Consider the following 72,089-nt stretch of genomic DNA (forward strand, 5'->3'; position numbering starts at 1 on the left):
TGGTCATTCCACCTTTAAAGCAAAAACAAACCTTTTAGATTTAGAAAGAAACTGAAGCAACCTTTGATATAGTTCAAGAAATGGATAAAAGGAAAACTATTCTAGCAATGATATGAAATCAAAATAGTGGATAAGGGTTAGTTCACGTATGATGTTCCACCTTTTACGTATGGTGGGCCCAAATATCTGCAATGTAATGTCATTAAGATTTTTATAAAAAATATCATTTCCTGCAAAAAAAACATGGGATCATTAGTCCAAAATGAGTGATCAGTAAGTAAATTACAATTAGACTATATATAATAATAATTTTAAAGTACCTGGAACCTTCTGTATCTTCAAGGGAATCAATTCTTCGTCGCTAACCACCAAAGTGGCCTGCAATGTTCCCATACTAGCAATACGGGAAGATCCAGGAAATGATGGTATGTTATCACCAATACTTGCCTCTGGTGCATCCTCATGTGCATCTCCTACCACAGTAAATGAATCCACTATGAAATGCCTCCAAGAAAGAACACTTCAAGGGTAATAAACACATAATGAAAGAGAGAGAAAAAGAGGGATCTACCACTAGTGGGCGGGTCAACACGAGCTGGTGCAACATACGATGTCTGCATGCTACGTGTTGCCAACATTGCAGTCGGCAATACAGTTGGGGTCGACCTCAGACCCATGTCAGCACCTGAAGAGTAATACATTAAATATGTAAAACATTAAAAAAGCAAGTTCACAAGTCCAAAGGAGTGGTTTTAATATATAGAACATGGTCATCACCTGAACTACCCGCAATACCCTGATCATCGCCACCAAGATGATGAAACCCTATAAATTTCTATAAAAACAACACATACATATTTTAGTTAATGACATAAAAGAGAAAAAAATATAAACCATTATTGAACTTTTGTTATGATTAAAGCTTTCATTACTGCTTACTTGCAAGTTTTCCATTGTCCGCAATAATAGTTGCACCCTCTTTGTTATCTCATCAGTCTGAGGGCTTATGGTTGCCAAATCAACAATCTCTTGTCTAATTTTTCTAATATTCTTTTGTACAAATTGTATAGGGTTTGCGCTAAGTGCGATGTCATCAGCGCATAACACTATCGAGCACCCCACATCCCTATGGAGGTGCTGAGGTACTGCAGGTTCCTTTCCCTTATCCTGGACATCCGTCTGTGACAAGAATATAATTAATACTATCAAAATTACTTCAAAACACTCAAGAAAAGATCATAATGTAACAGTTTGCTTCTATCTAATTTGTACAATTACAATGAGGTTTACCTGCTCCGTAGAAGTGTCGGGACCTACACCCCTATCTGTGCTATGTGGTGGATCCATGTGGCCCTGTGACAAAGAAAAAATATAAAAACGTTAGCAAAATTAAACCAATAGACTTAGCAAAAAAACTTAATAATACAATGGTTTATTGGATTCATTAATTGGAAGTTGGCTTAAATGGTATATATATAGTACGTACCACCCCCATGATAGTAACTTTGTTTGTATCTATACGATTCAAATTGTAATCGATTAGCAGCTCTTCCCCTGCACTTATTGATTTTATCGCACATACAAACACACAATTTCCCTCACGTGCCTCAAATATGCAATTGGGTTGCTTATTAGTTGACCCAAGTCGTGTACTATTTATAAAACCTGCAATATTCCCTATTGCTTTTGGCCTTCCATCAATGTATACAGCCACTCGTTTACTTTGATCATTATCTTTTTGTTGTATATAATTGGCTGACAGTACATACCTACGCATACTTTTTTTATATCGAACAATCTGCATCCAATCATTATAATTGTAACAAGGTCCAACAAACTCCATCAATTCAGAAACTTTGTTGTAACAGACCTTTATGTTGTCCATGGAAAATATGCCCAAACCATGTAACGATGAAGGTGCTATGCGATATATCCTCTCATTAACACAAAAATCAGTGTTTATTGGAGGAAGTTCCTTGGGTACACATTGTTTCAGTAGATGTTTGTACCTCAAGGGCACCTCAATGTCGCCTTTGGTCTCATCATCATAAGAACATGACCCCCCTTGAGCAAGAAAAAATTCCATGCGTTTATTGAATTTTCTTCTAATCTTTTGACCTCTAGTTGATCTCCCTATTTGAGATCTACTACATGTCTCACTTTCCTCTTCTATTCCTGCGTTTCCCTCACTCGAGGAAGACACATCTGACAAATACCTATTTGGTGATACCTGTGCACCATCAAATGAGAGAGTTAGTTAGTAATGAGAGAGATATTTTGCAAATGAGGGTAATATTGATGAAGAAGTCAGCCATAAAGTTGATGTTGAGATTAAAATTTGAGTAAGTCCAACTGGGGCCTCAATTGTTGATAATTGTATTAGATTTGCTGCTAATGTTGAGGTTTGAAAAACTGAGGAAGTTTGTTTTTCTTATAATTTTTAAAAAATATATTATTTCTATAAGGTGTATTGACTTATACCTGTCAATCCATGAGACTGTGCAGGCTCCTCATCAAAGGGGTTCAGGTTCCTACACCAACAATTGAGCATCATAAGCATTACATTTGTAATTTGATAAACAATAAATACTGTAGTATCATAAGCATCATAAGCATCACATATGTATCATCATATATGTAATTGAGCATCATAAGAATCACATATGTATCATCATAAACATGTAATCCATCACATACATATCATAAATCACCATCCATCACATAGCTAATAAGTAGTCCACATTCCATAAATAAACACAAAGTTCAAAAAATGTCACATGTATCATCATAAGCATGTAATCCATCACATATGTATTTTAAATCACCATCGCTCACATAGCTAGAGGTGCATCATGAATTAATTAAGTAATGGCATTAGAATTCAAAACATATGAATTATTTATGTAACCATATAAGTCAAATCAATTTCTATCAAGATATCAATATTAAATAGATAATATAATAATCGCATCTCATACATTTCATTCATGTCATTGATCTTCTTCTTCATCCAACTCATCATCATGACCATCATCATCATCATCATCATCATCATCATCATCATCGTCGTCGTCGTCGTCGTCGTCGTCGTCGTCATCGTCGTCATCATCATCATTGTGTTCGTCATCGTCATCGTCATCACCATCACCGACACCATCACCATCACCATCACCATCATCATCAGCAGCAGCATCATCATCATCATCAACTTCTTCTTCTTCATGTACATTTCCGTTAGGAACATCATCGAGTAACTGTCGATCGTGATCATCATCTATATCATCTTCTACTTCTTCGGTATCTTCTTCTTCCATCACATTATACATTATCGGCCTTCCTCTTGGATCATGTCTAACAACAAATGACCAACCCGATTTATGTGGAACCTCTGAGTAAAATACCTGCTCACATTGACTTGGAAGAACATAGGGCTCATCCCCAACTCGTTCAAACAACCTTGTATTAACCATTGTAAATCCATTATCATGTTCGATAACAGTTCTATCAGGATCATTTTTATTCAGTTGTAGCCCATACCATTTGACGATGAACAAAACTAATTTGAAGGAATTAAAGTCACACTCAAGTATATCATCCAAAATGCCATAGTATCGATTTTGAGACTCTTGAGGATGTATGTCGTTTTTAGATGAAATATTGGTCACCTCAAAGACTATAGTTATCCCAGAATCACAAGTTTTCTTTGTGTCATCCAGCTGTTTAATGCGAAATTTATGACCATTGCAGCACATAGCCTTGTGGTGTTTGACCTGCAATATGTCTAACATATTATAATTATTGCATCATGAGTTGATAAACATACGGATGATTAATAAAATTATATGTACCTGTTGATCTCTTAAACCATATGCTAAATCAATTTCCCTTTGTGTAACATTGGAATCTCCATTACGATGAGCTTCTTTAACCAATGAAGCGACACCATCCCATGTTAATGTGCGACCAGAACCACATACCAACTATCGGCAATGCCATCAAGATAAATGTAGGATAAGATACCACTATGAGCCATCCAATGGTCCATTCTATGAGGAGAACTAGGGGATACTATCTTTGAAAGGTGTGGTCAATAGAGATAATCCCTACTAATGCCACAATATGTCACCATTTTGAGTGAATTTCTCATTTACTTGAGCATTTTGCATTTAGAGAACAACTGGATGACCATTCAACAAGGGGTTTAAACTCTTTGAACTTCACAAATGCTTGAGCTTTTCTTGTCAAGCAATGTACCCACATCTTAAAGACATGAAATTATGAAAGATGATAGTCCCAAATCTGCAAATGACTATCACAACATAGTGAATAAGGGAAATCCATAGATACATTAATGAGAAGCCCTAGATCAATACAAAGAGAGCACATGCATGCTAAGGGAGCATTGAACAAGCCTTTTTCAGGATAATATAATGGTAGTAAAAGAAATCAATAAAGAGCATAAGTTCATCCAGAACAATTCTTAGCCACAAAGATCTAAGGTAATCATAGAGGAGCTGATAATAAGTGAGTTCAAGAACACACACTCAAGCCTTCATCACATATATAATCATAGAGGTGATTGACAATGATTTTTTTTAGGTTTCAGATATAATCAATTTGGGTTTCTTGGGGCAGGATTTGGAGTTGATGCTAAATGGTAGGCTCACTATATGGGATGAACTTTTTTTTTTTCTTTTAAATTCTGGTTTCTTTTTTTCAATCTTTTGATGAAAATCTCTCAATATAATGTCACTTTGGCGAGGGTGCCTAACCTTCTCTTTCATTTATGAGATGCTTTCTATTATAAAGATATCAACAATGTTATTGGTTATTTTCTAAAGGTAGATTCCACAACCTTTGATACCAACCTTTGATACCAACCACTCTACTTTTGCCTATATCTTGGTGGACATTGACATTTCCAAGACTCTAATTGATGCAGAGCCCCAGGCAAGGTGTGGAATAGGTTCTTCTACTCAAACCTCCAACCAAGGACCCTATCACTTCAAACTGACTTCATGGGGTGTTCAAGACTTGGATATATAGGTTCCATATCACTTCCAACTTGTTTGCTTCTATGCAGGGTTCTATCCCCCCAACGCTCCCAATGGCTGCAGGAGACTCACTAGGCCAAATTGGTCCAACTATGGTTGGAACTCTTCCCGATGCAAATGTGACTAAAAATGGTATGATTTGAAGGTTTCAATGTTAGAGAGACCTTATCCCAGGCTTGGATTGATTCCCTTAAGGTAATTTTGCAAAGTTGTTGTTTTAGAGGCTTACAAGCCCTTGTAGCCCTACCAGACCGGAATTATTGTTTTTCTCCCAATCATGCCAAAGGAAACCTAAGGATTAAAATTCATTTAGACCCCTTCCATGGAGTACTAACACATATCCCAAGGGTTCAGGCTGATCAATTATGCAAAGGACCTAACCCTACCCTTGGCTAGTAGGCCTAATAGCCCCAATTAGGTCTATTTTACAAAGAAAGTACCCTTCAAAAGTTCTTCCCAATAAAATTAATAGTATGTAACTCTCAATTACATGGAAAAACTACAAACTACCAGGTTTTAGACCTTGGTGACACCCCAAACTCCAGATATGGAACCTTCTTGTATGCCTTCACTAGGTGGCCACATGGAGTTGCCCACCTTAGTGCATCAAACCCTTGCTCATTTCCACTCCAAACCTGAAAAATTATTTCAAAATATTAAATTAAATTGTTAAACCTTGCTTCTCCTCCAGGTCCATTGAGTGACTAAGAAGGATTAGCAAGTTTTCACCATTTTAATGCCAAAACCTAGGGAACGTTGTCCTAACCCAGCAACTTCCAGTAAATTGCAGATATCTCCACTTCAAGAATGAATAAAGACCTCAAAATAGTCTCATTTGAAAGGTGATTCGCTCATCTAACACATCCCACTTTTTTTATGCTTCTATCAAGTCCGTATAGTATGGTACAATGATTATAGCAGCAAACTTGCAGGAAAATCATAGAATTTTATTGCTTTTTTGATGCCAAATCATTACAAACGACTCAACAACCCCCAAACGGTGGTTGGAATCATGATTTATATCCTTCCCATCAGTTATCAACCACTTTTTGAACTATGGGAACCATTTGGAAAGAAGTTACACTTTTTAACCAAAAATGGTTATTAGCAACTTTGACAATTTTTACAATTTTGACATATTTTAACCAAATTTGACACCTATTGAATCTAATGGTATTAGTGTCATTAAAACATGTCTAAAACATCCTAAGACACCTAAAAACACCTAAAATACTCAATTCAATACCCCTAGGCCCATATGCCTATGGTGGCTTATCATCCTGCCAAATCCATGACATTGGGTAACAAGGTGGGGTTTATTACAAAAATCAACAAAATAACCTATCTTATTGCAAATATGGATGAATCACATCATTATTCCTTTAAAACTTCACAGTCTTTGTCATGATTGCCTTGGTCATGAGGTGCCCCTGCACCACTAATGAGGATGTTGTCTTGATGGTTGAGGATGGGTAGTGGACTTAATCGAAGAGCTATTACCATGGTAGAAGAGTGTGCAAGGAGTCATGCACTCACCTAGTCTATGGAATTGATACAACATACAACATATTTGGGTAGGCATTCTTCCTCATTGCATGAAGTGACTTTGGTTGAGGATTCCCTCCAGTCTCCTTGATCAAAGGAACTTGAAAATGGTGTCTTGGATGGTTGTTCAAAGAGTTGTTTCAAAATCCCATTGTCAAGCTAAGGGTGTGCGTATTGAAAAAAAGGAAATGACATTGACAAGACTCTAGGCCCTTTCAAATCATCTAGTTTGATCTTTTGCTATTGGTTAGTGGCTATTTTATTGATATTTTGATTAAATTGGGTTTTAGGAGTCTATAACCTAAAACCTATTTACCTTTAATAAAAATCATGAGATCCTAAACACAAATACTTTTCACTTCCCTTCTCTTTCCTGAGCCCCACAATATATAACACTCAAATAACTAACACTACCATTACCACTTCCCCCACACGTGGGATACATAGTTTTAATCTAATTTGCTAGTGGGATGACTTACAAAGCATAAGAATATAACTACCTTGGGGGATGTGTACCACATGTTAGCATATATATCAACAATTATACATTATAATTGTAACACCCCATTTCTATTGTTGAGATGTAGATCTCAACATCACTAGACTTCAACTATGTATTAGGAGATGCATATGTTGTTCTTGTGTTTTTTGTCTTGGGTGTTGAACGATGTTTTAGCTTCATTGTTTTTTGTGAGTTTTAGTTGTGGTTGTTGTCCTTGCTTTGAATGGTGTGTTTGGACCATCCCCATGTTTCAAGATGAGGTTCCTTAACATGTTGATTGTTGGTGTTCAATATGATTTGAGTTGGCTATGTTATGTTTATATGCCTCGTTTATTTGAATGCTTCAGTTCATAAATGTGCATAAAATTATTTATGTTTTACTAAATGTGTTTGTTGATTATATGATATCTTGATGCATTGAATTATATTTTTATGATGTTGGTCTTGTTGGGTGTTTATGATGTGCTTCAACTATATATGTATTGAATAGGTATTCTTGACATGTGCATTGAGTAGTTATAGGTACATGGTTATTTCTCCACTTGGCTATAGAGGTTTTAAAGAAAAATGCTCTTCAAAAGCGTTCTTTTGAAAATTTAAAATTTTGAGAGATTTGACTCAATTCAACTGTAAAAGCTTGGGAGTGAATTGGATTGAGGATGACAAAGGATTGCTTGATATGTGCATGGATTCAACTTCATCCATTTTGAGGAAATTACAAGAAAGCCATTTTTTCAAATTTGAAAATGGAGGTAATTGTATTCTTTATCTTTGTATTTGAGTCCTTTTGCATAATGGATGCCATGCTCACCCTTAAGGAAACATTGGAATTCTTTCTTAGAATGAAATTTGAAGCAAATAGAGTAGGATTTAATTTATTTAAAATTTTAAAAAATGACATTTTGTGCCCTCACCATGACATTTTTTTTTTAAATGATTGAAATTCAAAGTTTATTGCTTCAATTAGATGTTCACATTTTAACCAAAGGGACACTTTGTATTTCGAATTTCAAAATTTGAGAAAATTTGACCTTCATTAATAAAGTTTGCATAAAATTTTTGGTTTTTACGTTTGGAAAAAATCTAAGAAAATTCGAATTTTGCAATTGAATTTGAATGTTTTAGAATGGAAGATTTGAAGACTCCATGATTTTTCATAATATGCCTTTTAAGACTATTGAAAAAATTATTGATCCAAATTTGTGCCACACTTGATGTATTTTAATTCTTGCCTTGTTTTTTGTGCCACACTTGATGTTGTGAGTATGAAGTAAGGACATGGGTGTTAGAGAGAAGTATGTAATAGCTTCCTACATTTGCTAGGGCACAAAGGGGCCTAAGGATATCTTGTGCAGAAATCTCTTAACTAAGTGATAACTAAAGAAAGACATGAGAAATTAAAATGAACCAAGATAACGGTGCACTATTATATTTGGAATGCTCGTATGGACTTGGTATGAGTGTGGAAGACATGCTCACTCTTGGAGCGCTAAGACTTGTATGGTTGAGTAACCTCATCTTCTGTGAGGGGTGTAATTGATTCATCTTGGACAATACTTTAGGCCATTGCAATAAAACTCTTTACCACCTCTCTGGAATCTAGTCCCTTTCCCATTGAGTTGCATTTGATGAGATATGGTACTCCATCCTTTTTGAGTGACCTTTACATGTAGTGTATGTTGCATGTTTACTCTATGAAAGATGTGCATATAAGCACTTCAAGACACAGCTTTAATCAAAATTAAGCTGAAACCAGAGTATTATACCCCAATGTAGGAGAATGAGGAGATCGTAGAAGTTCATGATACGATCAAAGCTAAAAGGACAAAATGCCTTTAATGGCCTTTATCCTTCGAACACCCTGCTTGATGAAATCAACATTTAATGATAGATTGCTATCAGTTTAACTACCTCTACTCCTTTGTGTTCTTTATGTTCTAGGAAAGTGGACCACTGAGTATCAAAGCCGAAAGACGTCCATTTTAAATGTTACTCAAGTCCGAATGACAGGACACAAGGAAACTTGTGACGGATTGAAATATGTAGAGGAGTTCTTAATATAGATAGCTTCACTGCAGAAACTTCAATACAAGCGCAAAAATCATCTACAGACAGAGAGGAAGAAACTCAGGAAGAAACAGATGCTTCATACAAGTTTCTATAACCTCCATTACAGCTTATACAAGTATTCAACGCACCCTTTGCGTGCAAATCGAAGATGATTTACCAAACAAAATTGAGAATTGATCGCTCTACTGCGGCCAAAAACATTTTAAACCCTTGATAGAAAATTCACCTGGACAAAAGCGAGCCAAAAACCTTACCTTGCTTGTGCAGAGATCACTCCGGCGGGGGGGGCAGGGAGGCAAGACAGTCGCCGCTTGCTTCGGTTTGCTTTCAAAATGAAAATGCGTTGTGTTTTTTTTTTAATAAAATGCTCGTGGTCGTTGGAATTCCAACGAACACGGGCATTTTTTTTTTTAAATCAAATTTTCACACAATGCTCCTTGTCCGTCGGAAACCTCCGTCGGAATTTGACCCCAAATGTATTAGTGTGCGGCAAGTGCCCCCTTCGTGTGTCTAACTAAGCCTTGTCTAGATTCATTGAACCTAGATACTTTCCAAAAGTCAAATTAACTTTCAATCTTATCCATATGTTCCATATTACATCTTCAAATCTTAGCAATTCACATAAGGATGTTACCCTAAACCTAACCCTTATCCTTCATGTGACACTTGTCACATGACTACAACTTTAATCGAAATCCCTAATCCTTGTCAATCTATCCTAGCCCTTGATTTTGCCTCTTGGAAATTTTATAAAATAGAAGCCTCTCATCCCATTTCAATGCATTCTTTCATCATAGTGTTATATTGTCCAATTTTCTATCTAAATCTTCTTCCATATCCTTATGTTATAGATTTTTTTATCTAATCTTCCATTATCATATCCTTGTTCTATCTATATGATCTCCCATCATGAGTAAAAGCACAATGTTGTGTCACACTTTTATAAAGGAAGTGGCCAACACAATTAAAACTGTTTAACTTCGACCACATAAAAGAGACATTTTTAAATTGAATTTCAAAATGATGTAAACTGATAAAATATAGAAATATTAATGAAATTTATGTCTATTATTATTTTTTTTTAAATTAAAAAAACATTTGACATTTTTTTTATATATTCAAAGACAAATTATTTAATTATTGGAAAATGCTAAAAATTAGGGGTTCTAGTTGGCGTCACCAAACAAAATGAAAACAAACTTATTTTCTAATGATTTTAATTTTCCAAATAGAGGACATATATATGCAGTGTTAAAAAAAAATTGATATATATTTTTCTCGTAATAATATTTTTAAGTCCAACATAGTTGAATTTGGTAGTTTTCATTTGGCGTCACATTTTGTCTACTAAATTTCTGATTATCAAAAAAAAATTATACTTGGAGAAGATTCTCTCATCTAGTGAAAAATAGATTTTTAAAAAAAATTAATATCATTTAATATTTATTTTTTTAATTTCTAATCAGCTTCTTTTTTAACTTAAAAAACCTACTCACAATGTTTAATTAATAAAAAATATTAAAATTAATCAAAACACTAAAAAAATTATATGAAATCTACAAAAGGGTTATTTTTTTATTTTTGTAAAAAAAAAATTATGCCTGAAGAAAAATTGAGCAGAAGTGAAAAGTTTCATAAATATAGACAAAATAGGTAATTTGGTTGCCACATCACCTACCACATAAGGGAGTCCAGCCAGATTGAGTTCAGTCGAACTATTTTGATTTTATTTTTTAAATTCTAAGCTCAAACGCTCACAGAAAGCGCCTAAATGGCGCCATGCCAACGACACAGGGTGCCACGTGGCAGGGTGGTAGTCCAACCGGACTACCCCCAGTTAGCCCCAAGTGTGACACAACTTCATGCTTTTGCCCTCATATCAATTCTATCTTCATGCTATTGGTTTCATAAGCAAGATATCCCTTCCATCCCATTTAATTATCCTATTCCACATGAAGTTCAAGATATACCCATTCCACCTCATGATCCTATTGTAAGTCAAGATCAAAGCATTCTTCAACCGTATGTCATAACCCAACATTCCTCCCAATCCCCCTCATGATCCCCCCCCGCAAAGTCAAAATTAAAGTATCCCTTCATCTCAACGTCATTATCCCAATCTTCCACAAGCTCCTATCCCCCTATCCAAGCTATCCATGAACCTAATACCTATCAAATGGGTTCCTCCACTTTCATCCAATCTAGTTTACTCTATGAGCCTATTGTAAACACCTAAAATTGTTTCGTGCTTGTGAATGCTAATTTTACTAATTATTCCTCCTTATTAATGAAATGATTTTAATTATTTAATTAATTTAACTTGTTTTGTAATTTAGCTTCATTCCTCCACTTCAAATTTAAAATTTGAATTTCCCTCCAACTTCGTAATTAATTTTTTTTTATTATTTAATTATCTTATTTTCTCTCTAATATTAAATAAATAATTTAATTATTTAATTAATTCCTTTACACATACTTTAATTAAATAATCTTTATTGTTTAATTAAATCAATTTCTATTTTCTTCCTTTAAATAATTATTTAATTAACTAATTATGTCCTCTCAATTAAATAAATTTCTTAATTTATTTAATCTCTCTCACATGTCAAATCTCAATTCTCTCCAAATTAACTTAAATGAAATGATAATTTCATTTATCCTTCTAACACACATGTCTAAAATGACTAATTATCCTCTTCTCTCTAACTACCACTGACTCTCGATTCCACTAGTCACTTCTATCCTCTAACTAATCAATAACTTTTGCAAACTATTCAATCAATCCACCTTTATCGAAATCACTTTTTTTTACTAACTCATATGTCTAAGTTAGCTAAGTCAATCGAATGAGTTAACTTTCCAATCAAATTTAATTACATGAGTGATCATCACCCAACTAACTTGTCTCGGTGATCCTCCACCATCAATCTTTTTGTCGAATTCTCAATCTTGATCGTTGATTCAAATCTCAAAAATCTACAAATCAATCCTCAATCTCTTATCATGAACAATCATGATCTTTGAATTCTTGTGCTATCATTCTACAAGTATTGTGCTATGATTTTGAGAGTTATCCCACACAAGTGACAAGAAGGAGAAGAGCGATGGAGGCACTCGCATGATTTTGAAACTTTGATTTGCATTTGTTTATTTGGTTTGTGTTCATTTGTTGAATTTGTACGTTTCCTTCATTGTTACGATTAGAGATTGTTGTGATAGATTTCGAGTTAGTGGTTACTCTTATGGTATTTTACATTCCTGTCTCATTTTCTGATCGTTATATTTGGTGAACTTGACGTAAATATGCTAATTTGTTCTATTTTTTGTGAGTTATCGAATTTTGCAGGCTATAGGATTAGAGTCACTCATGTTCGACAATTTTTTCTTGCATTTGTTTAGTCTTTCTCGTATGCACTCTAATTTGTCTCACATTTGTTGGGTGCAGTCATGCATTTGAGAGAAGAAGTTATGCATTTGTCTAGTAAATCTGGAAGGTAAAATCATGTGTTTTATCTCTTACAATTCTATTCTTTTGTTGATTTCACCCCTGTTTTCTCTTATTTTGTTCCTAGATTTGGGTTTTGTGTTACTAATTGTATTTTTGTAGCATTTGTGGCGAACAATGGTTGAAGATTAAAGAATTGAAAACTACTAATGCATGTATTGTAGGATTTTAAATTAGCTTTGATTCCTTGAGTGTTTTTATTTTGTAGAGTAAATCACATCGTTTTCTTAAGAGAAATTTACAATTGTATTTTGTGTCTTGCACACTTGTGCTTGTGTAGGGTGGTCTCAAATTGCAACACATGTTTCATCTCACCTTGCCCTTGTAGATTTGGGGTGCAGAGAAATGTGTAGCGACGCCCTTTTTTTTTTTAAGTTGGAGGCATGCATGGGGATTTCATCACCTTAGGCTTCGACCTCAAGCACACAACTCCAGAGGGCTATATAAAGGGACACAAGCGAAAGCTCAAGTCTAAACTAGTTGCGCCCTAGCGGTCATTTATTGTGTCTTCCCTAGTGATGCAAGACACATAGGGTGAGGACATAGGTTTGGTTATAGTAACCAAGAAAATACTAGGTCTCAATGTCCTATTGTTCTAAAAAATGGAGGTCTTGGAGCCCATACTAAGAACCCTTCTGATTTAGAGATCGACATTTGTAATTGCTTGATAGTTTAGGGGGTGTGGGTTGTACCCTACAGATACTCCTCATTCACCTTCCACAGTAAGTCATGAATCCCCCAGTTCATAAGGTCTTCGAACCTTCGGGGTAAGAGGAAAGGTGAGCCAATGTTAGATGAGCTTATGTTATCGAGTCCATGCCACTAAACCTCTATCTATATATTGTGGATAGGTGTTTTATTGTGGGAGCTCTATCAAGTAGTATCTTACTCTTGATCTTAGGATTGTACTTTCTAATGAGGGTTTGTTAATTGATGTGTTGTACCGATAGAGTCAGTTAAAACTCTGGGCTAATTTAGGCCCTTGTTGTGAAACTCTGGACTCCAAGGTTATATAGTTTGAGTCAACAACCATCTTATTCTCTATATTTTTTGATTGTCTGTTAAAAATAAATACTTCATCAAAACTATAGAAAAACCCTAGGAAAATAAGAGTCTCACATTTGCCAAAATTGTCTAGCAATAGTCAAATCTGTCAGACATAAGTTAGAATTTGTCTCGCATTTTATCAAATCAGCCACTCATTTTCCAATTTGTGTCATGCATTTGTTAGTTGATGTCATGCATTTGCCTTACAAAACTCAAAAAATCATACAAAGACTATGAATTGGGGATCCAAGTCATTCATACCACTATCATTGTCAAGGCTAGTTAGATTAGTAGTATCAAGTTGTATATTAGAGATTAACCATTTAGGGAAGTGTAGAGATCAAATTTTTGAATCAAACCTTAGTCCTTGTTGGAGTACCAAAACCTTGTCAATTTTTATTTTCATACGTCAAACAAGTCCAACCCTTCACTCAAAACTTTGATGGGGTAAAATTTGTCAAAGTCATTCCATCATCACCATTTTTAAGGTTAAGGTTCTCGTTTTGGTTCTTTAGTTTAACATCCATAGATATGTAGTCATGACTTTCTCAACATCAAAAGTAAAAAAATAGAATTGCATAGTCATCTCCTTAGTAATGTCATCATCTTTAAAATGTAAAAAATCCAAAAAAATAGAATTGCATAGTCATTTCCCTAATGGTGTAAACATCCTAAAAACATAAAAAATCCAAAAAAAATAGAATTGCATAGTCATTTCCTTAGTAGTATCATTGGTGCAGGGGCACCTCATCAACAAGAAAATCATGGCTCTGAGGATGAAGACTAGGATCATAGTGGTTGTCTTAGTGTCTTGTGTTTATGCAAGTTTCATGTGTTCAATAAAGACCCCACCATGTAAACCCATGTCACTAATTAGGCAATTTGATAAGCCAATTGGGACAATGTGGTCAATAGGGGTAGTATAATGTTTGGTTTTGTGTTTGATATTTTTTTAGGATGTTTTAGGGGTTTTTGGTTTATCCAAGTGTGTGGATCCCAACCTTAGAGAGTTTGACAACTTTTTATGCAAAAATGCAACTTTTGAGTGCAAAAGTGCAACTTTTCAAAATGTGGTTGATGTAAGCCTCTCAACGGCTCCCACCTCTTCCAAATTTAGTTTCCAACCATTTGAGAGGTCTATAAGCCTATGGAAACTATTCCCAAGGTTTGCGAGGTTTTGATTTGAAGTTTGGAAGTAAATAAACACTGAATAAATTGAGTTTTCCCAAAAAATCTGAGTTTGCAGAGGTTGTACGTCCTTGACCGGTTTGAACTTGACAAAAAAATTCATGGAGTACTTGGAGGCATGAATCACCTTTGATTTGGTGGTGGCCTGAGGTCTTGAACATTTGTGAGTAGTGAGAACCCTTCATTTTGCTGACTGCTACCCAGAAACTAAGGGTTTGGCTAGGGTTTTACTTGAAAATGGCCATAGCTTGCATCTCCTTCCTCTAGAAGTTAATTCCTTCAGTAGAGTGCAATATTGGTCAGTGTAAATTAATTTTTTCATGGGTTTTTGTAGGGAAGTCTTGGTTGTGAGGCGCTTGAAGTGAATCTAGGTAGGCATCTCCATGTGACTACCTTAAGCAAAATTAGGGCAAACATCTTAAAATCTGTTAGCGGTGGATTCCAGGTGTGCAACCCTAGAATTAGAGGTTACTTACCACCCCCCACATGCTCATAAATTTTTTTTTGTAGTTGGGACACTGGTAAAGGGGGTTGCTTTGTAAATTAGGCCTAATCGCCCTAATTAGGTCTTTAGGCTTCTAAGGGGTTCAGGCCCTTAAGTTGCAAATCTTGCCAATCCCTTTTGGGGATAAGTGTAACTCCATAAAGGGTATCCATAATGGTAAATATTTTTCTAGGTTGTGTTCAGTATTTTGGAGTTAAAGGCAAAATACCAGTCTAGGAGGGCTACTAGCCTAGGGGGGTAGGTTTCCAAAGGAGGTATAGGGCACTGAGGCCTAAGTCTGGAATAAATGTTAGGAATAGTTCCTAGATGGCATGAATAGACCAAATCCAAGTTCCCCAAGAGCAGGAGTTGTCAGTGAGGCATGTTGGAGAAGTTGAAGCCATTTACTCATCTTGAGTAGGTGTGAGGCTTGAGTAGTGGAGAGTAATTCAAAACCTTAAGACGTGGAGTCCTTCCTTGTGTTAAGATATAGCCCTCATGAATCTAACTAATGGTAAATTAGTTATTATCTAGAGAGTGATGTATTAACAGAGCATACAGTTTGGAAATTAAACATAAACAAACTAATTGTTATGAACGGTTGCCTCCGTAGGGACATGTCCATACGTGGCAACTGCCACGTATGGACATGTCCCTACGTAGGCAACCTTTCCTCTTGTATTTAAATTGGATTTAATGATGGAGACGATCAATAACTCATGGCAATCAGTCTTCTAGAATCACTGTCATTTTTCTTCGATCCATATTTCACAACATGGTATCAGAGCCAGGTTATTAAGAGAATAAATTAGACAGCCATATTACTCAGAAGCATTTATCGAAAGTAAATAACAAATCAACGCAGAGGATATATCCGACTAAGAAAATATTCAAAATGTCAAGTAATATGAGAGTGGAAGATAGACTCGAAGGAGCCTCCAACTTCGTTTCCTGGAAGATACGAATCATTGCCATTCTTGAAGACCTAGAATTAGAGTCTTACATAGAAGAAAATATAGACATGCCAAATGATGAACCAGAGAAATCTACCTGGAAAAGGCGTAATAATAAAGCAAAGAAAATAATTATTGACTCAGTCAAAGATCATATTCTTCCATCTATAGCCAGACTGCCTAAAGCATATGAAGTATTTAAAACCATTAAAAATACATATGAAGTTAACAATGCGAGCAGAATGTTAACCTTGAAACAACAACTTTTAAACATAAAGATGAATAAAGATGATACAATATCTACATACTTTTCAAGGATATCTGAAGTAAAAGACCAATTACAAACTATTGGAAATGAGGTAGATGATCAAGAAATCTCTCTCATAGCCCTAAGAGGATTACCAATTTCATGGGAATCCTACATTCAATGTATGAGCAGAACACCCCCCTTACCCAAATTTGAACAACTTAAGAATGAGTGTATTCAAGAGGAATCTCAACTAATCTCAAGAGGATTAGGGACAAATAAAGAAGGAGAAATCCAAGCACTTAATACAAATACCTTCAACAAAAAGAAAAAGTTCTCCAAACGGAAGAGAGGAAATAAAAACCATCAGAAAAGAGATATGTCTAAAATTCAGTGTTACAAATGTGACAAATATGGGCAAACTCACAGGAATTGTCCAGAAAGGAAGAAAACACAAGCTACTCTAGCCGAAGTCAAAGGAGAAAACTCACTTTTCTTCTTAGCCCTATCAAGCGAAATAAATACAAATAAAAAAACTTGGATCGTAGACAGTGGAGCATCAAGGCATATAACTGGATTCAGAAATCAGTTTGAAACACTTAACAGGCACTCAAGTGAAGAGGTTACTATTGGAGATAACTCCACATATCCTGTGAAAGGAATTGGGACCTGTACTATCAAAATAAGAAATGGAGTATCTCTACAATTAAAGGATATTTTGTTTGTACCTAGAATAAAAAGAAATCTAGTCTCAATCTCAGGCCTACCTGATCAAGGATATCGGGTTACCTTCAATGAAGATAAAGTTCTACTCTGGCCTAAAAATACAAATATCAAAAATGCCATAAGAGTAGGTTCAAGAGATGGTAGCCTATACAAACTATGCAGTGATCAAAAGGAAGCACTAAATCTTGAAGTTTCAAATAATAATGAATTATGGCACAAAAGATTAGGACACCTAAGATATAGTGCTCTATCCAACATAAAGAAGATTACTTCAGGACTGCCCCAACTAAAATCTGAACACACAGGCATTTGCAAAGGATGTGCGTTGGGAAAGAATGTGAAAGTTTCTTTTCCCTCAAGCAAGCACAAATCAAAAGTTATTTTAGAACTAATTCACTCAGACCTATGCGGTCCCATGTCAACACCATCCCTAACTGGATCCTTATACTACATAATCTTTGTTGACGACTACTCTCAAAAAACATGGATATATTTTCTAAAGTGCAAAGACTCAAATGAAGTACTATCTAAGTTCAAAGAATTCAAGGCACTAGTAGAAAACCAGTCAGGGAAGAAAATTAAGGTGTTAAGATCCGACAATGGGGGAGAATATACATCTAACAACTTCAAAGACTTTTGCAATTCTGTTGGGATTAAGAGGGAGTATACTGTACCATATAATCCACAATAGAATGGAGTAGCAGAAAGAAAGAACAGAACCATAATTGAAGCAGCAAAAGCCATGATGCATGACCAAAACTTACACACTTCATTTTGGGCAGAAGCTTCAAATACAGCAGTCTACATTCAAAACAAGATGTCCGCACTCAGTTCTAGAAAACATAACTCCTGAAGAAGCTTTTACAGGGAACAAACCAGACTTAAGTCATTTAAGGATATTTGGCTGTCCTGTATATATACATGTTCCTAAAGAAAAGAGGACAAAACTAGAACCATCCGGAAAAAGAGGTATCTTCATTGGCTATAGTGAAAATACTAAAGGATATCGCATTTACATTCCAGGAAAAAAATCTGTTGAGATAAGTAGAGATGTAAAGTTTGAAGAAAACACTACACTCAAAGAGCCTGAGGATGATAACATTACTAAAGAAGAAGAAGATCACATAACTGAGATTGAGAGGGAGAATATCATAGAAAATTCCAAACCTTCAAACACTGAGAGGGAGGACATCATAAGAGCTTCTAAACCTCTTGTTGATGAAAATATTGAAACACTCAATAACAAGAAAAAACCTCTATGGGCAAGGAAAATGATTGAAGAGAATAATATAGAACCAAATGAAATTTCCAAAGAAAATAAGAGAACAAGAACTCTAAAATGTTATGCTGCACTTCTAACCAACCTCACAAATTTTGAACCAACAAATGTCAGAGAAGCCTTATCAAAACAGGCTTGGAAAGATGCTATGGTTGAAAAATATCAATCTATACTAAAGAATGATGTTTGGGATATAGTGCCTAGACCAAAAGACAAATCAGTTGTCTCATCCAAGTGGTTATTTAAGATCAAATATGCATCTGATGGCAGCATTGAAAAATATAAAGCTCGCTTTGTGGCCAGGGGATTCTCTCAGAAAGCAGGAATTGATTATGAAGAGACATTTGCCCCAGTTGCCCGGTATACGTCAGTAAGAATAATCATTGCAATTGCAGCATCCAAAGGATGAAAAATTCACCAAATGGACGTAAAGACTGCCTTCCTAAATGGTTCAATTGAAGAAGAAGTATATATAGAACAACCAGAAGGATTCACCATACATGATAAAAATTGCTATGTTTGTAAACTAAAGAAAGCTCTCTATGGGTTAAAACAAGCACCTAGGGCCTAGTATGCAAGGATAGACAACTATCTCTCCAAACTAGGGTACTTCAAGAACCCAGAAGATCCCAACATCTACTTCAAGGCTTCAAATGGCAATATGATTATATTGGTCCTTTACGTGGATGATCTTTTGATAACAGGAGAGGATAATCTCATTGAGAAATGTAAGCAAGATCTGGCAGCAGAATTCGATATGAAGGATCTAAGGCTTCTACATTATTTTCTGGGATTAGAAGTATGGCAGAAGAAAAACTACATCTTCCTAAATCAAGGAAAGTACACCACAGATATTCTAACTAGATTTGGGATGATGGAGTGTAAGCCATTAGCTACACCAATGGAAACTAATTTGCACAAGCTGAAAATTGAGGCAGAAGATTTAGAACCTACAGATCCCACACTCTACAGACAAATCGTCGGTTCACTCATGTATTTGGTAAATACTCATCCTTATGTCTGCTATGCTACAAATGTATTAAGTCACTTCATGTGTGAACCTAAGAAGATACATCTAATGGCTGCTAAACACATTCTAAGATATTTACGAGGCACAATCAGACTTGGCTTAAAGTATGAAAATGTTGAGATTCAACTTGAAGGATATTCTGATTCTGATTGGGCTGGAAGTACTAATGACCGTAAAAGTACTACAGGGTGTTGCTTCAGTCTTGGTTCTGCTATGATATCTTGGTTCAGCAGAAAACAGTCAGCAGTTGCACAAAGCTCCACCAAAGCAGAATATATGGCAGCCTCCATGGGAGCTCATGAAGCGGTATGGCTAAGAAAGTTATTATTTGGATTATTTGGAAAAACTCTGAATTCAACAATAATTCATTGTGATAATCAGAGTTGTATCAAGCTCTCAGTAAATCCAGTTTTTCACAATCGATCCAAACATATTGAGATCCCTTATCACTACATAAGAGATATGGTAGATCGAAACGTCATAAAACTAGTGTACATCAGTACTAAAGAACAAAATGTTGATATCTTCACCAAGCCACTTGCAAGATTGAAGATAGAATACTTCAGAAGTAAACTTGGTATGACTAGATTATAATTGAGATTATTAGGATGAAATTCCTACCATGTGTAATTTATTCATGAATAAATAAATAAAATGTATATTGCAATATTCTAACTGTATTCAAGAAGATGACGATCTTCTTATGTTTAAGGTTACTATTTCAAGGTGACGATCTTGACAATAGTTGACCAAGTGTCAAGATTGACTACATTAAGTTGTTGTCCCGGACTGTGCCGGATATCTTGATCCTAAAGTATGTGATCATCTCATGATTGACTTCTTAAGTGATTGTCCCGAACTGAGCCGGATATCATGATATTGAGTTTATTGTCATGACAAAACTATATTAAATGTTGTCCCGAATTGTGTCGGAAGTCATGACAGAATATGCTCCCAAGAAAATTACTTAGATCCACTCCTGCTAAGAGGGAGTGTTAAGATATAGCCCTCATGAATCTAACTAATGGTAAATCAGTTATTATCTGGAGAGTGATATATTAACAGAGCATACAGTTTGGAAATTAAACATAAACAAACTAATTGTTATGAACGGTTGCCTCCGTAGGGAACTGCCACGTATGGACATGTCCCTATGTAGGCAACCTTTCCTCTTGTATTTAAACCAGATTCAATGATGGAGACGATCAATAACTCACGGCAATCAGTCTTCCAGAATCGCTGTCATTTTTCTTCGATCCATATTTCACAACACCTTGTAGGGTCATTTTTGTCATTTCAAGGGTCAGACCCTAACCTTTTGGACTTGTCCTTAGGTGTAACAAGGCCTCTACATCAAGTGGTATCAGAGCTTAGGAGTGTTCTTTGGATAGAAGGAGAAGACAAGATGTCAAAGGAAGAGGGATCCCGAGATTTTCACATCAAGGATGACCAATGCTGAGTTGAATGTCCTAGTGAAGAAGCAGATGGCAGATAGCAGAGCAGACAGTGCTAAGAATCAGGCCTTGAGAAATGAGATGGACCAATTGAAGGACAGAGTGGAGAGGGGAGAAAGAGACTTCGGAAGTTTTGAAGAAGGGGATGAAGAGGAGATCCCTAGGCAGGAAGAGCTAGAGGTTCCTGCACACCAGAGACCCCTGAGGAGTGTCCTCGAGTCCATATAAAGAAGATCAATGCATGTGAAGTTGGATCTACTAGTGTTTGCAGGCAAGATGGAGCTTGATACAGTGATGGAGTGGATAGACTCCTTAGATAATTTCTTTGAGAGTGAAGACATATCAGAGCACCAAAGGGTGAAGATGTCCCAATCCAAAATGAAAGGGGCTACACTGACTTGGTGGACTTTCATCCAAGATGAGAGGGTGAAAGAGGGAAAGAGAAAAGTGGCTACTTGGAAGAAGATGATGGCTTTGGTGAAGGAAGCCCATGTTCCAATGGACTATAATGTCCAATTGCACAAGAGAAGACAAAACTTGAAGCAGAAGGAGATGGATGTGAGTTCCTACATAGAGGAGTTTATGAAGTTGTGTTTAAGGACCAAGGTAAAGGAGAGTAAAGATGAGAAGGTGGTGAGATATCTTAATGGGTTGAGATTTGTCATCCAAGAAGATTTGAATCTCCACACCCCAGAGACCGTCCAAAAATGTTTTCAATTGGCACTCAAGGTGGAGGAGAAACTAAAGTGAAGACAAGAAGAAAATAGCAGAGGAAAAGGGAGACAGCAAAGAGGGGGAAGAGGCCCTTTCAAAGGTAGAGGAAATGGTTTTGGATACCAAAGTGAGTCTAGTCAAGAAGGCAATAGAGGAGAGAGCAGTTACAACCAAGGAGGAGGTTACAATCCAAGAGGGAACTTTAGGGGCAGGAGACCACCCTCTAGAGGAAGATCACAAGGTAGAGGACCTCCTAGATGCTACAACTACAACCAAGAAGGGCATATGGTCAATAGGTGTTCGGAGAAGGCTACAAGCTCCATGGGGGAAAGGAGGAGCAATTTGGTGTAGGAATCTAATTGCCAAAGTGTGGCAAGTGCAAACACCTATCAAAGTGTTAATGCTCCTGATAGCTATGGCTACCTTGAAAGAGGAGAGGCTCTAATGATGAGGAGAGTAGTAACCACCATGAAGGTACTTGACAAGGAGCCTACACAAAGAAAGTCTCTTTTCAAGACTACCTGCAAGGCAGAAGGAAAGGTATGCAAGGTCCTGATAGACTCTGGGTCTACTAAAAATTTTGTATCACTTGAAATGGTAGAGAAACTTAAACTGAGAAGGTTGCCTCTTCCTTACCCCTATAAGGTCTCATGGCTCACCCAAGGTCAGCAAGCAGTGGTAGAAGAGTAGGCTTGGGTAGAGTTTCAGATTGGATCATATAAGGATAGATTGCTATTTGATATAGCCAAGATGGATGCATGTCATCTCTTGTTTGGGAGACCATGGCAATTTGACTTGAAGGCTTATCATGATGGGGTGAGAAACACCTATTCAATCACCAAGGATGGTAAGGTGATAGAACTCTTACCTCTGATAGAGGAAGAGATGGAACCAAAGGGGAAAGATGCCAAAGTGTTGATGGTAGAAGGGAAGTAGTTCATGAAGGAGATTGCAGAGAAAGGTGCAGTTTTCTATGCCCTCACGCCTAGTCCCAAGGTGACAAAGAAAGAGCAGTTTTCAGAAAGGAAAGAAGGACAGAGACACATAAACCCTGTAGTCAAACCGTTGCTTGACAAATACAAAGGCATCATCTCAGATGGAATGCCAAGATCCCTGCCATCGGTAAGGAACATAAGCCATTGCATAGACCTGATCCCTAGATCTACCCTACCAAATAAAGCAGCATACAAACTCGCTCCAGATCAGAATGCAGAGATGGTAAGACAAATTGAGGAGTTGCTCAAATCAGGGCTAATTGGAAAAATTTTAAGCCCATGTGCAGTACCAGTTGTCCTTGCACCCAAGAAATAAGGCACTTGGAGGCTATGCACAGACTCAAGGGCCATCAACAAGATAACTATAAGGTATAGGTTCCCAATCCCTAGGATAGAGGATTTACTTGATTGATTGGGGAGTGCTAAGTATTTCACCAAAATGGATCTAAAAAGTGGATACCATCAAATTAGAATAAGGCCAGGGGATGAATGGAAAACAACTTTTAAAACCAATGAGGGGTTATATGAGTGGAAGGTCATGCCATTTGGGTTGTCCAATGCCCCTAGTACCTTTATGAGGTTGATGAATGAGGTCTTGGTGGAGTTTATAGGTAAGTTTTTCATAGTATACCTGGATGATATCTTGATCTTTAGTCATACAAGGGAAGAGCACCTCAAACACATAGATATGGTCCTCAAAAGGTTACATGAAGAGCAGCTAATGATAAATTTGGATGTGTTTGTTCATGCAGGACGAGATCATTCACTTGGGCTTTGTAATCTCACAAGGTGAGTTGAAAATGGACCAGGAGAAGGTAAGTGCTATACTATCTTGGCCTACACCTAAAACCATGAATGATGTCTGGAGTTTCCATGGTTTAGCAAATTTTATAGGAAGTTCATAAGAGGATTTAGTCATGTTTGTGCACCAATGCTTGACACCATAAAAGGAGGACAAAAGTGCAGGTTTAGTTGGACCAAGGAGGCAGATGATTCATTTGAAACCTTGAAGAAGAAAGTTGCAGAATAACCATTCCTTGCCCTACCAGGATTCAACAAGATATTTCAGGTGAAATGTGATGCAAGCCACATGGCTATTGGGGCAGTACTCAGTCAAGAAGGAAGGCCAATTGCTTTTTTTAGTGAAAAACTAAATGATGCCAAGAGGAGATACTCATCCTATGATTTGGAGATGTATGCTTTAGTCCAGTCATTGAAGAAGTGGAGGCACTACTTATTGCCTAAAGAGTTCATAGTTTTCACTAATAACTAGGCTCTAAGCTTCATAAATAGTCAAGAGAAGTTAAACCATTGGCACATGAAATTGGTAGAGACCCTACAAGCTTTCACCTTCAACCTCAAGCACAAGAAGGGGGTCAAGAACAAAGCTACAGATTCCTTGAACAGGAGGGTCTTAATTGTCAATCAAATCAAGATGGAGAGTGTTGGTATTGATTCCTTGAAGAATATGTATGATGCTAATGAATACTTTGGAGAGATCTACAAGGTATGTGAAACTTTTGGTGAGAGGTATCATATGGAATTTTCAGAATTTTTGATACAAGATGGATTGCTATTCAAAGGTGGACAATTATGTATCCATAAGTGTTCTATGAGGTTGAATATCATTAGGGAGAAGCATTATGGATCAATGGCAGGTCATTCTAGCCTTAACAAGACCCTAGACCTTGTGAAAAGACACTACTATTGGCCTAAGTTGCAGGCAGATGTAAGGAAGTTTTTGGAAACATGTGTAATCTATCAGAAAGCCAAAAGGAAGTCCACTAATGCAGGTTTGTACCAGCCCCTACCCATTCCTTCTAGGCCATGGAAGAGAATAAGCATGGATTTTGTGTTGGGTTTGCTTAGGACAAGGAGGGGATTTGACAGTGTCTTTGTAGTGGTGGACAAATTTAGCAAAATGGCTCATTTCTTGCCATGTAAAACCTCTTGTGATGCCTCATATGTTGCAGACTTGTTCCTTAAAGAAATAGTCTGGATACATGGGTTGCCTCTAAAAACATAGTTTTAGATAGGGATGTGAAGTTCATAGGTCATTTTTGGAGGACTCTTTAGAAGAAGTTGGGAACTAACCTAGCTTTCTCATTAGCCTACCATCCTCAAACGGATGGACAAACTGAAGTTGTCAATAGGTCATTGGGAAACCTATTAAGATGTTTGACAAGACAACATGGAGAAAAGTGGGACAATATACTGTCACAAGCAAAGTTCTCATACAATGACACCATAAATAGGAGCATTGGGAAGTCTCCTTTCCAAATTGTGTATGGAATCCACCCAAGGGGTGTATTGGGGTTAAGGGATTTTCCCCAGAAAGAGCCCATTAGTGCAGATGGTGAAGCTTTTGCATTAGCCATCAAGGAGGTACATGACCAAGTGAAGTCTCATCTCCAATAATCTGCAGTGAAGTACAAGGCTTATGCTGACAAGAAAAAGAGGTATGTGCAGTTTAGTGTTGGGGACTTGGTATGGATACATTTGAAGAAGGAGAGACTCCCAAAGGGTAAGCACACCAAGCTCATGCAGAGGAAGATTGGACCATGTCAGATTTTGAAGAAATGTGGACAAAATGCCTATGAAATCCAACTTCCTCCTGATCTTGGATTGTCACCCATTTTCAATGTGTGTGATCTTACACTTTTCAAAGGTAATAGCAATGAAGTGGAGGAACCAATGCAGGTTGCAGCAGATAATGATATTCCAAGGCATGATTCACCAAATTTTAGCAAGGTTCTAGAAACTAGAGTCACAAAGACGACGAGGAACAAGGATTACATTGAGTATTTATTGGCTTGGCAGGGAAAACCAGACTCTGAGGCAGTGTCGATGACAGATAAATAAGTTTCCAACCATGGTGCAGACCTACAAACTCTGATCTCAAGTGGGCTTGAGATCTCTTCTCCCAGGGAGTATGGTGCAGGGGTACCTCATCAACAAGCAAATCATGGCTTTGAGGATGAAGACTAGGATCATAGTGGTTGTCTTAGTGTCTTGTGTTTATGCAAGTTTCATGTATTCAATAAAGACCCCACCATGTAAACCCATGTCACTAATTAGGCAATTTGATAAGCCAATTGGGACAATATGGTCAATAGGGGTAGTATAATGTTTGGTTTTGTGTTTGATAGGTTTTTAGGATGTTTTAGGGGTGTTTGGTTGATCCAAGTGTGTGTATCCCAACCTTAGAGAGTTTGACCTTTTTATGAAAAAATGCAACTTTTGAAAGTGCAACTTTTCAAAATGCGGTTGATGTAAGCCTCTCAACTACTCACACCTCTTCCAAATTTGGTTTCCAACCATTGGAGAGGTCTATAATCCTTGTGGACATGATTCCCAACGTTTGTGAGGTTGTGATTTGAATTTTGGAAGTAAATCAACACTGAATAAACTGAGTTTTCCCATAAATTCTGAGTTTGCCGAGGTTGTGTGTCCTTGACCAGTTTGAACTTAACAAAAAAATTCATGGAACAGTTGGAGGGATGAATCACCTTTGATTTGGCAGTGGTTTGAGATCTTGAATGTTTGTGAGTAGTGAGAACCCTTCATTTTGCTGACTGCTACCCGGAAAGTAAGGGTTTGGCTAGGGTTTTACTTAAAAATGGCCATATCTTGCATCTCCTTCCTCTAGAAGTTAATTCCTTTGGTGGAGTACAAGATTGGTCAGTGTAAATTAATTTTTTCATGGGTTTTTGCAAGGAATTCTTGGTTGTGAGGCACTTGAAGTGAATCTAGGTAGGCATATCCATGTGAATGCCTTAAGAAAAATTAGGACAGTCATCTTAAAATTTGATAGCGGTGGATTCCAGGTGTGCAACCATGGAATTAAATGTTATTTACCACCCCCAACATGCTCATAAAGTTGGTTTTGCAGTTGGGACACCGATAAAGGGGGTTGCTTTGTAAATTAGGCCTAATCGCCCTAATTAGGTCTCTAGGCTTCTAAGGGGTTCAGACCCTTAAGTTGTAGATATTGCCAATCCCTTTTGGGGATGAGTGTAACTCCATAAAGGGTATCCGGAATGGTAAATATTTTTCCAGTTTATGTTCAATGTTTTGGAGTTAAAGGCAAAATACCGGTCTAGGAGGGCTCCTAGCCTAGGGGGGTAGGTTTCCAAAGGAGGTATAGGGCACTGAGGCCTAAGTCCGAAAGAAATGTTTGGAATAGTTCCTAGATGGATAGACCAAATCCAAGTTCCCCAAGAGAAGGAGTCACCGGTGAGTCATGTTAGAGAAGTTGAAGCCATTTACTCATCTTGAGTAGGTGTGAGGGTTGAGTAGTGGAGAGTAGTTCAAAACCTTAAGATGTGGAGTCCTTCCTTGTAGGGTTATTTTTGTCATTTGAAGGGTCAAACCCTAACCTTTAGGACTTGTCCTTAGGTGTAACAAGGCCTCTACATTGATCATCATCCTAAAAGTCTCAAAAACCCAAAAATATAAGATTGTATAGTCATTTCCTTAATAGCATAGTCGTCCTCAAAAGTCTCCAAAATACCAAAAATATATTGTCTACCCTTGCATTCATTAGCATATTCCTAGGATTCTCTCATGGCCTATACATGATCATAGAGAAAGAAAAGTCAAATGAACCCAATATATGACCCAAATTTTAATCCACAAGTACCATGAACGTAGGGTCAAATACACACAGACCACCCCCTTGAAGGCCAACCACTTTATCAAATCTCACCCCTTTGCTAGAGCCTAAGGATCTATTTTATGTGCAAAATGTCAAAAAAGGGTTAACCCTTGAATAATTTGAGAAAGCACAATAGAATCCCCAAGTTCTCATGGTCATAAACACCCTTTTGAATCATGATCCAAATAGGTAATTCCTATTATTGGCTCAAAATGAAATTAAATTACCTGTTGTCTTTGACATCTCCACAATAATGCAACTTGGAACACAAACATCACAAATAATAGGGTCCTCGCATGCGTCATCCTCACAACAAATACCCACTAGTCTTCCATTGGTTAACACAACTCAAGATGCCACTCAAGTCACTACGTTTGTTTCATCTTTCAACTTGCAATTTAACAACCCTCTCCACAACATACCACCTATTGATCAAAATAGAACTATCTCCATGCAATCCATTACAATTTCTAGCACTGATAATCAAAACCAAAACCAAAATAAAATGTGTTACTACTAATATCTCAACCAAGAAATAACACCATCTCCTAGCCTACGGTAGCAACAACAACATCTCAAACCAATGCATCCCTTCCATTAGGTACCACTTCTAATAATCAAAACACCATTTCTCATAGCGCTCTGCCTAGCCAAAACTTCAATTTGCAAAACCTCATCACAATAAAACTTGATCCCAACTACCACATATCCTTAATATAATTATTTCATTCTACCAAACACTTAAGCCAATCACCAATTTTCATACATTCATCCACCCACTTTTGCATCTTCCTCTAACTTCAATCACCTTTTCCAAAACACCAACTAGCACACTTATGCTTTCAATCAACCACTTGTCCACACTTACACCAATCCTTTCATTGATTCAAACAATAATCTTAACATCCACGCCCCCTTGATACCAATAGACATCCTTGCACAATAGGTGCAAAACCTACAACAATAGTTTACCAATATCCAAGTCAGTGGTAGAAGGAAACATACATGACAAAAGACTTGTGTCCTTATCCTTTTGATAGGTTGTTATTTATGCCTCCTTTTCCCCCAAACTTTGAAGCCCTAAAATTTGACAAATATAAGGGAAAGGGAGATCCTCGAGACCATATTAGGGATTTTTTCACTACCTACATTAAGGTCACATACAATGACAGCTGACTTATGCATCTCTTCCCTAGAAGTCTCAGAGTACAAGGTATGGAGTGGTTTTCCCACTTACTGTTTGGCATTCAATCTTGGGGAGAATTGAAAAGTTCATTTCACAGTTCTCACATAACATAGAACACCAAATGATGATAAAGGATTTGTGTATGACCAAACAAAAGAATCGATAAATCTTTACTTCATTCCTACAACAATGGAGAACCCTTGATATTAATAGTCAATGTCATATACCTGAGAAGGAACAAGTGTAAATATTTATCGAAAACTTGAATAGGGAAATTATATGTGCAGTACAAATGAAATGCCTAGACATGTTTGATTAGGTAATAGATAAGAGACTTAAGTTTTAGAAGGACCTCATTTCTAAGGAGGATAAAGATTTATAAAGAAAACAACAATAACAACCTTAGTACATCAAATGACAAAACCAAGTCTTGGTCTAGGCATAAGAATGTAACCAACAATGGAGTGGTTGATGCCAAAGTGGTTAATAGAGTTCAACCTACAATAAGCGTTCAAGGGCCAACAAACACAAATGTACCACCTCCAAATAACAATCAATTGCATAATAATGACCACTCAACTAATGCAGCTAAAAGTAATCCACAATGTGGTACTAGAACTAATAATATGAAATCAACATACACCCACCTAGGGGAGCCAATTGAGACAGCTTTGAAGAAGCTAATCCAATCTCATGTTATCACTTTACTAGAAATAAAATATTATGAACCAGGCCCTTTCAAGCCAGCTTGGTGGAACAATATTGATTTATGTGAATATCGCATAACAAAGGGACATAAGACTTCAAATTTATGTAAAATCAAAAACATAATTTAAGACCTAATTTATCAAGGTGAAATAACAATCGAGTGTCCCTTGGGATCTTAAAAGGCTAATTCAATTTTAGAATTTTCTTCCAAAATCATGATAAAGGAAAATCCTCCAATTCACGAAATCATAACAATAAAGTCAATTACACCATTGTGTCCCATGCATACACCATCAATCATATCCAACAAGCTAACAACATAGTCTCCACCATCATCATAAAAGGCAAGGGTTTTGATTGTTCTACTACCACACATTGATCTAAGGTGACCCTACAAGGGGTCACATCAAAGTATCAACCCACTAGTAAACGTAATTTTTTGGATCATCTAAAGAAGACTCCCACACAAATATCCATCTTTGAATTGTTATGCATATCCCCAAACCATAAAGCAATCCTAGATAAGGCCTTACAAGAGTCTTAATTTCCTCACAATATAAACATTGACAAGTTTTGGGCCATGGTTGGATACATCTCTACCACTCATCATGTTGTGTTTACCAAGCAATATCTACCTACACATAAGCCTTTCCACAACAATCCTCTTCATTTGGAAGTCTATGTCCATAAACACAAGATCAAGAAACTTTTGATAGATGGTGGAGTTGGCCTTAATATCTATACACTAAAATTGGTTGAATCTTTGGGATTTTCTAAGGCATGTGTTGATGCATCTAAGTGAATAAATATCAAAACATATGATGACATGAAGCATTTTTCCATTGAAGGAATCATCACTCCTCCCATAAGAGTCATCCAAATAGTTCAAGAAATTGTATTCCAAGTTTTAGACCTTGATCTTGGGTACAATTGTTGGCCCAGTTTGTCGTTGCATCAAATGATCGATCTATCAATGCCCAATACAAACTGTAGAGATATGGATCACACATGAGGCGGTTAGTCTCTTGTCATGAATCTCAAGGGGAGCGCTCACCATTTTGCCAATAATCTCCCCCTCAACATTACTTGAGGGGATTCAAACCCATGACCCAACGCTCTAATACCATTTGTTGGCCCAGTTTGTCATTGCGTCAAAAGACCCATCTATCAACGCCCTATACAAACTGTAGAGATATGGATCACACGGGAGGCAGTTAGTCCCTTGTCACAAATCTTGAGGGGAGCACTGACCATTTTTCCAACAACAATATGCTCCTCGGTCAACCAGGGCTTCATGCTATGTAGGCCATTCTCTCCACATATCACCATTGTCTCACATTTCCCTATAATGGAGCAAAGATCGTCATATCAAGTGATCAATACCCATTTCAACATTGCAACAACCTAAGAGGCACTCCCACAAATCAAATCCCATTCAACCAATAAGCCTCCTCATCATGTACCTCAACTTACACCGATCCCATATCTTTATCAAAATTCTCCATCTCATCCACTTCTTCATCCAAGATCAAGATTTGTGTAAAAGATAAAAGATGCATAGAATATACTTATGTGGAGGCATTTTGTGTGGTAAAATTGCCAACATCACCAAGGTCCTATGGGAAAACTCAACTGATCAATTACAAAATAAAAGTCACTCTTCAGTACCAACCTCTCGTTGTCTTCACCAAGTACGGTGAAATTAATGAGAATCTTAAGAAAATGATATCTATAACTAGATTTATAGAGATGAAGAAGAGAGGCCCCATGTTCAAGTACATGTAGAACAATATGGAAAAGGATTCACAATCATGCAAAAATGTGGTAATGATGATTGCATTGGTCTTAGCATACAAAAGAAGAGTGTTGTGGAACCATTCTTACGTAAGGGGGAAACTAAAAACAGAGGGTTAGGGTATCAACCATTGGTTCTGGGTTCTACAAGTACTTATTTGCCTCTTGATGAGAATATTAGTGCTTTTAATGATAATGAGACAAATGATGAGAGTTACACCAAGACTGATTCTAATGAGTATGAATAAGACACACCCAAAATTTCTAGTACCTATGTTGTTGACTAAACCTTTATAAAATGTGAACCTAATAATGATGTACCTTTTCAAGGTAAACATATTGATGATCAATTTTGGAGTCACCCTTTTTTGAACATCCTAGAATCCTTTATCTATACCATAAATGTTGCACCCATGGCCTTCACAAACCACGATGATAACATTTGTTTAATATACCCCGACCTTATAAATTGGGACCAATGAGATCCACCAAGATTGGAGATATTCAAAAATGATGAAGCAATTGTTGAGTCTTTGGGAATACGTGGGAGTATACCATTAGGAGATCATAAAGCTATTTTCACCATTGATCTTGATCGTGCAACTTACTTTTGAGAATTTAGTCCTCCTAGTCATAAAAATAGAAATAGAGATGAAAATATTCGATCTTTAGGTGAAAACCAAAAGGCACCTTTTGACCACAAAAAAGTAAAAACAAAAGGCAAATCTGATGGTGAAAACCTCTCTAAGGCATGGGATGGAAGGTTGGAATCTCTCCCGATGAGCTGATCTAAGGGTCCTCTTTGTTCTTAGAGCAATCACAAGAAGTCAACTTGGGTAATAATGACAGTCCAAAAATGGTCTACTTTGTGGGGTCACTCACATCATTAGAGAAAGAGAACTTCATAAAATTCCTCACAACAAGGCAAATCAACTTTCCATGGTCCTATGCTAATATGCCTGAGCTAGTCCACCATTTGCTAGTTAATCCAGGGGCCAAAACAGTGAAGCAAAAGATGAGAAATGTGCATCTATAAATTGCCTAATTAGTCTAATTTGAGCTTAAGAAGTTGCTAGATGTGGGTTTTATCAAGCCAATTGATTATGTGGAGTGGATATCAAACATAGTTCTGATTACTAAGCCAAATGAGGACATAAGAATCTACACTAACTTTTAGGATCTAAATAAAGCATACCCCAAAGATGATTTCCCCTTAAAAAATATAGCCATGATTTTTTTATCTCACATCAAGATATGAAATATCATCTCTCATGGATGGGTTCTCATGTTATAATCAAAACAAAATAGCACCTAAAGATCAACACGACTACATTCACATGCCCATGGCAAACATATTGCTAGAATGTCATGCCATTCAACTTGAAGAATGCAAGGGCAACCTATCAGAGAGAAATGACAACAATATTCCATGACATGATGCACAATAGAATGGAATATTATGTTGATGACTTATTAGAAAAATTAGTTACCTGAGGCAATCATCTAGATGTCTTCACCAGAATCTTTGATAGACTAGAGCAATATAAGGTTAGATTAAATCCCAAGAAATTGTCTTTGGCATCACTTTAGGAAAGCTTTTAGGATCCATTGTTTCTCATAGAGGGATTGAAGTAGATCTATGAAGAAGTCACCGACGAGGAGGGACCTCAAGGAGATCAATCCCAACCAGTCAGCAAGAGTAAACACAACAAAAACACACAGTTATGATGGAGGCAATGCAGAACAGATAGTTTTATTGCATGAAAATTAATTACATCCAACCGGTAATAATCGGGTTACTATATACCAACACACAGGCCTGGTAGAATAGGTCACACCGAGACCTTGAAATGAAAGATCTATCTTCTAGGCATAGTCTAGCTATCTGATACTTCTTAATTCTCTCATTGATTACATTCTAAAGAATGATTATATATATATATATATATATATATATATATCGATCCAAAGGATTCAGTCGGCCCAAAAAGGGATCAAAACCCGAAGAACGAGACCTAACGTGCAAAAATGAACAAGGTCGGCCTCCACCAAGAGATTCCTTCAAAAAATCCAAAGGGTGAATGTAGAAGGTCGGCCACACACCAAGAAACATTGAGATCAACATCCAAGGCTCCATAAGCTTCATAATGGGTTTCTGTAGATCACCAGAATAGGTCTCAGGCAACCGGTAACAAAGGAACCAATAACAAGAAATTGTCAAGGAAACCGGTAGCGATATCTTGTCGGAAAGTGATCCAAAAGATATGCAGTATGAAAGAAAGAAATATGATCAAGTCTTCGAGTAGAATCTAACTTCACAAGATCTGGTGAGCCAAAAATGGGACATACAGAAAGGAAAACCAGAACTGCAAACAGAAAACAAAACATAAAATAAAATGGTTTTTTGGTTGATGCAAGATTGTTGTGAATCGGAGATGCTCCTGCATCAGACATCTGGGGTTAATGAAAAAGTGAGCCTCTCACTTTGCTGGGGTCAGAGGGAAACCAAGGCGGTCTACCTCTGCCTAAGAAATCCAAGATGAATCTTCAACTGGTCTGCTCTTCCACTTCACAAGATATTATTTATACTGACTATTCCAGGTACTACACCCAATCCTACTATCCAAAATCTCTTCAATCTGATCTAGTTCCTTCCAGGGTATTTGTCTCTCAAGGCCTGCAACACTTTCCTCACTGAATTTTGGGTCATGGTACTCATGAAGATCTGCAATGTTGAATATAGGTGAGATACTTAGATTATTTGGTAGCTCTATTTCATATGCATTTCCAGAACTGAACTTCCTCAAGATCTTACAAGGTCCAAACTTCTTCATCTACAACTTATTATAAGTTCCAATCAGGAATCTCTCTTTTCTCAAATATACCATTACTTCATCGCCAACTTCAAATTCCTTATGTCTCCTCTTCTCATTTGCCTTCTCCTTATATTTTTTATTCATGTCTTCCAAATATTGTCTAACCTGAATATGCAATGCTGCCATGTGATCTACAAATTCTTCTGTTTTGGAACTCTTTCCGTCTTCACTGCTAATGTCTCTCAATTCTGTTATTCCTCTAGGATGCACTCCGGTAGCAATCTCAAAAGGTGTTTTTTTCAGTACTTCTATTCACTGAATTGTTATAGACAAACTCTTCTTGTGCAAGGATCAAATCCCAACTTTTGGTTTTATCTCCCACTAAACATCTCAACAGGTTTCCCAAACTCCAGTTGACTACTTTTGTCTGTCCATCAGTCTGTGGATGAAAAGTAGAACTGAACTTCAAATCTATCTTCATCTTCTTCCAAAGTGTTCTCCAAAAATAGCCAACAAACTTAGTGTCTCTGTTTGAAACTATGCTTTTAGGTAATATTCTATGCAATCTCATCACTTCCTTGAAAAATAGGTCTATTGCATGCAATACATCTGATGTCTTCTTAAAAGGTATGGAATGAGCCATCTTTGAAAATATATCCACTACCACAATTATAGAATCATTCCCTCTCGGTATCTTAGGTGATCCAAGTACAAAATCCATGCTTGTATCCTCCCAAGGTCTTACAGGTACTGTCAAAGGTTTATACAATCCCACATTTTGACTACTACCTTTGGCAACTTGACAAATTCTACAACTCTGCACATATCTCTTAACATCCTTATGAATCTGGGGCTCTAAGTACTGCTCACTCACCAATGCAACTATTTTATCAATGCCAAAATGTCCAGCTAAACCTCCACTATGCTTCTCTTTTATCAGATTCTCTCTCATGGAACTCTTAGGTATGCATAACTAAACTCCCTTGAATAACATCACATCCTAAATGAAATAATCCAACTATTTGCTCCTATCAACCATAATCGGTTCTCTACATGCTTTCCAAGGTTGTGCAAAATCCGGGTCTTCATCATACAAGGTCTTCAAATCTTCAAAACCTAATACTATCACTCTCATCTCTGTCAATAAATTCCCTCTCCTACTCAATGCATCAGCAACTTTGTTAGATTTTCCACTTCTATGATTCAACACAAAGGTGTAACTTTGCAAGAACTCTACCCATCTCATATGTCTCTGATTCAACTTACTTTGATTATTCAAATACTAAAAATCTTGATGATCTGTATACAACACAAACTCCTTAGGCAACAAGTAATGTCTCCATTTCTTCAAGGCTTGAACTATGGCATAAAATTCTTGATCATACACTGAATATCTCTTCCAGGAATCATTCAATTTCTCACTAAAATATGCTATTGCTCTCCCTTCTTGACTTAAAACCTATTGTTGTTCCACTTGCATCACAATCCACTTGAAAGACCTTATTTAAATCTGGTAAATCCAACACAGGCTGCTCAATCACATTCTGTTTCAACAATTCAAAGCTTTTCTTTGCTCTGGTAGTCCACTTGAATTTCTTCTGATCTCCCCTCATGGTCTCAGTCATAGGGTTACAAACTAAACTAAAATTTCTAATAAACTTTCAGTAAAAACTAGCCAATCCGTGAAATGATCTTACCTCTCCAATGCTTTCTGGTGTAGGCCACTCAACAATGGCTTTCACTTTCTCAGGGTCCATCTTCAAACCATCCTTAGATATCACAAATCCTAAATAGACTAACTCATCCTTCATGAAAGTGCACTTCTTGATATTGATCAGCAACTTTTCTTCTCTCAGCCTCTGCAAAACTTGTCTTAATTGCAACAAATGCTCCTCTTTTGTCTTACGGAAAATCAGAATGTCATTCAAATACACAATAACAAACTTACCCAAGAATTTCTTCAATGCCTCATTCATCAGCCTCATGAAACTACTTGGTGCATTAGTCAATCCAAAAGGCATCACCAACCATTCATATAATCCTTCATTTGTCTTAAATGTTGTCTTCCAGTCATCACCTTCTCTGATCCTGATCTGATGATATCCACTCTTCAAATCTATCTTTGTAAAGTATTTTTCTACACTCAAGCAGTCCATTATGTCATCCATCCTAGGCAAATGAAACTAGTATTTCACTGTGATCTTGTTTATTGCTCTTGAATCGAGACACAACCTCCAGTCTCCATTCTTCTTAGGTGCTAATACTGTTAGTACTGCACAAGGGCTCAAACTTTCCCTAATCAAACCTTTGTCCAATAGCTCTTGCACTTGTCTATTCAGTTCTTAATTCTCTATCAATGTCAACCGGTGTGTAGCTTTGTTACGCAAACTAGCTCTGAAAACCAGGTTCATGCAATGACTAATACTTCTAACAAGTGGAAATCCATTAGGTACATTACCTGAAATGATGTCCTCATACTCTGTCAACAAATCTTTTATCTCTGTCGGGTGTTCTCCTTTTGGTTCTAGTCGCTCGGTCTTAGGAATTAAGGAAAAACACACATTCTCATGTCTCAATCCATCCAGGAATTTCCTTCCATCTACCAAACAGATTCTAGCATTCGTACAAACTTCATTCTTCAAAGGTTCCTCCAAAGGCAACAAGGTTTGCTTAATCCCATTAGCCACAATAGTGTATGTACTCTTCCTCCCATCATGTATTGCCTGTCTATCAAACTGCCAAGGTCTTCCCAATAAAAGATGACAAATATCCATAGGCATAATATCACACAAAACTTCATCATGATAATTCCCAATTTTAAATTTTACCTAACATTGTTCACTTACTAATAGCTTATGTTCATCCCGAGTCCATGCTATCTGATAAGGCTTAGGATGTTTCAATCTCTCCAATTTCAACTTATTCACCATCTCTTCTGAAACAAGATTATCTAAACTACCACTATCAATAACAACTTTACAAAACTTACCGGATACCTTACGTCTGGTCTTGAACAGGTTCTTCCTCTACAAGGGTTCTTCATCTCCTCCGGTACAACACAAAGCTCTCCTCATCATCAACAGTTCTACATCTTCTGATTTATTGTCTGATCCGGTGGGGTTCTCTTCCACCACTACTACTCTTCTGGTAGCCTCTATCTTCTTACATTCAAATGCACGGTGTCCTTCTCCTCCACATTTAAAGCAGGTTCCTCTGAATGTCCTTTTGTCTAGTCTTCAAAAGTTCTCATTCCGGTAACCATCCGGTTCTCTCCTCCGGTAGAAATTTATATCATCCTTCTGGTATGAATTACCTTCCTTGCTCACTTCCTTGTCCTTGTTCTGATCTATACTGGTTCCTCTTCCTCCAGTAAACCTTCCACCTCTACCTATCTGTCTCTGCTCATGCCTTTTGTTCAATTTCTCTTCAACCTTTATTGCATACTAGTGAGCCTCTTCAACACTCTCCAATTTGATCATACTGAGTTCATCTTGTATAGACATCCGCAATCCATTCAAATATCTTGCAATTTGTTCAACTTCATCATCCACGTGTCTGGATCTAATGTTCAACTTGTAAAATGCTTCGGTGTACTCCTTCACACTAGATTCCTTCTGTCTCAGATTCTGCAACTTCCGGAATAAATCTACTTGATAATTCGTCAGGACAAAATTTGATTCTAACTTAGTAATCATCCTATCCCATGTCTTAATCTTTTCTTTACCTCTTCTTTGCCTATCAACTTGCAAGTGCTCCCACCAAGAGATGCATGACCTTTCAACCGGGTATAGGCATATTTCACCTTCCTCTCTTATGTAGTGTTTTCAAAATCAAAATACTTCTCCATCTTTGAGATCCAATCCATCAATTCATCTAAATCTAACTTTCCATCATATTCCGCTGGGGTAAAATGAGGTTTAGTGTTCACCCTACTCAAAACCCTTAAAAACCTTTCCTCCTTTGGATCAGTTGTTGGTAGGTTCACTTGTTATGTCGGGGCTTCTTCTCCTTCATCTTCTCTCACATCCTCAATATGTCAACCTCTTCTTTGAGCTATCTCCACGGTTTCTAACCGAGCTGCTATTCCTCACAACTTCTTGATTACAGCAGGGTTTGCATTCCCACGTGCTCCACCATTCCTAGTTCCTCTTTGCGCCATTGATCCATGCTAGTCCTCTGTAATTGCAGGTCGGATCTGCAATCCACCACCCTACAACAAAATTGCAGGACACGCAACCTCTGGAATGAAACTTCGCTTTGATACCACTTGAAGCAGTCACCGGCGAGGAGGGACCTCAAGGAGATCAATCCCAACCAGTCAGCAAGAGTAAACACAACGGAAACACATAGATATGATAAAGGCAATGCAAAACAGATAGTTTTATTGCATGAAAGTTAATTACATCCAATTGGTAGCAATCGGGTTACAACATACCGGCACACAAGCCTGGTAGAATAGGTCACACCGGGACCTTGAAACAAAAGATCTATCTTCTAGGCATTGTCTAGCTATCTGATACTTCTTAATTCTCTCATTGGCTACATTCTAAAGCATGATTACAAATATATATTGTAGACGTATAAAAATGACCATTTCTAAATGAATATTTTATGTTCATTTCTCTATTTAATTAAATCCAATTTAATTAAATTATCCACATTTTTCTATTTTATTAAGTAAATTACTCAATTTATTTAAATAAAATTCACTATACCCATTTAATGAATAAATCATTTTATTCAATTAAACCCCCCTATCCACTTTTAATTAAATTCAAATTTAATTAAATAGTTATCCTAAATTGAATAAATCTAATTTATTTAATTTCCCCAAATTGCAACCAAATTGAATTAAATTACTTTATTTCAATTAAGTCTTATTATCCCTCCATCCACTTGCAAAATCCCAAACCCCTTTCTAATCCCTTCTAGAATCTTCTAATCGCTTCTAATTAACCTAACCCCTCCTCTAAACTTTGTCACATCCCTAAGCAAAGGGAAGTCACTTCTCAAAACCTCAAAGTCTTTGATAACCATTAAAGGCTTTCAACCTTCAACCACTTAATTCCTCAAAGTCTTTGATAACCATTAAAGGCTTCCAACCTTCAACCACTTAATCCCCCAAAGTCTCCAATAACCATTAATGGTTAACTCAAACCCTCCTACATAGTTAAAGAATTTGTTTTGACTCAACCTTTACCCAACCGAAAGGTCTCATCAGGCCTTTAATGCTTTGACCATGATTATCTCTTAATCATTTGCACAAAGGTTTATCCTTGGATTAACTCTTAATCCATTAGGTAAGCCTAACTTAAGCTTAACCCTTATCTCTAAGATAACCATGAGGTCTTCTCGGGCATTTAATGTCTCCAACCCCTTCTCTCAACCCAACCCTATGTTGACACTTGTCACCATTTCATTGGTGCCAACTACAAACATGGATCCCCAACTTTCAAACTCAACCCTTGATTAAACCATTCAATCTTGACCATCCATTGCCCTATTCTTGTTATAAATAGAGCTCTCATTCCTCCATTTTACATCATCCCTCAAATTTGTAGTATCACACTTATGCTCAAATACATTCAAGCTTTCTTATATCATATATGCTCATCATTTTAGCATCTCTTTTAACTAGAAATTAGTCTAAATATGCATGTTTAGAATACTTTCTTTATCATTTAGCTCAATCATAGACTAATATATCATGTTAGGATAATATTCATACTAATCTTGTCATCTTATCATCTAATTTATTGCATTTCTAGAATCATGCATAGTTTAGAATCCATTTCATTCTAAAATCTATCAAGACATCCCTCGTTCTTGCATTTACCATCCCTGAACCATTTTGCTCAGTGATCTGAGAGCAAAAACATTGGTTTGAGGGACATTGTGAGATAGAGAACCATGGGACCCACCTTGGGAAGCTGAGTAATACTTTGTTACTCCATAGCTTGCACCAAGAAGTCCTGTGTGTGTGTGTGGACTAGTATTTAGCAATATTTTCACATATTGAGTTTTATCAGCCCACTTTTCCCGCATACATTTATGGCGCCCACCCTAGGGCCCGACCCCATATATCATATCGGTTTTTGAAACTAACCACTTTTGTAGGCACGCGAGAAAAATGAATTAGCGCATTCAATTCACTGTTTAGCGCATCCAGTTAACATCTTAGCGCATCCAGTCCACTGTTCAGTGCGTGGAGACCATCATCTAGCGCGTGCAGTTAAAACATTAGCGCATCAAATCACTAATTTTCCTATAGGTCTCAGCACGGGAGAAAAACAGAGCAGCGCTTTCGACGCACAGAGTAGTGCATCCAGTACACAGAGTAGCGCATTGGGACATTATTTTAGCGCATCCAAGTTATATTGTAGCGCGTGCAGTCCTTTCTGTAGCGCATCACAGACAGAAGACAAAAATTAAAATTGTAACCGAAATAAAGTTTAGACTTGTAGAAATCCACCAAAATCCAGATTTCTCTGACTATTTGATTGGAATTTTGCAGGACTCTGACAATTTCTTGCAGGTAGAGCTGGATTTTATTTAAAGAATTACAAATAGTTTTAGATTCTGGCTAACTTAGTTAAGTTAGTTAAAATTTAGAGTCATTTTAATTCTTGTTGGATAAAATTGGACTCACCTTACTTTGGGCTGTAAAATGAACCACAACAACAATCTTTTCTTACTTTTCTAGGAGAAAATTTCTCAGTTTGGGTTCTAAAAAGAACAAAACAATCTTTATTTTTGCAAGAAAGGGCTAAAAAGAATATCACCATCCTTTGGTGTCTAAAAGGATTCACTTTATTTTTGCAAAGTAAAAGAACCTCATTTTTATTTTTGCGCAAAACAAAGAGGGAAAGTTTTCCCCTATCGATTTTCATTTTGCTGACTAAAACATCCAATTTATTTTACATTGACCAATTCCTTTTCATAGATCAGAAAATCATTGCCTTGAAAGGATAAAATAAACACCATGTTTTTGTGGAGCAACATCTCCACATAGATTCTAGCAAATCACTGAATTGAAAGGCTAAAAAGAACCAACTTGATTGCTTTGTCTCGAAAGTGGAAGGAATATGCTCTCCCCTTAACTGGGTGATCAAAAATCCAGACCACTCTTACAGCTTTCTGTACTTCAAGCATTTACATCCTTTAGCAGGCCTGCCTTCCCGAGGAGTTGGAACCAACTCTTAAAGTTGTTTATGGTCGGTGTGAAGGGAACGACCTAAGTGGGGAACGGCTTTAACACCAAATATTCCAACCCACTATAATCAAATGTGGAAAGTGACGAAAGTCCTTTTCAACGGTTGCGTGCAGCGATTAGCCTTCCCCCAGTATCCTTGAGATACGTAAAACCTTTGTTCTAAAGGTTGGGAAGCCTCCTGAGGGAGTTTATCACTGACGGCCAAACGGGAAGCCTGATTACGAACCATAGAAATAGAAGCTTTGAACCGAGTTAGTAACTAGACATTTATAACATCATAGTGCAAGGGTGGGGAAGAATCCACCCCCAAGATTACTCACCATATATCTCCCAAGATAACTACTCAACTGTGAAGCGATTCACTTTGAGTTAATTTCTGGAAAAAGGCAAAAAAACGGGCACCCTCTAGGGGGTGACACGGTTGTTTGAGCTGACGGAGTATCGAGACTAGTGGGCTATGATGTTATTTATGACCCTTGACTAAAGAGTCTTTCTGAAGTGTATTATTCGTATCCAAACCTGTTAAAACATTGGGGATTTGAACACATCCTCGCAGAACATACACTTTTTGTTAGATTAGGCAAAATGGTTGTACTTTTTATGTCGTGTTTGCATTTATTACTTCAGAAAATCATCCATCAAACTTGAAAAATTCACAGCAAAAGTTCAAAATTCACAAAAAAAAATCAACCAAAGGAAAAATCAGAGCAGTTTAGCACATAAGAGCAACTTCTTAGCGCGTGGGGTACTTCTGTTAGCGCATCAAAACATCAAGTTAGCGCGTCGGGTCCAAACAGTAGCATTTTTATCATAGGTCAAATCAGTGTTGACACATTTAGAGCATCAAAAAAATAGTCTAGCGCGTAGAAGCAACAGTTTAGCGTGTGAAAGCCAAAAATTAGCGCATAAAGTCCAACAGTTAGCGTGTCACAGACCCAGGATAGCGCATAGCTTTTTCAAACAGCTAGAAAAACAATTTTAACAGTCCAAAAACTTTAGGGCATGTCTGGGGGCAGCCTAACGCGTGTGGTTATCATTTTAGCGCATAGAGACATTTCAGTAGCACATGTAGTCTCTGTTCTAGCGCGTGATCAAAAACAGAAAAACAGAGGGCAAAACCAAAAAAAAAAAAAATTGAAATTTTCAAAAACATTTTTAGAAGCCTTTTTTTCATCAACATCATTTTTCATCAAACCAGAGTGACAAAAACAAACCACTAAAACTATTTCTTGAGCTAAATTTGTGTCAAAACGAACGTTGTCAGAATCCTAAACGAATCGCGCAATAGAGGATGTCTCTCCTATCATAATCCGGAAACTTCATCATCAGTATCAACAGAATCCTTTACCATCTTATGGATTTTTATCTCAAAACACTTGTTTAAAATTTTCAAATTGTCAAATCAAGTTTCCAGATCGGGAGGCTTTTATCCATATCATTTGACACGCTTTGTCGTGAAGGGACATCTAAACCTTCACTTTGATAGAGTAAGATTTGAAATTTTCAAAAACAAGAATCAACTGAATCCAAACAAATTAAAGGAAACCATTGATCACTCATGCATGACGAATCCCCTTATTCTGAGAAGAAAGAACCTCTATCGTAACATCACGTTGAAGAAACAACAACCTAGTTTTTCCAAATTCATCAAGAGAAATAAGTTTTTATACATCAATCGTCAACTCTTCAAATCTCATCGGGTATTCCTTCATCACGTCAAACAGTATATCCAAAACAAATCCAACGAATTTGACAAAGAACCCTTGAAGACAAGAGCACACTGTCAAAAATCGGCTTTTAATCAAATCATAAACCGCGGAGGAAAGATCAATCCAGCATTCTTGCCTGACGAGTGCATCACATATAACACATCTCGACCAAAACCACCCACCCCCGAACAACATATCAACGAGCCTTTTGTCCCTTTCATCACTGAGAGTTTCTACTAAAATGCCTGTTACTCACTCTCAAAGAGACAAACAAAGCAAGACACACGCTAAGTCTAGTATGAATCGAAGATTATCAAATCCTTTTGAAGTTCCACCCTTAGAAGAACCTGAAATTACTTAAGCACTTCTTCGGGAATGTCAGGAAAACCCTTCATTCCAAAAGCTTGTAGAAAAGCTCATGGAAAATGACAAAGAAAAATATATGCTCATGCTTACAAGTAAAGGCATTAAACCTCCCGAAGATTTAGACCCAAACATCTTTAAAAATGGATCTCGACAATATGCATATCAAGAACAACAAAGAAAAGAAGAAACCCATAACTTTGAACAACATATACCTGAACAACACATTCCAGAACAACGCATACCAGAAATGTGTATACCTGAGCTAGAAACACCAGAGCAAAATATACCATTTACCACACCTTTTCAACTGAAAACAAATAGAAGGGAAGAACTTTTCCCTCAACAAGACCATATACCTTTGGCAGCCCTTACTCAACAAATGCAAATGTTGCAAAGGCAAATACAGGATATGCAACAAGGGACAACAGTACGGTACTCTTTAAACGAAATCTGTCCTTATCCATTTGACAGAAGATTGAACATGGTACCTTTTCCTCCAAACTCCGATGTTCCCAAATTTGATAAATATGATGGGAAAAGTGATCCCCAAGATCATGTTCGAGAATTTTGCACCATGAGTCTTGAATTTGCTCATGATGACACCTATTTGATGAGGTTATTCCCAAGAAGCCTGGGAGGACAAACAATGGAATGGTTATCCAAAATTTCGCCACCTGTTAGATCATTTGATGAATTGGTTAACAAATTCATAACCCACTATTCCTACAACATCCAACATGCCATAACCATGCTAGATGTTTGCAACACCAAACAAAAGAACAATGAAACGTTCATGATATTCCTTCAACGCTGGCGACGTATGGTATCCAGATATCCTCGAGATATTCCTGAAAAGGAGAAAATGGAAATCTTCATCGATAACTTGAATGGTGAAATGAGTTACAAACTAAAACTTCAATGCATACCATCTTTCGCTAAATTGATTGAAAATGGCATTCAAGTAGAGGAAGCATGTGTCAAAAAGGGAGCACTCAAATTCTACAAGGAAGGAACAAACTCATCAAACTACAATAATCAGAACAACACCAACCTTGACAAAACTCGATTTTGGACTCGAAACAAAAACAAAGGCACCAATGAATCATATGATCCAAAATCTAAGCAACCAGTGCTTGCATTATCCGGAAATCCTCAAATACGAAAAATCCTAAAAATGCTACTCCCAGTGCTAACACATATGCACCAAACAATGATCAAGGACAACTCAACACAAACAACAGCAACGATACTCAAAGCAAAAACATGAATCCAGGACCTAATAACAATTCACGCAACAACACGAACAATTTCCAAAAGCGTATCTTCACACCACTGGGACAATCATTAGAATCCGCATTCAGAGAACTTTTGGCAAACAAGATTCTTTCTTTGCCTCCAATCAGCAACTATGAACCCCCAATCAAACCACCTTGGTGGAATGATTCACACTATTGTGATTTCCATCACAACAAGGGTCATAGAACAAACGAGTGCATGAGATTGAAACACATAGTATAGGACATGATTGATCGAGGTGACTTAATGGTGGATGGTCTCAAAACAAATGGTGATCATGGAGCCTTCAAAAATCCTCTCCCAAATTACAACAAAGATGGAGCATCAACTTCGGATGATACACGTGGAGCTCGTATTAATCACATCTACAACAACACCATCAACCACATATCAGCTGAAGATCATCAAGTCAATGTCATCACCATTCGAGATCGGCATGATCATGAATCTGTCAATGTAACAACCCGAACTCAGAAATATGTCTTGAAGGGACATACTGCACCTACAACTACCACACCAAAAATCCAATATGACTTGGTTAGCCAACTACGCAAGACTCCAGCTCAGATATCTATCCTGGAATTATTGAAACTATCACCAAAGCACAAAGACATATTAGAACAAGCGCTATTGGAAACAAATGTACCTCAAAATCTGGATACAGACAGATTTCAAGCCATGGTCGCCCATATGACAGGACCTCATAACCTCACCTTCTCAGAGCATGACAATACTTCCTTGAGTCATCCGCATAATACTCCTCTCCATATTGAAGTCATTGTTTGCAAACACCGAGTAAAAAGAGTCTTAATAGATGGAGGAGCCGGACTTAATATATGTACTTTAAAGCTTATCTGTGCATTAGGCTTCTCAGAAGAATCTATTGATCCTTGCAAGAAGATTACCATAAAAGCATATGATGATGAGGAAAGGTCCTCTAAAGGAACAGTGATATTACCTATTCAAATAGGACCAGTACAAAAGGATACTATATGTCAAGTCTTAGACACAGATCTAACCTACAATATCTTGTTAGGATGACCCTGGATACATGAATGCAAGCAGTACCTTCTACGTATCACCAGTGTGTCAAGTTTCCTTATGATGGACAAGAAATCTCCATATCAGCTGATCATAATCCATTTCAACATTGCAACACAATGGGGGCAGCCCAAGACAGTTTGGTTCCTCATAATAGAGAAAAGTAGCGATCCTTGACATCAGATCTACAAACAGCAAAGCCCAACTCCTTATTGGGAGACTTCAAGCAGAAGATGCAAATCAAAGACCAGGGCATGGGAGAATACTCTTTGGAGCCTTTATGTTTAGCCAAATTGCCAACATCACCTAGATCGCATGGTTTGCCTACTACATCAACACATCTGGCCACTCAGCCCATCACTAAATTTGACGGTACCTTCATCCAATTGGGTACTCTAGCACATGAATCAGAAGACAAGGACGTTCTTAGCTGGTTATACAAAGATGAGGAAGAAGATCATAGAGCAGCCGCTCTGGACATTGTTCTACCAACACACCTGTATGGAAAAGGCTACTTAATCATGAAGCAAATGGGATATGGCGGTAAAGGACCTATTGGGAAACGCAAAGGAGGAGTCACTGAACCTATAGATCTTCCTTCACAACCTAGTAGAAACAAAGCAGGATTGGATTCTAAACTCACGTTCCTATTGAAACGGCCGCCACACACAACTACAAAACCTCAATGGAAGGTAAAGAAGAAGTACAAAGAAGAATCCTGGCAGGAAGCACTCTTTGAATCATCAGAAACAATCCACAAGGCACGGGAATGTCAAGATCAGAAGTTGCATCAGGGAAAGCTTCTAAGTCATAAGAAGGCCCTATCTGCAGCAGTAGCTCATATTCAAACACGAATGTCTCAAGAACAAATCATGTCATCTCCAGATACTGTTATTCCTCCTCGAGGAAGCACAGTCTATGAACAAATCCAGAAAGTAGAAGACGGATCTGATACAGAATCAACAAGAACCATCAAAATGGTATCCATCATCAAAGATTTGTTTTCACCATACAACGTACCTGTTTGCAGCATAGATAGAATCTGGGATGATGCCTATGAGACAGATTCCAATGAATATGAATGGGGTACCTGCTCCAATGCTACTACAAATATCCTGGATGATACTGATTCTATATCCCTTTCTCAAGAAGAACATAACGCAGAAGATAGACCTCATGAATTTGGACCACAAAATATCTATGACGCCAAGGAAAGCGAACAGAAACATTATGAACAAGTCTATGTAGAAGATAATACCATCGAAGACCTCGACGAAATCCTGGACTTCTTTAAAACCAAGACCCATCACGATGAAAACTCTGTCCTAACACTTACAGTAGCAGAGCTTGATCCACCCAACGATTCCTTACCGCTTGTCTTTCCTGACCTCATCGACTAGGATGAACCTGAAACACATGATATACCAATTTTCCCAGATGATGAATCTATTATCCATTACCTATGTACCATAAATCCAGAAACAGGCTCTACCAGTGAACAAAATAACGATGTCTGTCAATCAGGGAGTGCCAAGTCTCTCAGTCGCAAAAATACACCAAATAAAGGATCTTATGTTGAAAACCAGTCAATGGCAGCTCTAGATCACAAAAAAGTAAAAATAAAGGACGCATCTGAAGGTGAAAACCTTTTTAAGGCACCTAACGATGGGAGACTTGACACTCTTCCTGAACATTTTCATGAGCGATCACCCATTTTGATTGACCCACTCAATCAATCAACATTGGTACCACAGAAGTAGCCAGAAACATACACCTTGCAGAATCCCTGACAGAGGAAGAAAGATCGGCATTCATCATCTTCTTTAAAGGACAGCAAATTAACTTTGCTTGGTCATATGTTGATATGCCCGGAGTAGATCCACACTTAATCATGCATCACTTGTCCATTTCTATAGGAGTTAAGTCAGTCAAGCAAAAGCTACGAAAGATGAATCCACAGGTGGCACTCATGGTCAAAACTGAACTGAAGAAACTATTAGATGTCAGATTCATCCGACCCATTGACTATGCGGAATGGATTTCCAACATCGTTCCAGTATCAAAACCAGATGGTAGTATCAGAATTTGCACTGACTTCAGATACGTCAACAAAGCTTGTCCAAAAGATGACTTTCCTCTGCCCAGTATCGACATAATTGTAGATCTTACAGCAGGTCATGCAATGCTCTCACTAATGGACGGTTTCTCAGGCTATAATCAAATCAAAATAGCCCCAGAAGATCAAGATAAAATAGCGTTCACCTGTCCTTGGGGAACGTACTGTTGGAATGTTATGCCTTTTGGCTTAAAGAATGCAGGGGCCACTTATCAAAGAGCAATGATCACAATATTCCATGACATGATGCATACATTTATGGAAGACTATGTGGATGATTTACTCGCAAAATCCTTCACCAGAGCAGAACATCTTAGCATCCTAACAAAGATCTTTGATCGATTGGAGAAATTTCAAGTTAGGCTCAACCCTAAGAAGTGTGTCTTCGGGGTTACATCAGGCAAGTTACTAGGCTACATAGTCTCAGCTAAAGGTATTGAAGTTGATCCAACAAAGGTACAAGCTATTATGGACATGCTGCCACCACAGAATATCAGTCAACTCAGATCTCTACAGCGACGACTTCAATCAATCAGGCGATTCATCGCTCAACTAGCAGATAAAAGTCTACCATTTAACCATTTGCTACACAAAAATGTACCATTCAGATGGGAGACTAAGTGTGCGGAATCTTTTTACCAAATCAAACAGTACCTGATGAATCCACTAGTTCTGGTACCACCAGTCGCAGGAAAGCCTCTTATCTTATATATCTCAACAACAGATATATCACCGGGTGCACTATTGGCACAAGAAGATCAACAAGGAAAGGAACGAGCCATATATTACATCAGTCGGACATTGAATGGCTATGAACTCAACTATACATTCATTGAAAAGGCTTGCCTAACAGTGGTCTTCGCATCTCAGAAGTTCCGACATTATATGCTAGCACACACTATTAAGCTAGTAGCAAAAATTGATCCTCTCAAATATCTACTCAGCAAGGCTGCTCTTACAGGACGATTGGCTAAATGGGTCATGATTCTCAGTGAATTCGACATCCAATACACAGAAAGACGAGCCATCAAAGGACAAGCAATTGCAGATCAGCTGGCTGAAGCACCGCTACCAGGAAAACAAACCATGGAGGTTGAATTTCCGGACAGGGATATTCTTGCTCTTTCTCCCAAGCAATGGACCCTATACTTTGATGGATCCTATACACAACATGGTTCAGGAGCTAGCATTCTATTCATCACTCCTGAAGGACACACTATGCCAAGATCATATAGGCTTATGTTTCCATGCACAAATAATGTGGCTGAATATGAGGCATTGGTTATAGGTATTAAAATGGTCGTAGAATGGAAAATCACAGAGTTAAAAGTCTATGGGGACTCGCAACTAGTCATCCATCAAATCAACAACAACTATCAGACAAAGGATGACAAGCTACTACCCTACAAACGAATGGTGGATGACTTCAAACAGTATTTTGTGCACATCACCTTCGAGCAAATACCAAGGTTGAACAACAAAGAAGCCGATGCAATGGCTACAATCACTTCATTACTACAAATTCCAGAGCAACAGAGTCATTACAAGTTCCTGGTAGAGCAACTATTCTCCCCCACCTATGACCACTCTGAATCTCAGGTTATCTATGCCTTGACTGGTTCAGATTCTCCGTTATATGGACCAATATACGACTATCTCAAACACAATATCTTACCAATTGACCAATCCCATAACCAAAAACGTAACTTTATCCAACAAACTGCCCATTACACCCTTACCACTGATACTTTGTATCGTCGAGGTCTAGATGGTACTCTTCTTCGTTGCCTTGATCGTAATGATTCCGATTCTGCTTTACACGAGCTTCACAAAAGTATTTGTGGCACACATTCAAGTGGCACTACTCTTGCTAAAAAGCTTCTAAGGATGGGATACTACTGGCCTACAATGGAGAAAGACTCATATCACTTCGCTAAGAAATGTCCTAAATGCCAGATCCATGGCAATCTGATACATGCACCAACACAGGAACTGCAACCATTTACAACATCTTGGCCCTTTAGTCAGTGGGGACTCGACTTAGTGGGCAAAATTCATCCTTCATCTTCAAATGGACACAAGTTCATTATAACATCAATAGAATACTTTACCAAATGGATAGAAGCAGTTCCCATGACCACAGTGACTGGGAAGCAAATTGCCTCTTTTATCCTAAATTATCTGATCTGCAAATATGGTATTCCAAGTTCAATCATCACAGATAATGGACGACCTTTCAAAAACCAAGATGTACAGGAACTATGTGAAAAATTCAAAATCCAACATCGGTTTTCTACACCATATTACCCACAGGGCAATGGTCAAGCAGAAGCATCTAACAAAACAATCTTGAAAATCCTAAAGAAAACAGTAAATGATGCAGGCAAAGATTGGCACGTACAACTCAATCCAGCACTTTGGGCATACAAAACCAGCATCCGCACACCTACAGGAGCAACACCATACTCATTGGTATATGGATCAGAGGCCATTTTACCCCTAGAGGTAGAAATCCCATCTCTCAGAGTCTCTTTAAAAGGTTTAATACCGGATGAAGAATATCAAGTTAACCGGCTGCAAGAACTTGAACTATTAGATGAAAGATGCCAACATGCTTACACTCATCTCAAATCATATCAGCAACGCATGTGCAGAAGCTACAATCACAAGGTCATTCCCAGAAACTTCAAAGTTGGTGACCTAGTCCTCAAAGAAAATCCAAGAAATCAGCAAGATAGAGAAAAGAAAGGGAAATTTGAACCTAACTGGTTGGGTCCCTATGTCATCATATCAGTCTATGGATCAGGTGCCTATCAGCTTACAACTTCAGAAGGAGATGTGCTCGATGATCCAACTAACAGCATCCATCTGAAGAAATACTATACTTAAGTAGCCTAGTGCACGGAAAAAGCCAAAAAAAATAAAAAAAATAAAAAAATCCAGAAAAAGCAAAAACAAAGTACAATAAAAACAAATGGTGAAAACCTGGTAAACAGGCGCTCTTGTGAAAGAACGGCTCCTCTATCTATCTCCATGCCATTTTATCCATACAAACACTATCGGCCATCGCCCAACACTTAGCATATATCCATTCAGGACATACTTAGCATAGTCACTATCCTAGGTTATCCATATATATCTATCCTCTTACCACATCCCACCATGGCTTGGAAATCACTGTACATGATCATATCAAGAGGCACACTCAGCTAGGGGCATTAACTTGTTCAAAAACTTGCAAACATTCAAGACATCACAACTATTGCAAAACTCAGAAGCATGACATCCAACAAACAAAACTACGCTTCATCGCAAAAACCAAAACAAAACAATTCACAAAAATACCAAGGATGGATGATTTTCTGAAATACTAAATGTTGCATTCTTGCATAAAAATCTTGACTATTTTTGCATTTTGAACTTTTTCAAATTTGGATTTTCTTTCTTATCTCACGAAATGCTTCAAAAGCTCGAGATCATGGGGAACTTCCAATATTTTCTTAGTCTTCTATCTGGGAGGCGATCACTTGTACTGTGTGAATACTTGCCTCGAGACGTGATACATCAAATATCATTGAAGGCCTAATTCCACTTCATGCATACAAATGATTTAATCTTGTCTGTTTACGCAATCCGCACTTAGGTCGTCCTGGTTCAATTATACCTTGACGCTTGTGCTATCTTGCAAAATCAAACTTCATGTAAATTTTTCTTAGGTCATCATGGTTCAATTATACTATTATGCTTGTATAAATTTTCAACATATCCTAAACAAATCAAATGCTCAATGATGAAGCTTACAAAGAAAGCAAATAACATATGGTTGTATCGGGATGGCAAAAAGCAAAATGAGGATGCTCCGAAAATATTAGTGGCATATCATTTTACGATTAGTTGCATATCATTTTACAATTAGTTGCATATCATTGTACACTTAATTGCACAACATATCATACATCTCATTTTCAAGATACATTTCACAGCATATCATACATCTCATTATCACATCATACATCTCACAGCATAGCAAAGCATACATCCTGCATCATGCATCGTACATTTAAACATTGCATCATCATAAAGTAATGAAAGAACCCACATAACATGCATCCATATAAACACATCACATGATCAAAGCAAATGGTGCCGTGTCAAACACTATGTGTCAAACACTATGTCCAGTACAAAGAATACAATGCTCAAAAATACAACAGAGACCGTGTCTCTCAAGTATGACTATCCCCTGACGGAGATGGTCTCACTCCAGATGTCCCTGCTCCTGGATCTCCAGGAGGGTCCTATCTCGGTGGCCCCGTAACACCTCGGCTCTCAGATCGCGACCCAGTATCTCGAGATCGACTAGATCTCGACTGTGCAAAGCTCTGTACTCGGCGATCCCTGGGTACTGCAGCCTCATAATGCCACCGATAGTACTCTGCCTCCTGAGCTCTCAACGCCAGCTCTCTCAGGGTGTCTCTCATCGGACCACCCGCCACTGCTCTCTGCATGCTAGATACCAGCTCCTCCGCTCGCCCTCTCCGCTCTATCTCGGTATCTTGCTCAGTGGTCAACTGCGCAATCTGCCGCTGATATGTCAAAACTTGTGCCTACAGCTGCTAAACAGTAACCTGTAGGGTCTGAATCTGTGCATCCTCAATATGACTCGGGATCCGAACCCGTAGCGGTACCTGTGCTAGGGCAACCCCTCCCACTCTGCCTATCCTCGGTGCTGGAGGTGGAAGTACATCTGTCCTCCTCCTCTGCGCTGGTCGCCTAGCCTCCTCCGTACCACCCACTGCAGCTAATGCCTCCCCCGCTCTCCCCTCTCCACCGGCTCCAATAGCCAATCCACCTCTCCCTCTGTCTATCATCCCCTGTCTCACCGCTCTCTCCACACCTCTATCTCCTCTCCTCCCTCTATCTCCTCTCCTCCCTCTGGCCCCTCTCCCTCGTCCTCCTCCTCCATCATCTCCATCATCTCCGTCGTCTCCCCCACCTCCCTCCTCATCATCATCAAAGGCTGGCCTCATCTCCTTAGGATCAGATATCCTAGCCACCACCCGCGTAGCAAACAATCTGGCAAACTCATCAGTCATGCCTGCATCCTGAATCTCCGGGGCATAATCCCATATCTACCCTGCTAACCCCACAAACTCCTCCACTGCCACTCCACTATCAATGGTCGGCCCCCAATTAGCCACATCCTGCCGCCACCGTGCATATAGGCATGCTCCCTGTGGAATACCCTGCTGGCGCCCAAACTGCCTCAAAACTCGGGTCACCACAAACCTCTCAATCACAAACGGGGTCCTCCCGATCAGGTGTCTGTTCATAAAAAGAAAGGGCATCTCCAGCCCATCCTCAGCCCACACCTCACATCCTGTATACGGTCGCCATGTGACCGTATCAATGTCATCGAGTACCCTCCTCCAATGCTCTAGTTTGCCCAGCTTACGCTGGACAACTAGACCCCTATATCCGTACGCATATGCACATCCCACGGGCCTGTCCCTGTCTGCTAGTGGCCTCGCTGCTGGAATGTGCTCCCAGCACCATACTTGTAATAATGTCACGCTAGCTGACAAACTGCCGTAACCGAGGTATACCACCTCATGCAGGCCCCTGTATAAATGGGCCAGCATAGCTGACCCCCATGAAAACCTCCGGCCCTATGTGACCATCTCCTCCAACACCAGCCCCCATCCCACAGAAAATCCCTTTGACCTGCGATCAGGACAAAGGAATCCACCAATGAACCCTACTAGTACGGATGGCAGTGGTGCATAATCCAGGTCTAGAAACTCCTGCCACGGGATCTCATAGCCACAGACTGTATCATCCTGGAAAATGTGGCGCAGTGCCCCTATCCCACCCTCCTCCGACTGCTCATACGGTAGTAGTGCACCTACTACAAGAATGCGCAAGATCCTGTAACAGTCCTCTGGTGTGACTGTCATCTCTCCAGTGGCAAAATGGAAGGTGTTCGTGTCACTATGCCACCTCTCTGCAAGTGCTGTCAGTAGCCCCCGGTTCACAGTGAATCGAGGCATATCCAAGAGGGAAGTCAACCCACATCTCTCGATGATATCGAGATCGGCCTGCGACAACCGCAGTATCAATGTCCACGGTCTCGAAAATCTCTCCTGCGACTGAACCACACCCAATCGCTCCTGTCAAACAAGCAAAACAAATCCAATATCAGTTTCCACATCAAAACAACGATATCAAAATCAAACTCACATCAACAACATGAATCCATTTGCTCATCTACATCAAGTTCACAATCCTATCATTTCATATCAACTTGTAAAACAACTCAAGTTCTCAAAAACCATATCAAAACTTGTAAAACAACTCAAGTCTTCAAAATCACATAAACTTGTAAAACAACTCATGTTTCCCACCCATATCAGCTTGTAAAACAACTCAAGTTTCCAACCCATATCAGCTTGTAACACAAATCAGGCTTCACACATTGAACTTGAAACAGAACACGCAAATAAATCATATTTTGATCAACACAACACATTGATATCTATACATAACTTGGAATATCGCAAATCAACACAAGTTATATCGACCCTCATATTGGACAAATCCATAAAATCATGACAGCATGACACAAACAATTTTACAAATTCACTCATCATGCAAGATTTTTCCAGATGCGCTAAAACAGATACCCAATGCACTACAAAACCCCCACGCGCTAGGCTGTCTTTCCTACGCGCTATTCTATCTACCCTATGCGCTAGACTGACTCTACACGCTAATCTTTTCCCCCCATGCACCACCTAACCTACTCTATGCGCTAAACTCCTTCTACGCGCTAATCTACACCTCCTAGGCGCTACCTGTTTGACCCTACGCGCTAGGTTAACCCTACGCGCTAAACCCCCTTGCTCATGCAAACCCCGGCGACCCCTATGCGCTAGGTCTACCCTACGCACTAACCTGTTGACCTGACGCGCTACCCGACTATCGCTATGCGTTATTCTGCATCTATGCGCTAACCTCTATTTCCTATGCACTACCCTATTCATTTCGGACGCGACCTTATGAATTGACTAGATGCGCTACTTTAAACTTCGTATGCGCTAATCTATAACCTAGATGCGCTAAAACGCTAAAACCGAACTTTGAAAAAAAAAAATGACTAAAAATGACCAAATCAAAAGTCAACAGAGGGTCAAAAATTTTGACTTACTGGTGGTCCATACGCTGCAGGTCTCCGGTACCTCCGAACGCGCTCGAAACGGTGTCTATGATACGAAATAGGCATTTTCTCTGCAGACCAAATTCTCTTTCTCCAAAGTCAACAAAGCACAAATGAATCTAATTCAAGCCTTTTTCCCCTTTTATAAGAGGAAAATGAATTTAGGGTTAGCCGAATGGACCTGTAATATGGTCGCGGTCTCCCCTATACCATAACATTCGTAACTTATCGGGAGATGAATCAATTTGCACACATTACACATGAACGAAATCCTACACATCATACGCACCTCATCAAATTAAATAAAAAAATTTCAAAATATTGATTCATCTCCCGAGGGGGCATCACCATCAAATATCGAATCTGGAGCATCACCATCAAATATCGAATCTGGGGCATCACACATCAAATCAAATTTGGGGCACGACTTGCAAATCATAAGAGCGACACAAAAATTGCATTTGATCATAAATCACAAACACACATCATTTTCTTTGAAATAACATGTGCACACACGTCACTTCAAAGAGGGGCAAAATGTAGACGTATAAAAATGACCATTTCTAAATGAATATTTTATGTTCATTTCTCTATTTAATTAAATCCAATTTAATTAAATTATCCACATTCTTCTATTTTATTAAGTAAATTACTCAATTTATTTAAATAAAATTCACTATACCCATTTAATGAATAAATCATTTTATTCAATTAAACCCCCCTATCCACTTTTAATTAAATTCAAATTTAATTAAATAGTTATCCTAAATTGAATAAATCTAATTTATTTAATTTCCCCAAATTGCAACCAAATTGAATTAAATTACTTTATTTCAATTAAATCCTATTATCCCTCCATCCACTTGCAAAATCCCAAACCCCTTTCTAATCCCTTCTAGAATCTTCTAATCGCTTCTAATTAACCTAACCCCTCCTCTAAACTTTGTCACATCCCTAAGCAAAGGGAAGTCACTTCTCAAAACCTCAAAGTCTTTGATAACCATTAAAGGCTTTCAACCTTCAACCACTTAATTCCTCAAAGTCTTTGATAACCATTAAAGGCTTCCAACCTTCAACCACTTAATCCCCCAAAGTCTCCAATAACCATTAATGGTTAACTCAAACCCTCCTACATAGTTAAAGAATTTGTTTTGACTCAACCTTTACCCAACCCAAAGGTCTCATCAGGCCTTTAATGCTTTGACCATGATTATCTCTTAATCATTTGCACAAAGGTTTATCCTTGGATTAACTCTTAATCCATTAGGTAAGCCTAACTTAAGCTTAACCCTTATCTCTAAGATAACCATGAGGTCTTCTCGGGCATTTAATGTCTCCAACCCCTTCTCTCAACCCAACCCTATGTTGACACTTGTCACCATTTCATTGGTGCCAATTACAAACATGGATCCCCAACTTTCAAACTCAACCCTTGATTAAACCATTCAATCTTGACCATCCATTGCCCTATTCTTGCTATAAATAGAGCTCTCATTCCTCCATTTTATATCATCCCTCAAATTTGTAGTATCACACTTATGCTTAAATACATTCAAGCTTTCTTATATCATATATGCTCATCATTTTAGCATCTCTTTTAACTAGAAATTAGTCTAAATATGCATGTTTAGAATACTTTCTTTATCATTTAGCTCAATCATAGACTAATATATCATGTTAGGATAATATTCATACTAATCTTGTCATCTTATCATCTAATTTATTGCATTTCTAGAATCATGCATAGTTTAGAATCCATTTCATTCTAAAATCTATCAAGACATCCCTCGTTCTTGCATTTGCCATCCCTGAACCATTTTGCTCAGTGATCTGAGAGCAAAAACATTGGTTTGAGGGACATTGTGAGATAAAGAACCATGGGACCCACCTTGGGAAGCTGAGTAATACTTTGTTACTCCATAGCTTGCACCAAGAAGTCCTGTGTGTGTGTGTGGACTAGTATTTAGCAATATTTTCACATATTGAGTTTTATCAGCCCACTTTTCTCGCATACATATATATCGACCCAAAGGATTCAGTCAGCCCAAAAAGGGATCAAAACCCGAAGAACAAGACCTAACGTGCAAAAATGAACAAGGTCGCCCTTCGCAAAGAGATTCCTCTGAAAAATCCAAAGGGTGAAATGTAGAAGGTCAGCCACACGCCAAGAAACATCAAGATCAACATCCAAGGCTCTGCAAGCTTCGGAATGGGTTCCGGTAGATCACCAGAATAGGTCTCAGGCAACCAGTAACAAGAAACTGTCAAGGAAATCAATAGCGATATCTTGCCGGAAAGTGATCCAAAAGAGACGCAATATGAAAGCAAGAAATATGATCAAGTCTTCGAGTAGAATCCAACTCCACAGGATCCGGTGAGCCAAAACTGAGACATACAGAAAGGAAAACTAGAACTGCAAATGAAAAACAAAATAGAAAAGAAAATGTTTTTTTGGTTGATGCAAGATTGTTGTGAACTGGGGATGCTCCTACATCAATCTAGCTAAGGTAAAAGATATCAAGGACATACCCCCACCTTCCAATATAAATCAGCTACAATGTTTACAAGGAAAATTGTAGTTTATTCAAAGGTTTATTTCCCAATTAGCAAAATAAGTGTCATCCATTTCAACATTTTCTCTATGACGGAGTCCCTTTCAAGTGGAAAAATTAATGTCAGCAAGTGTTTCGGTCGTTTAAGGACTATCTACTTTCCCCAGTGGGCCACTAGTATTAATGCATCCTATTCAGGGGAAACCTTGACTATTTTATATCTCAGCTACTACCTCATCCTTGGGAGCCCTCTTGGCTCCACATGATGAAGAAAGAAAGGAAAGGGCAATTTATTACATCAATAGGACAATTGTGGGGTATGAATTGAATTATACCCTGATAGAGAGTGCATGCTTAGCATTCATCTTTGCTTCTCAAAAGCTTATGCACTACATGATTAATCATAAGACAAAGCTCATAGCAAAGATTGATCACCTAAAGTGTCTCTCACACAAAGAAACTCTTACAAGGAGATTAGTTAAGTGGGTAATTATTTTCAGGGAGTTCAACATAGAATATGTTGATAGAAAACCCATAAAAGGATAGGTGATAGTGGACCAACTTGTAGATGCTCTAATCCTAGAAAATCACCCTATTTTATCAAATTTCGTAGATGAGTCAGTTCTTGCATTAGCCACATTGACCTAATGGAATCTTTATTTTAATGGATCTTACAATCAACATGGAGAAAGAGTAGGTATTTTATTTATCACATCACAAGGGGATGCTATTATGAAATCCTAAAGATTAAACTTTACCTATACAAAAAAAATATCTAAATATGAAGCTCTTATCATTGGTCTTCTCACACGGTCCAATGGAAAATCAAAGATGTTCATGTCTATGGCAACTCCCAACTTGCAGTCAAATAGGTCACCGATGATTATCTCACAAAAGATGGCAAACTCCTACCTTACAAGCACATAGTGGACAAATTCAAGAAGTACTTTGACAGCACTATGTTTGGCAAATTCCAAGGATTCATAACAAAGCCACTAATGCAATGGTTGCCATAGGATCTTTGTTAAATTTGCCCAATAACGTGATGCACTATGAGTTCTTGTGGAATAGTTAATGATCTCGACATTTGATATTCCCCAGTCTAAATTTGTATGTGAGATTGTTGGTCTTTATTCCCCCTGGTACAAAGACGTTTATGCCTATCTCCATGACCAATACCTATCTCGCGATTTATCTAGAAACCGATGAAAAACTCTTATCTGACAAGCTGCTAAATTTTTATCATCATTGATACACTATACTAGATAAATCTAAACGAAACTCTCCTTAGATTTCTCAACTCAATGGAAGCACAAATGGCTTTGAAGGAAGTGCACGATGGTATTTGTGGCACCCATTCTAGTGGCCTATCCCTAGCAAATAATCTCATACAAATTGGATATTATTTGCCAACAATGGAAAAAGATGCCTATAAATTTGTTCAAAAATGTCACCAATTCCAAATACATGGAGAGTTGATACATGCACCATATTGGTTCCCAAATCAATAGATTCACCAAACCCTAAAGAATATACCAATTTCTTATATTCAGGCTTGGTACTGGATTTGGCCAATGAACGAGATTAACCAAAATGGTTAAATTCCCTTGCGCTTTAGGCATTGTTATGCCTTGGTGGGTGGACCATAATCATCACCATTTATTCATCTTTCAACATTGACTATTGATGTTTTAGTAGATTAAAACCTCATACAATTTTAGAAGTTTGCTTGATGAACATCTTTATTCAACATCTACTTATTTTCTATTATGCAATGACATGAGGTGCAATGAAAACTGAAAAAGATATAACACCTACTCCTACAAGTGAAAATAAAATATCAAATGTTTTTTGGTTTTAGGACAGAATTGATCAATGCCCTATTCAGGGCAATTGAGTCAAATCTCACAAAAAAACTTTGCTCATCCAATGGCATAAAATTCTAATTGTTTAGCACTTTTCCACTTTATGCAATGCATAAATGTGCAAGCAGTTCAAACACAAAACCCTTCTTCTTAATTTAAACTGATTTTTCAAACCCACACTAATTCATTAAATAGATTAACTTTTACTTGAAAAGACCCATTAAATGAACTACATAAAAGCATTAAAATGCAATGACAAATCAAACATATCCTTGATACACTGATTAATATGATCATTACAAACACAAGTTTGAAGACGGTTATATGATGTCCTTTCATTATGATCAATAAATGGTTGAAATCATTATTAGAGCAAAGCTTTTTTGCACATTCTCCTTTGAAGATTCAGAAATATATACAACACTGTTATGCCCCCCTTCTCCCTCCCCCGTCCCCCAAAACCTAATTTTCGGTCCTGATTTCCCTTTTATAAACATAAGGAAATGCTTCAAACCTTCACATTTGATTACAAAATAGAAAACTATTCATCTTCCCACCCAAAACTAAAAGACACAATAATTATAATTGCAAATTGATAATATACTCACACCCTCCCTTTGTATCTTGTGTGCTTCCAATTACCATGCCTCGTAACATACATTCACCTCTAATGTAAAACATTAATTTTCCTTTCACAATGTTCATCTTGCTGGTAAAAATAATTCCCCCTCATCTATAGAATTCCACATATGCATACAATTGCAGATTCACCCAGTTGCCTAGTTGTTATTTCTGTGAAACATTTTCTGTGATGAAAAGATGTATTTGTAGCCTTTATGAATATTCAACAAAAATAATTCGCCTTTTACCATTCACTTTAATTCTTCACCTCTTCCAAAACATTTTCAACATCCAGGTAAAAATATTTAACTATGCTGGTATACCTTGTTTTCACTAGTGAACATAAAATAAAAAATCACCTGAAATAATTACCCTGTCCATCTATCATTCACAATGCCTTGTTATGAAAATATTTATTCGTGATAACACTCATTTGCTCAAGTATTTTAATACTCTCCATGGTTTTGTATCAAATATTTTAATATCACATTATAAATACTTTTATCATATAAAACTCATCACTGCTGAAGAAGTATTGTCATCAAACCATTTATTGTTGCATATTAGGAAGAATTTAACTTAGCTTTCTCAACACTATCACTCCTTGCATCTGTACTGCCACAACATCCTTCAGCCATACACACGAGCTGAATATGAAGAATAAAATTTTCTTTCTCAGGGGATAAATTCTGATATAAGCTTCCCTCAATTGTATATTCTCCCTCCCAATCTTCAAAACATAGCCATCCCAATGGGTTTTGTGTATGATATTTTGCCTTTATTTAAAAATTACAGTGTAACCCTTCTAGAAATAGTCAACAAATGAACAAATGACTCCCTCCTCATCCACTAAATATGAAAAAAAATATTCTATATATATTACTGTAATCATTTCATTCCATGTGTTGACATTTACGTCTTGAGGTGTTTTGTTGAAAAACAAATGCATTGTATATGATTCCATATATTGGTTGTGTGCCTACCGAGGCATTTGCAACCACACATCTAACAGAAGTAATAGTGCTTTATGCTTCGATGTATACAATGTTTCAAAATTCCCCTTTTGCACAGGCATGGGGGGCATTGGAAAAGTTTTTTTGTAAAACCAATCAAGTGTGTTTGCTTGATAGTTTCCATTCACTACAAATCGCGCAAGCAGTACATTCCATGAGATCATGTTTCTTCGAGATGACACTGGTAATCGTTATGTGCATCTTACATTATGTGGGAATGTCTACAAGAGCATTTCCAATAATAATATCTGATAGAGACTCCCTTCATTTTGCTTTTAAGGAGATCATAGGGTGACTTTCTGGGATTTGAACCCATAATTCAACGTTCTGATATCAATTGTTGCAATCACTGCTGCCGTTACGCCAAAAGTTGAGCTGTCAGTGAACGGGAGAACGGCCAGAAACAAAAATCCAGAGAAGGCGGAAGGCGGAAGAAAATCATGTTGCGAATCCCAAGGAGACTAGCCAACAAAATCTTCCACTGGTGTGCACGCCTTTGGAAGGATATTAGCAAAAATGGTAAAATTGGCTTGAAAGTTTCAAAAACCTTTTTAACAAATCCATCTTCTGTAGATCTTACAAGTATCGCAGCCATGAAACAATGCATCTTTGAGGCGGTCTGTGATACAGGCACATTGTCTACGGTTCCACATTTGCATGTATGTCTATGTGAGCACTTTTGACAAACATTGCGCTTCGATGGATGTCAATAACATGTTCCAAGAATCCAAAGCTCCATTTTGGCGCAGGTAGGAAGGATGCCAGCAATGGTTGTGGATTTTGGCTTCGCAACTGTCGATTGCATCTGATTGAAACTTTCTCTGAAACCTTTTCAACAAAATCATTTCATAACCCTTTGGAGAATGACTTCGCACTCGGAATCGGTCTTCAATCACAATCCAATACCCATCTTCACCACTGATCAAAAAGACTCATCATAAGCATCCTGAATTTGGACATCATTAAAATATCTTTCCCTCTCCCTTTTGTAATAACTTTAATTTCAAATAGTTAAAATGATTTAAACAAAACAATTTTACTCTTTTTTGAAATTACTTTATCCATCACTAGAGAGCAAGTCGGGAACCTTTACGTTTGCACCCGCCTATCATTATGCACCTTATTATTTAAATAAAAAGTGATTCAGGCAAAAACTAATTTCTTATTATCAAATTTAAAATGACTTCAGATGTTATGAGGTATGGTAGGTCCTCTTGTGGGTCTGGCCAACAAAAAATCTGTTTTAGAACCGTTTTTATTTCAAATTTGCTCGAAGTGACCATGAATGCAACTCGAGCTAAAATTATAAGTGGGTAATCATCAAAATTTGTTTTGTGATGTACTTTTTCATTTTGAACAAAACAAGCCTTGTAGCCTCCAAAATAATCTCTGAAAACCAACCAAACATAAACTTGGAGCCCCAAGAATGCACATACATACTCATTGATAACATGCAAATCGGAGTTCTAAATGGTTTAGCATAACATGCTTAAAGTTGCAAGATATTAATGCCCAAAGTTACTTCCTCATGTGTTTCAAAAATTGAACATGTTAAAACTCACCTGGAACTCACTAACTCCATGTTTTGAAAAAAATATCAAATCTTCTCTTGGGGAGTCACCACTAGATGGGTTCACCCATTTAGGTATTGTGAGTATGTGTATCAAATGGATTTTCCTAACTCCATATTTTGTGAGAGATATTAATAATCCAAGTTGGCCTCTCCAAAACTTTCTATAAATGCAGTCAACAAACCTTTATAAATTCCTTCTAGTTTTGGCCCTAAAAAAACACCAAACTGAATCTTGAAGTTTTGCAATTGTGTAAGGAAGTATACGAACCTTTAAAAAATCACATGCATTAATTTATTTCACTTGACAGTCACCTTGCTTCAAAACATCAACTTCCAAAGTTAAGTCATCTAACAGACTTGACACTATGCAAACAACAAACTTACACAAATTGCATTTGCCTTTGACCTGGTAAAAATATCATTCAAGTTGTAAGAGCTTTGTAAAAAGACATGGAAGCATATGAATACTGGGACAATTGCGGGAACCAAACCTTTTGACATGACATTCAACTAGTCATGAAATATTGACCTCCAAAGTTGACCATCCTGGCAGATCTGACAATGTGCAGACAACAAACTCTTTCTAAACCTATATACTTGGTAGTTGGAAAACACATCACATTTGACTTTGGGTAGCTGAAAATGGGCATTGAGCACTCAATGACAATAGATGAACACGATCCTAGAGTGGTTTTAGAATCTCAATAACAGTACATCAAGTATTCACTATCAAACTAGGCTACTTAATGAAATTTTGCAGGTGTGTGTCTGGGTGCTGCAACCAACCTTTTTCATCACAAGAGCTTCAAAATTGGAAAAAAAAAATTGAATGTGATAACACACCAACTCAATAATTGTAGCCAATAACCTCTTCATGGCCATTCTCTTAATGGGGACTTGATCTCATCTAAAAAATCAATCCAACCTCTTCCAATGGACACAAACTTATGTTCACTTCCATTGAGTATTTTATGAAGTGGGTAGAAGCAATTCCCCTTATATCACCAGTAAATAGATCATTAATTTCTTGCTCAACTATATCATATGTTGGTACAAAATTCCATTATCCATTGTCATAGAAAAGAGTCACCCCTTCAATAATCAAGATCTTTGTGAGCTCTGTGACAAATTTCACATTCAACACTGCTTTGCTACCCCCTACTATCCCTGGAAAAATGGTCAAGATGAGACGTCAAAAAAAATAATCCTAGAAATCCTTAATAAAACAGTCAATGGTGCTAGTTGAGACGGACATCTTCAGTTGAATCTTGTCTTATGGGCATACAAGACCAACATTCACGCCCTAACAGGCACCACTCCATTCTCCCTGGTCCATGGATCAAAATCTATACCCTCAATTGAGGTGGAGTTGCCATCACTAAGAGTATCCTTGTAGAACTTGATCTTAGATGAAGTATCAGATAGACAAATTACATGAGCTAGAGTTGCTAGATGAAAAGCGCTAGAATGTACTTAATCACTTAAAAGCATATGGTGAAACACAAAGAGAAAAAATATGTTTTATGGTGAAAACCACTTCGATGGCACCTTGGGAAAGTACCATGGTGAAAACCTGAAAACCGGGCGCTGTGTGTAGAAGGTTACATCTTTTACATCTACCATTACCATCTAACGACCCATAATGAATAAACACCTACACTTCCATCTGAAAGAATTCGTCATCATCTTTTCACCTTCCATAATGAAACTTGTTCAAATACCTTTCATGGCTTGAGATTAATCAATATTTACAGTCACTTATCCCATCACCACAATGATGAGTCAATCCACCCCCCAACCCCATTCCCATAATAAATGGTCCTAGGCCTGACTGGGGGAGAACTCTACATCATAAGTTTGTGAAAAATGTCTTGAATAAATCCATAAAAATCAATACATGTCCTGAAGAAATCCATAAAATAAAAAAATGTCTTTTAAAATTCATAAAAATGGAAAAATGTCCTAAAGAAATCCACAAGAATAAAAAAAAGTCCCAAAAAAAAAGACACTAAAAACTTGAAAAACAATCAAAACCCTAAAAACAACCCATCAATCACAATCCACAATTCACTATCTCCTTGCAACGGCGAACATTTAAGTAGACACAAAATAGATCAAAACATTGAACTTAACAAATCACATAACAACAAACAATTTATTAACCAAGTTTGCAATTAAAGCAGTCACGTGTCTAATCAAGCAACAACATGTTGGCATTTTTAGTTTGTTGGAATTTTGCATATAGATTGCATTAATGATATGTTGTCATTGATGTCAATTGAACCAGTAATGGAGTTTATGTTATTGCTGATATTGTTGTTTGATATTGGCTAGTAACCGGTAGGAAGAGCTTTGTGGAAGATGTTGTAAACCGGTATGTTAAGTTTGTGAGTTGAACCGGTAGACCAGTGTAAAGGGTTAAACCTTTCTATGCATTGTAACCGATAAACCCTATCAATTGTTAAACCCTAACCAATCAAGTTTATTGGTTTATTATCTGGTGAGCGGTAATGATGGAGACATGTGTGATCATTGTATGAGGATGAGTTTAGATTGTTTTGGCGTGTTTGTTTGATGTCTAGGGAAGGAGCAAAGTGGATTTCATCTTATGCATAGCGTGTGATGAGTTACGAAGTCCGATGAATGAAAGGAAGTTAAGTAGCGGAAACAACTTCCTACACTAACCTTGAGAGGAGGGTAATGCAAAACTTTTTCAGATCGTTACAACAGTTACAGAAAATAGAAATAGATATAATAGCATTCATACCACAACACAGTGATTTACGTGGGGAAAACCCTTTCCGGAGAAAAACCCCACACTCCAAAAGCAGCTCAATATTTTATTCAGCAATCAAAAATAGATTACAACATACTTGCAGAGCAAGCTCTTCGCAGGAGTACCACTAATCAGAGATTCAGAGGCAACTCAATAGCCATAAAACTCTTACACACAACCTCTATCTCACACACCTCATAAATAGGAGATACAATACAGGAAACCGTCAAACGGTATTACAAAACCATGGGCTAAAACCACCCAATAAGGTGTAGCCGACCTTATCTCCCTTCTAGATGCCCTATGACATGTTAAAGCACACATCAACACATGTCGCTCCCTTTTACAGCTCATTTATGTATCCGATACAAATTATTTTTCCTATTTCAGGAGTACAAACTTCCGGAGGCCATAACTTGAGAACCGGGTGTCCGATTGACGAACCGTTTGAAGCGTCGGAAAGCTTGCGAAGTGCTCTATCACCTCATAACTGGCTACGCCGGTTACGGCCACTTTTCAGGGCGTTTCGGAGCCTCTAAAGCCCCCAAAATTAAGTTTAAACATTTTATCGCACCCCTCCAAGACGAAAACTTTAATATCTTCAAAACTAGCTGTGACCTTGCGACGCAACTTTACCGGAATGCTTATCTAGCCAACCAGAAGCTTCAGGGAGAGTTTCGCACCATTTCGTGCTCAAATGAAAACTTACTATAAATAGTAACCTCGCATAAATGCAAGGTTGAGACACCATTTTTCTCAACAATGAAGTGGTGATCATGGAGCGGTTGGAATTTTCTTGAAGAATGTGAAGAGATTGTTATGATTTCTAACGGTCAAGATTGTACCGACTTTTTTGTAATCTCGATGATGAGAATTAGGTTTTTGTTGTGTTACCGACCTAATTGATTTGTATTTAAGGTCGATGAAGTTGTTTGTAAAATTTGTTGGCAAGATTGGCAGAAACCTGTTCAGTGTTTAGTTGCCTAACCGGTGAATGGATCTACACTTTGAGTAAAGGCAAATTGAAGCTTAAAAGGATCTGATCAAGAAAACCTGTTGTTTTCTAACAATTACAGCAGAAGTGAAATCCCTTAACCGGGTAATCTCTAACAAACTTGGTTGTTTATTAAATCCTCTAACAAGGTGGTCCATTAGCTTGGATTCTTAAATCCTCCAGCGAGGTTACTCCTAACAGGGTATTGTGCTTTTCATCAAGGCACATTTTTAAATCCCTTAACCGAGTGATTCCTAACCGGAATTAGTTCTTAACAGGACTTATTGTAAATCTTTAAAAGGCTTGGCTCCTAACAGGGCGAACTTCAGAAGAGTTCATATATCTATCCTTGTGAGTCTCATCTCACTGTGGTTTTTACCTGTTTGGGTTTTCCACGTATAAACATTTGTGTCAAGTGGTGAATGTTTTTGTGGTTATGATCTTATTTGTTGATTTGATTAACTTCTGATAAGGCATGATAACTAGAAGCGTTGAGAGGTAAATATGTTGAGATATGATTAAGCATTGTTGATGTTTACAAAGATTGAAGTTGTTTACAGTTAAGTTGTCATAACAATCAAACTGGTTGATGTCAAGTATTCTTATGAATATTGATCTTAACTGTGATAAGTTTACTTTGTGTGATTGAATTTGAGTTTGGGAACTTTGAATCAGTTTTTTCAGTATACTGATTCACCCCCCCCCCCCCTCTCAGTATTCTACCGGATACTTATTATTTCATCATACCATCAATTGGTATCAGAGCATCTCAGGTCCTCTTTAATCTAAAAGCCTAAGAGCTTGAGGAAAAGATCTTGTACATCATGATGAAGAAAGAAGGTCTAAAGTTCAACAAAGAAACTACAAAATATGGAACGACAGAATGAAGATTTACATTAAGAGTCTTGGTAGTCAATATTGGGATCATATAGAAACTAAGTATATTACACCTACTGGAACACTGACTGGTGATCAGAAGAAACAACAGCAAGAAAATCATCAAGCATTAGAGGCTATTATCAGTTCCATGTCTGATGTTGAATATGTAGATGTTCATGGTCTTGAAACTGCATATGAAGTATGGAAAAAACTTGAAGAGATTTATAGCGTCAATGAACATGTTAAGATTGCTAAAGAGGAGAGTCGAAGAGGAAAGTTTGATGACATGAGAATGTCTAAAGGTGAGAATATCCAGCAGTATGGTCAAAGGATAAAAGAGATAGTTGGTGAAATAAAGAATGCAGGAGGGAAAGTGGAAGATGCCACTATGATTTGTAAGGTATTGAGAGCCCTGCTACGGGTCTATGCTATCCGAGTTGCAGCTATTCAGGAGCTCAAGTCCATTGACAAAACTAAGGTATCTCTTGACTCTATTATTGGCAAACTTGCTTCTTTTGAACTAAATGGCTATGATGGTAGTGTACAGAAATCAGAATCTGCATTCAAAGCTTTTGTCTCTAACCCATCTATGAGAAAAAGTAGAGATACTAGTCATGGTTATGAATCTAGATCCAGCAGAGATGTTGATGATGAAGACAACTTAGTGGAACTTGAAGCATTGTTGGCAAGACGACTGCCTAGAGGCACCGGTAAATATAGAGGTAAGCTACCTTTAAATTATTTTGCATGCAACAAGATTGGTCATATAGCAGCTAATTGCCCTAATGGTGAAAATGAATACAAGAGAGACAAATTTAAGAAGTATAAGGGTAAAGGCAAGAGAGATTGTCTTGTAGCTCTTGGTAGTGGTATTACTGATGAAGAATCTGATGATGATGCTAGTGAAGATATTGTGTTTGTGGCTATTAAGGAAGAAATATCATATCAGAAAGCACTAGTATCCTGGATGGATAACTCTGATGATTGGATCATTGATAGTGGTTGTTCACATCACATGACCGGTGATCGGAGAAAATTTATTTTCCTGAAGGAATTTGATGGCGGTGTTGTTAGATTTGGCAATGACTCATCTTGTATGGTTAAAGGTAAGGGAGTTATTTCTCTCAATGGGAAGAGTAGTGCTGACGATGTCTATTGGGTTGAAGGCTTAAAGCACAATCTTCTGAGTGTGGCACAACTTAATGACAGAGGATACCCACTGGAGTTTAGAAATGGTATGTGCAAAATCTTTGACAACAAAGGTGAATTGATTGCAACCAAGAAACAGACCAGAGGTAATCTATTTCATCTTGATCCTAAAGTTAGTAAATGTTTGATTGCAAAGATAGATGATAGGTGGCTTTAGCATAGGAGATTTTGTCATATACATTTTGACAATATTGTTAAAGTGAGCAAGTCTAAGATAGTAAGAGGTATGCCTCAGCTAGACAAATCGTTTAATGTTCTTTGTAAAGAATATCAGTTAGGAAAGATGACATCCTCAACTTTCAAGAGCAAGTCTTTCTCAGCAGAGCACTTATTAGATTTGGTTCATACAGATCTATGTGGACCAATAAGAACAAGAAGCATTCAAGGTGACAGATACTTCATGATCTTCACTGATGATTGTTCAAGGATGATGTGGGTCACATTCCTGAAGGATAAGAATGAAGTTTTTTGTAAATTCAAGGCATTCAGGGCCTTAGCTGAGAAAGAGAGTGACAAAAAGATAAAATATCTGAGAATAGATCAAGGCAGTGAATTTACTTCTGAGGAATTCACTAAGTACTGTGATGAGAATGGTATCAAGCGATAGCTTTCTACACCAAGGACACCACAGCAGAATGGTATAGCAAAGAGAAACAACCAGTCAGTGGTTGAAGCTGCTAGGACTATGTTGATACAAGGAGGTGTAGCGAAAACATTTTGGAAAGAAGTTGTAACTACAATTATTTACACAATGAACCGAGTTCTGGTGAAAAAAGGTAAGGACAAGACCACTTATGAATATTGGTATGGGAGATCACCTAATGTTATCTATTTTAAGATATTTGGAAGCACATGTTTTATTAAAAGAGGTGATTACATAAGCAAGTTTGAAGCTAAGAGTGATGAATGCATATTTCTTGGCTATTCCACCAAGAGTATGTTAAGATTCCCAAAGATACTGAGAGGGGGGGTGAATCAGTATCGGACCGGTATAATAATTTAGTTGAATTATAACATGAAAATCATATCAAAATTGTGTACCGGTAAACCAAAAATAATGCAGTAAATAAGAGCAATAACCACAACATAAGAGACACACCATAACATGGTATTTTTAATGAGGAAACCCGGTGTGGGAAAAACCTCGGTGGGATTTGTGACCCACAATATTCGCTTACTAGCCAATAAGGGAATATTACCGTTTACAATAGGGGCCTGCACATGCACGAAGGCCAAGTGCCTAGAGCTCACTGCTCAGTTACAAAAGAAGTCTCACTGACTTACAAAAATGGATTACACAAATCCAATGTCTTGTAGTGCTTCAGATCAACATCTACTATGCTAGATTCAGTATCGGTTTAAGCTCTACAATATACATAAACCCTTATCCTATATCTGCCTTACAATTCGCATATTAGGTCTGCATTCATCTTTCCATCTATCACACACTAAATGATCTACAATGATCTCATACTTATATGAGTCATATTACAATCCGCCAAGTCGGCTTACAAAATATTTTACAATTAAATACAAAATACATTTAAACAAAATTCATGTTGGCCATGGTGTCGGTGATCAATCTTTTCGGTGTCAGTGATCTGTGTGTCGATGTATGTCGGTATCATAGGATTGTAAGGTTGCCATCAATGACAATACCTTCAATCACCTACAATTTCTCATTGGAGTGTACATTTGCCAACAAGCTCCCCCTTTGGCATTGATGGCAACACTCATGAGAAAAATCCAAAAAGTGTCCAAAAAGAATCTGCCAAAATATCTTACCAAAACTGTGTTGTCAAAAATGTATGCTCCCCTTGAGCTGATGATGTCTTTGTTCTGATCAATTTTCTCATTTCCACTACTCCCCCTTTGACATCAATGACAAAGGTTGTCATTCACTGTCAGTGGAGTGTGGTTCCTGCCTAGATCCTTGTAACCGGTGGGTTACAATCTGATAGATGTCTGCCAAAGCAAAATTATGATTGTCATTGAATCTTTTGCTATCCTGTAATGCCGCTTCTATTCTCTGAACTGTACCGGTGAGTATGTACATTTTCTCTTTCGATGTCTTAAGTCCGGGAACCAGAGCCTCAGAAATTTATTTTCTCAAAGAAATGAGGTAATCTAGTTTAGGACCTAGTTTGCATTTTAAGTTCTTTGCTTTAACCTTTATCTTTTCTTTGTCGTTTTCTAACTTCTCAATTTTCTCTTCAAGATCTGCAATGTTCTTTTCATTTTCCAAAAATGAATCTGATGTTCCTATTAAATTGTCAACAATGTTGTTAATTTCTTCTTAAGCTTTGCTGATCTCTGAATCTATGTTCTGTATCAAAATATTAGTTTTGCAGGTATCTCTGTACAGTTTCTTGAAATCCAAAATTGTTTCTCCTAGTGCCGGTAATAAAGTTTCCATTTTCTCCTTATTCTTCTTCACTATTTCCTCAAAGAATTTTTCTGTCTCCTTATTCATTCTCTCTTTGAATGTGTCCTCATTTATCTGATCAACTGTCAAAATGTTACCGGTGACGTATTTAGACAATGTGTCTAGTTGACCTAAAGAATCTTTACTTCCCACAATGCACTTGGGTGCTATCAATTTAAAAATAGGAATTGTGTCATCAATAGCCTTATAGGATTGTGCATTACACTCAGTGATCTTCTTAATAGAATCCAATAATACCTCTATCACGTTCATTGGTCTGAACTCTGTCATTGAAGTACCAAATCTCTGCCCAACTATTTTCACAATTTCCATGCTATCGGTTGTAGTAATAACTTTTCTTGTTTCGACCTCTGGTAGGTCCGTTTGTGTTTGCATTTCTACTAGCAAAGGTTTAGGCTTTTTAGCTGTTGCCGGGGGCACTGTCTCGTTCTGAACTTGTACCTCATCCTGTTTTTGTTCCTGTTTCTCAACCTATGCCTTGAAGGGTTTCTTTGTGCTCTCTACTGCCATTTTTTCATATGAAGTCTCGGTATGCACTGTCGGTTTCTCTATATTCACCTCTGCACTGTCCATTGCTGGTTTCTCTTATTGTTTCTCAATTTTATCTACCAGTGCTTCTGATGGTTTCCCAGTGGTGTCCTTTGTCGGTTTCTCTGTCTGAGTAGGTTTTTCTGTGCTTATATTTACAGTATCACTAACTCCAATCTCAACATCTGCAGTCGGTGACTTAGTAGCCACATATTTCTTCTTATCCTCAGTGGTCTCTTTGTCCACCACAATGTTTACCTCTTGGGTGTCTATATTCATAGTGTACAAAATTTTAGACTCGGGATTTGTATCCTCTTGAGGAGTCTCCATACTCTCTGTAGTCGGTTGATTGTCAACAGTTTCTACCAATGGAGTATCAGAAAGAGGTGGGGGTAAGTTATCAGTTATTTTTAGGTTCCGAGGTCCACCTTCCTTACCTTTCCCCTTATCCATGTCCTTTTGATAGACTCTGATAGTCTTAGGTCTTTTAAGTTCTTCCTGTTTCTCCTTTTCAACAAAGAATATGTCCCATTGATTTGTAGTCTCTTTAGAAATTTCATTCATTCTTCCTGCCATCAATGCTACATGTCGGTGATCGGTTGAAAATACTATCCAGTTGGCTTCACTGATTAATTGATCTATTTCTTCAGTGGAGTTCACTGGGTGAACTGCAAACAATTTTTCTATTTTTATCTTTTTATCTAGCTCAACAATAGCCACCC

This window comes from Cryptomeria japonica, chromosome 2 (genome assembly GCF_030272615.1).
Source record: "Cryptomeria japonica chromosome 2, Sugi_1.0, whole genome shotgun sequence".
Taxonomy (NCBI): Eukaryota; Viridiplantae; Streptophyta; class Pinopsida; order Cupressales; family Cupressaceae; genus Cryptomeria; species Cryptomeria japonica.